General features: G+C 41.9%; 2 protein-coding genes across 2 annotated transcripts; one reads left to right on the plus strand and one right to left on the minus strand.

Annotated features, from left to right (window-relative positions):
• Positions 1-3469: 3469 nt before the first annotated feature.
• Positions 3470-9953, plus strand: slc66a3 (solute carrier family 66 member 3). The gene is made up of 7 exons (XM_080480512.1): positions 3470-3749; positions 4750-4832; positions 5276-5345; positions 5426-5483; positions 5836-5956; positions 6970-7011; positions 8604-9953. Exons 1-7 carry the CDS (start codon positions 3604-3606, stop codon positions 8714-8716), a joined length of 633 nt encoding a protein of 210 aa, XP_080336638.1. The 5' UTR covers positions 3470-3603; the 3' UTR covers positions 8717-9953.
• Positions 9954-10967: 1014 nt separating this feature from the next.
• On the minus strand, positions 10968-51428 carry rock2a (rho-associated, coiled-coil containing protein kinase 2a). The gene is made up of 32 exons (XM_080480511.1): positions 50483-51428; positions 32923-33004; positions 32740-32840; positions 32474-32611; positions 31488-31748; positions 30421-30565; positions 30128-30266; positions 29399-29490; positions 28442-28601; positions 28267-28321; positions 26668-26756; positions 26507-26555; positions 25572-25707; positions 25084-25175; positions 23697-23943; positions 22093-22199; positions 20539-20698; positions 20207-20367; positions 19407-19591; positions 19249-19318; positions 18814-18917; positions 18130-18316; positions 17939-18032; positions 17754-17848; positions 17302-17493; positions 17019-17187; positions 16368-16438; positions 16193-16281; positions 16000-16078; positions 15640-15907; positions 15336-15549; positions 10968-12006 (listed from the first exon to the last, which is right to left on the minus strand). The coding sequence occupies exons 1-32, from the start codon at positions 50579-50581 to the stop codon at positions 12003-12005; spliced, it is 4134 nt and encodes a 1377-aa protein (XP_080336637.1). The 5' UTR covers positions 50582-51428; the 3' UTR covers positions 10968-12002.
• Between the last annotated feature and the right edge of the window lie 8924 nt (positions 51429-60352).

Raw genomic sequence — 60352 nt, forward strand, 5'->3', positions numbered from 1 at the left:
ACGAGACAAAAACAAGATTTCCATATCCGTTACGTAGCTACAACTCGTACCTCCTGCTGGTAGTAATCCACCTTCCTGCCACGAGTCCTAGTAGGTTGATTGCTTATTTTGCTTATATTGTCGGACATGACGAGGCTCCGGCCCTCCCAGTCCCAGTTCAGATAAGTCCGAGGATCTATTGCAACGTGAGACTGACCTCATCCCCCGTGTGCTTGCAGGGACGGCCGAAGTCCGAGACGCCTCTGCCCACCGTCGCGTCCCTCCTCTCGGACCGCACGCCCAACACGGCCAACCGGCTGTACGGCAGCAGGCTGTCCACGCCGCTGGCAGTGGAGATGGTCAGAATGGACCGGCTGCTCCTGGGCCGGGGAAACCATCGCAGGCAGACGCGAGATCCAGAGACGCCGCCCCGCTAGGCCGTCGGAGTTCTTCAACTTTGGACTCCTCAGATCAGTGACACAGTAGGAGGTCTTTTAGTGAGCGTGGGTATGGTTTTGTGTGTGATGAGAGCAAAGAATCATAGAAATAACAAGGATCGAAGCCCAAGTTGAGGAGCGGTCGGGGTAACAGGTAACGTGTCTGATGCTTTGCAATGTGAAAATGGTTTGAAATTCAAAAACTGTTGTCATTTCTCCATCTGCTGATGGAGTCATTAAAGGTGGCGCCCCTCAGCGTGTGGCGTCGCAGAGCTCTCAGAGTCGAGTGACTTTTGTTTTGTCTTGCCTTTGTGTGTCGTGTCAGGGCGACAGCTCGGCTCACAAACAGAATCTACGGCAGGGCGATCTCATTACAGCTAAGAGAGCACACTCATTTTGGACATTTCGACCCGAGCATGCTGGACCCTCACCTCGAGCTAAGTGCTTAGAAAAGCTCTTCCTCACACACATAAACCACGTGGTTCTGGACACTATGCACCAAATCCAGTTTGCCTCGTGGCGCCAAAAGATCAGTGGACGACACGGTGGCTACGGCCTTACGTCAAACCCTGCAACACCTGGACAGCAGCAGAACGTACGTACGTGATTCTCCTCCTGGACTAGAGTTCTGCTTTCGATACCATTCGGCCGGGCAAACTGAGACACGAGCTGACGGGTGTCAGTTTCCTTGGTGTCTCGTCTCCCCACCTGTAACTGGATCCTGGACTTCCTGACTGAAAGACCACAGGTGGTGAGAATAGGATTGCGAGGGTTGCTTCTGTCAGCGCTAAACTCTTCACCCAGTGCAACACCATCATCATTAGATATGCTGATGATACCACCGTCCTTAGCCTTACCAAATACAGTCTTGTTTTGGGTGAGCCGGACAACAAACACTGTCGGCCGTTAAAATCAGTAGAAGAAGAAGATTCCTTGTACTTTTTTTATCCACCTGAGCGTGAGGGAAACACCACTACTTTACCCTCACAAAACGGCTAGAAAGTTTGTAATTGTGCTCTAACATAAGTCAAGGTGTGTTTTTTTTGATACAGTCCAGTTGTTTTGTAGTTTTTATAGTCATGTTGTAGTTCTAAGGGCCGCGTTACAGCTTTTGCTTTCAGTGTCGTAGCATTTGATGTTGTTTTTGTGATCATATAGTCATAATATAGATTTATAGTCATTTTGTTGGTTGTTTTTATTTGTTTCGTAGTGTTACAGTCATGCTACAACTTGCACCATCCCACTGTAGAAATCCTCAATAAATCAGCACTCAAAGAAGATGCCGTCAGTTCTTTAACATGTTTTGTAGATCAGAACAAGGATTTCAAATTCTCCTCAAATGTGAAGAAGTCAGCATAGAGATTAGAGAGTCTCTCTTGGTGTGACCCTGGTGTCTCGGTTAACATGTTCTCTTTAAAGCCGTCATATTATGTCACCTCTCTCCCTGGCTTGTTTCAGTTTTTTAAACAAATGTGTTTCAACCAGCCAATCAGAAATCAAATCCTATATAGTGCCATCGGGGGTTTAGCCAATCCCAATCAAGGCAGGCCCCTTGACCCTCCCACATTTTGAGAACTCTGCTCTGGCACATGGCACCACGAGAGGAAGTACTTCCTCCTCTTCCCAAGATGGGCATGTGTGGGCGGAGCCAGTCCAGCTCACGCATACGCGGCAGATTCTGAATGCAGCTCCTGTGATCCAATATTCAAATGGAGGAAAATCAAGGAAAAGCTGGATTTGGGGCAATAAACATTGAATACAACGTGAGACGGTTGTGCGATGAAATACCGCCCGTGTGTGTGTGTTTGTGTGTGTGTGTGTGTGTGTGTGTGTGTGTGTGTGTGTGTGTGTGTGTGTGTGTGTGTGTGTGTGTGTGTCTTTCCTCCTCCAGTCCAAAAACACGCTAAACTAAATTCACACTAAATTGCCCTTAGATGTGAATGTGAGTGAGTGTGTGTTTGTGGTCGTACTGGTGAGAGAGGAAGACTCACACAGATCACGTGAACGTCATCCGAGCTCGCTCAGCGATCAGATACTTGATCATTCGGCCACACGCCTGATCAAATTTGGATGAGTGAAAGGAAGTATCACCATTTCTGCTCTCGTCTCCACCGTCAAAGGCTCACACAATCAAATACTGCAGCAGGCACACGGGGGAAAAGCTAAATACTATCTATCGAGTAAGAAGTAGCAGATGCTAACATTTGTACCTAAAGTTTTCATGTCCCAACCTCATTGTGAATGCTGATCAAGCTGGTAAGTATCAAATCATGTATAACCTGTACAAACAAAGTACAAACAACTCCCTTTTTGTGTGTAATGTGGTTCAGCTCTTGACAAACAAACATCAGAACATGAAATTGAACCACGTGACACGAAACAAAGAAAGAAGCCGTTCAAAAAAATATATAATTTTTCACAAAATTTTCTGGTTTACCTCAAGCTAAGTAGTAAAGTTTAGCTCAAAGCTGAACTTCCTTTTCAGGCTTTAATCAAAATCATAATGCGATAAATGTTGACCTGTCGGAGGTGAGACTGAAACACGCCCACCATGAATTTTACATCACTCGATTTTAGTTATTAAATTTATTATAGTATTGGTTACATCCTTATTATAATGTATTAACTTCACGTATAGTTTGCACTATAAAAAAGAAAAAAAAATCAAATGGTTATTAAAGTAGTATTTTACCAGTCCCGCCAACTCAAACAAATTCAGCAGTATGTGGCCCCTGAACTAAAATGTGTTTGACACACCTGGTGTAACCCACATCAGCCAATCACGTTTCAGTAGATGTATGCGGAAGTGAGAAAAATGCCAACATCTGTGGGATTAACAGCAAAATAAAGGAACTCAAAGATTGAACATTCAAAATAAAACATTCTTCTTTACTTTTTTAAAGTGATTGTACACGACGCACAGAAAATTCCCACATGTCGCTCCTAAAATAGATTCTGTACTTTATTTATGGATTTTCTTTTAAATTCCAACACAGTACAGACATAGTTGGCACGTTTACAACGTGTGCATTGCTTTTATTTTGAGTGTTTGCAAACAGAAGTGTGTCGTGGCACAAATTTACCTTGACGGAGTAGCGGCATCTGGCTGCGAGCGTTTATTTTAAATAATAAAAAAAAAAAAAAGTATATTTAAGAAGTTTATACTTTGTCCCAGCTCGCGCACACAATGTACACCGACAACCTGCTGCACCTGGCCAACTTCAGCACCCTGTTCCTGTGCATGGTGCTCAAGTTCCCGCAGATCTTCCTGCTGATGAGAGCCAAATCCTCGGCAGGAGTCAGCCTCAACAGTCTGCTCCTGGAGCTGGTCGGGTAGGCACTTTTTTTTAACTTTTTAATAAAGTACGAGCGTGAGGCGTTCAATTTGTACACGATGGATTATCAACCGAGGCCGGTGTGGCGTTCACGTGACGCCCCGTCTCTCACGGCGAACTGAGTCTGAGCCAAACTGCGTTGAAAATTCATCAAATTTAATCGTATCCCGATTTTATGGGCATAGGTTGTGAATAATCTGACGCACTATACAACTCTAAAGTGTAATGTTGAATTCGGCTCGCATCCATCGAGTCGATCGTGTGTTATTTCGATAAAACGTTATGTATACATCCTGCACTGAGCTAAATAGGACACTGAGGAAAACAACTGCACAGAAGGATGTGATTTTGGTTAAACCACTGAGATTATATATCAGTGCCGGACATTAATTCCGGCATGAGCTCCAAAGCACTGAACTGTGATTTAAAGCTTATGGATCCGGGTTGACTGTTGGAAACGCAGCTGATAAAATCAGTGTCTGTGCGCCTGTGATATTTCTCAGTGTGCTGTCTCTCCTCCTCTGTGCCTGGCAGCTGCTGAGCTGGCATAAATGAGTGGTAAGGGCCCCCCCCATCACTGTGCATGCAGCTGTAAAACTGCCTGTAGGACACAGTAGTGCCATAGCAGTCGCTGATGTCTTTATACCACTCTTCAACCTAAACATATTATAAATCAAGAGAAATGAGTTTGGGCATGTCAGTCTGTTGTTGTTTTTTTGTTGCTTTGCAGCAGAACATTAACTATATATCAAGGTGATTCTACCTGGCCACGGCATTTCAGGACAAGTCGCTGATTCTCAAGCTTGAAATCCCATATAACCGCAAAAAGAAAGACAAGCGCTTTATGTCTGCGTGATTCCTACTGTCCGATTCACAAAAATTGCTCTACATGCTGCTGCAAGTCATCCTCTTATTTGCCTTGTGTCAGGGTCTCATCTCAGTACTGATCCACCGTCTTCTGTACATTTAAATAACCTCGCCACATGTTTTACATGCAGGTTTGTTGTTTTTGTGACGTACCAGATGTACTATGATTACCCACCGCCAACATACTTGGAATACCCCATCCTCATCGCTCAGGGTAAGTTGTAGCACGCCGTATGATAATTGATTGTTTCTTTACATAAGTGAAAAAAAAAAGTGCTTTGGACTACTTTGATGTGTTGGTCATTACCGTGAGCGTCTCCCGTTATCTGCTATTACTCGAGCTCAATGAGTGTCAAGTACTAAAAGTAACTGAGCAACTAAAGCGCAAATATAAAACTTTTGAAATGTTCTTTTTCAGCAGTCAAGTCAATTTGAAAAGTAAAAATTTAAGTAAAAACGGCTTCAAAATCGGGTAAACTGAAAATCCCAGTCTTCATTTTCAGCCAACTCGAAAGAGGTCCTCCTAGAAAACCCGTTGTAAAGTAAACAGCAGTGACGGAAACCATCCAACCTCAACTTTCCACCAGAAAGGCTTCAGCGCAAAGTCACACCCAGACCCGAGTTAGACCCTCTTTCTAATCTGCCCTTCGTTCTCAGACGCCATCCTTCTGCTCCTGATCCTTCACTACAACGGCAACCTGCGGCAGAGCCTCGTCTACGCCTTGGTGTATCCTTTCACCAGCGAAACCAGTGTCGAGCCTCAGCGACTCGTCAGCTCTCCGAGTTACTGTCTTTAATGTCGCTAAGCTTCGTTGGAGGCTGGAGGCTGCTCACAGTGGAGAAGTGGATCATCGACTTGGCCATGGTAAGAAACCAGCTGTAACTTCAATTGTAACTTTCTCGAGAGTGGCGGCGAGCGAAGGGCGGCACGTCGTCAAGTCTCGAGCGCCGAGGCGGAGATCTGAGAGGTTACCTCATTTCACCTGCTTCGTCTCAAGAGAAGTCATCCGGACCTCGGAAATGCCAAACGGTTAATGAGACGAATATGTCTCAAGGCGATCTGAATACGAGGGTGTGAGCAGAAATCCCGCCGCTGCCATTCCGCTCAAAGTTCAAGAAGTTAAACGCTCTGGAAACTTTTAGTAGTTCTGTCCGATTGCAGTGTTGTACTTGTCATGTTAATAGATGCTGTCTGACCTCCACCGTTTTTCCTTCAGAGCCTGTGCACGTTCATTAGTGCGGCCAGTAAGTTTGCCCAGCTGCAGTGTCTGTGGAAGTCCAAAGACGCTGGGCAGGTGAGCGCCCTCTCCTGGGGGATGGCGACCTACACATGTTTTGGTGAGTGGAAGCAGGACCTCCTTTAACTTTTTCTTCAGATCCAAGTGAAATCAGAAAGCGGGACCGGTTGGCTTCCGAAATACGTTTAGTACAACGTTGCTGCATACACCTAACAAGGTAGTGAAAGCTTAGTGTATTAGTAACTTTGGCTAATGATAAGTCGGTTTAGAGAGCAGGATTAAAACTCCAATAATTACCTTTGTCTGCATGTATTCGTTAATTTTCTTTTTTATTGGTTTGCATGTGTGTATGTATTTCGCCAACTTTTCACCAAAAACATTAACCCGAATTGCATGAACTCTTCAGGGTCGACCAATCGATTAGATTTTGGGATGTTAGTGGCTAACCATTTCTGAATAAATCCCCCAAAAACTTTGAAAAAATGTCCCATACAAAGCGGATGGGAGAGGCGCCTCATGAGCGTCTGTTGCCATGGAGACGCTCCCTGCGCAGTGTTTTACAGTGATGTTGCTACAGTCTCATAACAATAATGCCTCTCTAAGGCCCCGTTTTAAACGACGTTCTCAAATGAAAACAGAAAAAATGTCATTGCGGTCGAGTTGCCTGTTTCCACGACGACGGTGGTGTGAGGTAGCGCACCGTTTGTTTGTGGCTTTCGAGCGACGGCAGAGTGAAGGCTTCTATCAGTGAAAACAAAAAGAGCAAAACAAAGCGATAAAAGATGCCAACGTGAACCCCGTCTGGTGTTACTTGACACGTATCAATGGTCTAATCTCCATTCGTTAAATAAAAATCACTATGAATCAATTATATCTAAACACTTGTGTTTAGCATTACTTCCCAAATTTAATCGGCTTAACCAGTTCATCAAACCAAATGAATTCTCCTCCCCGAAGCACAATTTCTCTGATGTTTCGCCTTATGAATATGTATGACACTATTTACCCGGCTCCCAATTTATTAAATTAGCAATGCGTGGCTTCATTAATTAAATATCAGATGCTCCGTTGGATAATGAGGGTGTCATTAACTTGGCTTCCTCTTTGTTTCAGCGCGGATTTACACCACGGCAGTGACGACTGGAGACATGCAGGGTGAGTCGGTCTGAATTACAAATGACAGTGGGACGTGGAGCTTTCCAGGGTGAAATATCTCATCAAGAATTTAAACCCTTCCGAGAGTAAAGATTTGTTTTTTTGGGCAAAAACTTTCACGACCGTATAACATGAAAATTCATCGGCTCATTGTGCTTTGCTGTGAGGAGTTCTGATGTGCACCGACGGGACGGGGTGAGGGTTTTTTTTTTTTTTTTTAAAAGTGTTAGCTGGAGGGTGCTTCATTTTTAATCAAAGCATGGGTGCACAAAAGCCCCCTGGACCTCCTTATACTTCAGCAGCTACAATATGAAAGATTTACGAAATGCCACTTTTCTGCCCGGAGTAGTAGAGGTGAGTCTCTAAAAATCGGAGAGCTGGACTGGCGATGTTACAAAGTTTGATGTTCAGGAGGTGCCCAGAGCTTCAGCCTTTCAATTTCAGTTTCCACTGTATGAACCTGCTGCCCCTCGGGATCCTCTCACTACACCATCTGGTGGCACATGGTTGTATTACAACCTGGAATGGCTGTTTAACTACACCGGCATCTTTGAGATGATGTTCCAGCTGTCGTTTCCAAACATTTTATTTATTTTTATTCTTTCAAATTGAACATTTAAGGCCGGCGCTTTAACATGACTTGAGCTTCTTAAGTTAAATTGAAAGTATTTCCTCCATGAAACAACATTCTTCCAACAGATGAAAGGTTAGAACAGTTGTAGCCACACTTATTTTCTTTTCTTTAAAAAACACAGGTCAAGGTGATCTAGCTGAATCTAAAAAAATATATCATATTGACACATATTTAATCCTAATTTTAGTTTCCAATTCGATTTTTTGATTCATGTTTAAATTAGTAAACACGAATAAAGCAGAATAAAGTTGTCTCCAACAGTTTCAATGATGGAGTACGAAAGATCAGATCAGATCAACATATTGGTCACCACGGCAGAAGTGTAGCTCACTACGCCATCTAGTGGTACAGAATAGCATTACAATACTGCATGAGCCACGGTCAAACAAATGTTTCTGCTCTGGATGGCAATGCTGACTCGTAGCATTCCGTCTGGCCACAGTCTGACTCAACTTTTTTACTATTTGATGTTCATGAGGTGCTGCCAAAAGCCAGAAAGAAATATGTTCACTGCTTCATTTCCCTCTGTTGGGAACCTGCCACTTCTGATTTTCTTGTTGGCGTGAGGTCAGACAAAAACACTTAAGTTTGCTTCCTGATTTTAATGCGCCTGGTTCTGAATGCATTCAGATGTCAAACAGTATTTTTCATCAGGATTGATACTTTTATCAGAAACTCAGGAAAAAATTTTAACTACGCTGCTGCAGGAGAAAATAAGTGTAGAAGCCTATTTAGCTTTTGCAAAATTTTAAGACTCTTTTTTTTTTTTTTACATTCACATACTCTGCGCCTTATTAAGAGACTCGGGCTCACGAAAGGGACATCAAGCACCTTTTAACTGACAGATTCTTTAATAATCCGTGCTGTACCACCAGCCTTATTCTTCATAGATGAAAGGTTTAGTCCAGCCCCATTGTTCCTATCTAAAATTGGTTTTAATGTCTCTCATGTGTCACAGTTCTGGTGCGGTTCGTCATCATAACTCTGCTGAATCTGTGGGTGCTGCTCACCGTACTTTACTACCAGAGACGCAGCAGCAGCAGCAGCAGCAGCACAAAGAAAGACGACTGAAGCCCCTTCAGCTCCCGGAGCTGGCAGAGCCGTCACCACACTGACAGGACGTCACTGTTGAGTTTTTACTGGCTCACTGCGGACACAAGCCAAGGTGTAAAAAAAACCAAAAAAAAACCAGGAGTGATGAGAAACGGTTGTTTCAATACCGATTGTTTAGATTTCCTTTTTTACCTCCTTTCTGTACCAACACATTTCTCTTTGTAACATTCCAAGGACCAGTGCTTCCTCAAACTGTATGTGAAAAAAAGATGTCAAGCCAAGAATATCCCGAGATCTTCCTGCTCAGGACAACAAAAAGTGTACTTTGTGTTCCCTCTGTATATGTGAAGTTTTTGTCAGGACTGCTTCAATAAAGCAACTTCCTCAGTGTTCACATGGAGCCTAACCTTTACAGTGGTTCAGTCTCACTTTGAAAATTACTGGCATTCATGAGTTTAAAGTGAATTTAATATTTTCATACATACAATTTAACACATTTTATATTTCTGTGAAAGGTGAATTAAAAAAAAAAAAAGATATTTGTTCATTTTTGTCACTTTGACCACCTTTTATCGTCTAGTGGTCTGGGATACTGCATTTTCACCTTAATGTATTTGAGAGCAAACAGTACAGTAAAGAATCTCAGGAGTTTCACACCTAATTTCACAGGTCAGCTTTTTTACAACCCTTAGAAATCCAATTTCCTCACCACATTATTACTGACTTACATGTGCTGATTAGTTTTGTTGTTTGAAAAGCCTAATTATTCAGTTTGTCAAAGCAATAAAAGTGAAAACATCCAAATAATGATCAAAGAACATGGATTTAAGGTGAATTGGTGATTCAAAATTGCCCATAGGTGTGAACGTGTGTGTGACCTGTATCTTTGCAAATTATACATCACGCAGAACATAGTTTATGATTAACCCAATCTGGACCAGCACCACATGAATCTTGGTCAGTACACTTGAAGCTCATTGAATTTAATCATCTGTTGTTTAGTATTCACTGAACATTTGACTGAGTTGTGTTTTATGTGGTCTATTAGGTGTGCTGCACGTCCCCCGTTTTCCTAATAGGAAACACAGATGCGGGTTAGCGGCGAGCTATAATGACTTTTCATTTATCAGCAGTTTGTTCTTACACAGTCCGTTTGATTTCTCGCTCAAATGAAAATAACAGCTTTGTAGTCCGATAGCGAACGCAAGTTTTAAGACGGAGGGGGGAAAAAAATAAAAATAATTGTGAAACCCCAAAGGCACATCCATGTCTTTATTGTTGAAAGTGGTTACTATTATAGAGCTGTTTGATAGCAAACATGCAATCTGGATGTAAGGCCCTTAAATACAAAGTGGACAAGGCTGTATAAATAATATACTGTGCACCGTATGGCATGTAAAATATATACTGTGTATATTTATATGTATAAAACATGCTTCTTGGTTAAAGGAGAGCACTCGGTAAACACACACACACACACATACATACGCACACACACACACACACATATCAACTCACATAGTTTACTCTCCATCTGCTATATAAGCCACATACACCCAACAACGTGTCCAAACTCAGAGTTTGGTTACTTTTAATACAAAAATATCAGGACAAAAACACTTTTAGAAAAAAAAAAAAAAAACCTCAATGGAATAGTGCTGCTCAGTATCTTGACTCATGGGGATGTGATTGCATACCTTCATTGTTTTCTGCCTCTTTTACTGGTTTCTTTCCTCACTCACCCTCACTGTCACTACATTTGCTAGTTGGTGGAGGCCTGTGATGACGGCACTCAAGTGCGGGCCTGGAAAAAGCAAACGCATGCAAGGATCACTCAAAGAGTAGTTTGGTGAAGAAGAAGAAAAAAAAAACCCCAGGGCTTAGGTCAAGTATATGTGGATACAATACCTGCGTGTCGACTCTAGATTTAAAAAAAAAAAAAAGAAGCCCAGAAGTACATTCATAACAACAAAAGGAGCTGAGCTCACGTCAGAGAACCATTCATGGTGCACCCCCTGAATTCAGTAAACATTAAACCCTCAGAAATGACAGTGCAGGTGTTGTGAGATTGAGGGGACAATATGGCAGCAAAACCACTTGTGCTTGTGTGTGTATGTATGTGTAAGGACCTGCAAATGTCTCTTTACCCCCACCTCACATAGCTATCATGAGTGGATTTTGATGTGCATTGTTGGTATTGCAAGATATTGTTGGTATTTTTGCCCTCAGTCTAGACTCACAGGCTTCCTCTTTTCTTTTTCTTTTTTTTAACACTGAAATAAAAGAGTACTGATTTGCGCACGCACAAATCCAGATCCAAACACACACACAAGTGATTCTGCCGCTATGTTAGCCCACACAATCGATCCACTTGAAGCCACTCGGAGCGGGAGGACTTTAACTATAGTGTCACGATGACCGTTGATGCGAGGCAGCCCGTCTGAGTCACATTTCTGAATGAGAGGCACTCAAGAAGCTCTCTGCCGACGCTCCCCTCCCCGCCACGATGACTCACCGAGAAGCCCGGCGCTCGTGTGCGTGAGTACCTTATTCCAGATTTTGTGGACTGACGGCTTCAAATCAGGCTTGTGGAAAGCAAGATGCTACAATCTTTAAGTGAAAGAAGTTTGAAAGTACAGACACAAACCATCTGGGCTCAAGGTCAACGACCTCGGCTGTGGTCAGCCAACAGAATACAGAACTGACTATCTTCTGAGTGTAGTGTTCCCCAATGAAACCCTTCATATTGTTCACAATCAATAAACACAAAAAGTCTGTCTCTTCTCTTTTTTCTTTTCTTTTTTTCTTTTTTGGCCACAAGAATCCTCAAAGGTGGTGAGGAGGGATTCTCCCTCCTGGGTCCTTCAATCAGTGTCCTGGTGAGAATCGTTGAGGTAAGTGTATATCTCCCCCACTTGCTTGCCGGCCGCGGTCATGCTTCATAAGTGCTCTCCTCTGTTCTGTGGGAGCTCAGTGAGCTACTCCAGAGCCTCGGAGACGGGTAATTGCATCAGCCAAGGGCCCCTGAAGAGGAGACTTCGGCTGCCATGTCTGCGAGGCATCCAGAGTTCCAGCTACTGAAGGGGATCGCCGACTGCGAAACAACTCCAACAAAGGTGTGTGTGTGTGGGGGGGGGGGGGGGGACAAACAGGACTCGGTGGCTTCGGCAGGCTAAAGCTGGACAAGTGTGAGGCGGGCTGTGGGGAGGAGTTATGGAGTTCAGCGTGCTGAAGAGTTTTGTCGACAGTCTGAGGAGGAAACGCAACCCACCACCTTGGAGACGCACCACGCTCACAAGCAAGGTTAGCTGGAGGAGGAGAAAGAGACAGAGGCAGTGTTACTGGGTTAGGAACTGTAAAATGGTCAATTACATATCACACTATTGCCGACATGTCTAGTTATCATCACGGCACTCTTACCAGCAGTAAATGCCCGACGAATAATATGAGTGGATGTTACAGTCGTTTTCACGGCTTTACAGACTTAGTGAAGTGTTTTGGAAATAACGATGAATAAAGAAAAGACAAAAGGATTTAAGGAAGGTTCAATACAGAAGTGTTAAAGTGCATTGCTGAAATTCTTACTTCGTTTAAAAGAAGCATAGATTAGTCATAATTAGAATTGTCTGGGTTATTTTATAATAGATAAAAAGGCACCAGCGGGGGACAAAAAAAAAACTAACAAAAAAAAACACTTTAGTTTCCTGAGTAATACGTGACAAACTGAAAAACTAAACGTAACGCCTTGTCACATTTTGAATTAAATAAATTTGGCCATTTATCATATTTCCGAGGAAATCTAATTATTCCATTTGAGCCTGAACAAATGCAGCATCTGATCATGTTGTTCATTTTTCGCACAAGCCAATTCAAAGCCAGAAACTTGAGACATCACGCCAAAAAAATTTTTGTGGAACTCATTTAAAAAGCTACTTAAATCCCAAAACACTTCTGTACATGTCTAAAAGAGTCTCCCCAGAAAGGCACAATCTTAAGATTGCAGGTTTTAGTGTAAATAACACAAAAAACACAGGCGCTTACAGCATTGTTAACGTCCCCACACCACTGGTCAGAGGAGTCATATTGTGTCGGATGGAATTACAGTTCAAAGAAAAACTGATGTTTGAGCACGGACAATTGTGGTGAAACATAGATGGAATTAATTTGTGGACACTTTTCCACAGTCTAGTATTGCGCTCCATCTGAAATGCACATCTTGGTTGTTGATGCATTGCTGCCACCCGCTGACGTTACTCTTTAATAGCTGGTGAATTTTTCTCTGCCTCGGTGGGAACTGCTTTACGGTGATCAGCAGAGTTAGAAATACCACAGTAGAGATCAGCACGTCGCCAGAGATACTTTTGAAAATTAAAATCAATCATTAATAAATCAGCACAACTTAAACACATCTCATATCCGAAATAAGTAATCTGCTTTATTTTATGAAAAATGGCTGATGCTTGTTATATTCATGAGAAGAGAGCAATGATATAACAAACTATATAACTGTGGTGGTCAAAAATTATTAATCTGCATATTAGGAGTAAACATGTCTTCTTTGTGAACAATATATAGCTTATCAAATGAGCTTTCACGTAGATTAACAAACGTCACAATCTGTGAACCACTATTCTACAGTAAAGAACAGCACTGTTACTATTTGATTCAATTATTATTACAGTTATTGAAAATACGTGAATATCCAACATCTATACCACAACATAAAATGATCATTTAGTCTCGTGTGTGATCTCAGAGTCTGCTTCCATTTCCAACACCCAGTGACCCCAACAGTGAAGTGACCACCTCAATCCCGCAGTGAGCAAACACCAGCAGCACCTCTGAGTGAAGAATACCCGGGTTTAAGTCAACATACACGCGCGATGACAAATGCAGTCGTCATTTGTGCGTCTGGATGTTGGAGTCTTCTCGCCTTAGTTTGAAGCCGTTTGACCTGCGAGGGCTGATGTCAGAGAGCGCAGGGTCACCACAGACCAGGGGACGTGTTTATTAAGGCATTTAGTGGAATAACCTGAACCAGTCACCTGCTTCTTTTCCAAAATACATCAAACAGAAGGCAAAAGTTGAGAACAGATGGAGCTGACCTCCGTACAAGATGAAGCGGTAAAGCTTTAAAAGGACAGCACTGCACAGCACACAGTGTTACCATACGTGGCCATCAGAAATGTATAGAGGAATAATCCTCATCGATATCGTCCAATGCCCAGTGCCAGTCCTGAAGACTCAAGTCCTCCAATCTGAAAGGGGAGATTAGCTTTGATGGACATGCAGCAAACTGATCTCCTGAGGAAAAGCCACTTCCTGTCTGACACAGGGCTGTTCCTCGGTTTCTCCAGAAACTCTTCACACACACCTCAAAAAAAAATCAATTTACACATGCCTTTTCTGGTTCACTTTTGTCTCTCTCAAGTTAATTTAATCTACTATTTGATTATTATTATTATGCTATTGTTTAATGTGACACTTTCCAGGCCAAATGACTTAGAGGATGAAAGGATTTCATCATGTCACTTTTGATGTGAGGCATTGTCCTACAAACCCTGGATGTATTACAAAGAAGTGATGGAAATAAGTCCTGCAGTGCAGACAGTACAAATATTTGCCTCAGTATGCTAGATAAATCAAACTAAAGCCATTTAGCCTGAAGGCATTTCACTTAGCATTCATTATGTGACGTCCTTAGTTTGTCCTCGTATGTCATCTCAGTTCCAGTCTGTGTTTACAAAGCTTACTGGAGCCTTCTGTGCCTAAATAGGCAGACTTCAAGAAGTATTCCCCACTGACCTTCATGGATGTTTTTCATATTTTATACTGATAACGTCAATGGAACCAAGAACAAGGGTGCCGGGTTTAAAGCTGCGAAGCCTCTGTAGTTCCTGAGATACGGAGGCTTGAAAGAAAGTGAAGATTCAAAACTGCCTAACTTTTATAAGTCAGCAGTTTTACACTGTTCATGTGAAATGCAGAAAGTCTTCAGGGAGTATTCATCGCCATTAGATGTCTTTAACTTCTAAAATACTTGGCCAATGTTCACAGGTTAGTGAATTGTGTAAAAATGGAGCCCTGTATTCTCAAACTGTACCATATCAGATCTTTAAAACTTTGAGAAAGCCAAACTAAAGTCTACAGCAACAGTGTGCATGTCTGTCAAGTCAGTATTCTAGTCTCATTAGGTGATCCCAATTAAATTAACCCTTAATTAATCTCAATTTCATAACACCAAGTTTAACGTAAAAACAGCCATAACACAGGAAAGAGTGAGGATTGTTTCAATTATATTCCAAATTCCTTAGGATCATGTCTGTTATCTTGATTTTAATCAAAAATATATATATATTATTTTTTTTAGATCAATGGCCTAACGAAGAGAGGAGTTCTCCTGATGATATTAATGATGATGATAATTCTAACTACAAACTTTCACGATCTCATGTAAAGGATCAGCAATCAACTATAACCTCTGGCACAAAGGGAGTAACAGACCCCAGGTCGGAAACCAGGGCACCGGTGAAACATGGTGGACAAACGCTGGAAATTTAGGTTTCTGTTTAATGAGAAATGAAAACAATCCACGCCGGAATATAAAGGTTTAGAGTGGTTCTCTTCTGGGTTTTACCTGCTCTTGCTGGTGGGAAGCTGTCGACTCGGCCTCCTCGTGGACTGGCTGGGCTGCACCTTCATGGAGGCGCGCGGCGAGGAACGTGCGAACTGCTCGGTTGACGTGGGCTTCTTGGGGATCTTCTTGACCAGCCGACTCACCCACTTTTGCTGCTCCTCCTGGGACAGGGCCAGCAGCAGCAGGTTCTTAGCGGTGGACACGTCGTAGTTCACTGGGGGCAGAATCGAAATCATCTTTAGTGTAAAGTCGTGGTTGAGTGACGAGCTAACTTGGTAAAAAGCAGGCCGTGCAGCCTTCACACCTTTGCAGGGAGCGATGATCTCTTCCTTCTTGTCCATGTGGTCCTTGTGACACTTGATGTGGCAGCGTCTGCACTCCAGAGCGGGCGGGGGTTTGAACATGTTCCACAGCGGCTTGGTGCACGCCTCACAGTTGGTGGGGAAGTGGTACAGCGTGTGGATGAACTCGTGGCCTTTGTGGCAGATGTAGCTGGACTTCTCTCCGATGGCCAGCGGCTCCACGGGGAACTCGGGCTCCTTCTTGCTCTCGCCTTCGTTGGCGTAAAGAATCTGAGGAGCCGGCGGGGGGGGGGGGGGGGGGGGGGACATTAACACAACTGTTCCCAGCACACAGGAGATGAAGGAAGGGCACTGAGACTGACCTGGAAAATCCTGGGGATTTCTTTGGCGTCTGCACGGTACACATCTGTTTGAGTCACAGGCCTCACATGGAAGAGTTTGCTGTGTGGCAGAAACAAGACATTTTGAATGCAAGTAATTCACGCGACACAACGACACCATGTGGGGGGAAACGAGGTAAGCCGAGCTTCAGACACTTTCAGGTGTCATACTCACTCTATGTCAAGCACCATGTATGGAATGGACTGCTCTTTGTCCTGCTCGCTCTTGTAGAAGAGAATCTTTTTGCTGCTCACTACGACATACTACAACAAGAGCACAGGGATGGTGAGGGGACATAAGGACATAGCGGCTTTCCTCGACTGAAGCAGCTTCAGTGGTTTGTTCTTACCTTCTTTTCCCATCCGAACTTCTTGGTGTTGTTTCTGACAGGGAGAGAGAGCCAACCCTCGAGCCGCATTTCTGAGGGAGAGACGTTTCATCCAATCATATTATTCAGACGCAAACTGACAAATGCTGTAACACTTTATATTATGCAATAATGGCCTCCCATACAGATTGATTGTTGTTATGTGGGTAAACCGAAACAGACTCACGAGTTCAAGTTGCAGTTTGAGCACAGCAAAAAAAAAAAAAAAAAAACTAAACCAAAAATTGGAGTTCGTAATAGATAATAGATTCTTATGTACTTTTTATTGTAAAATTCTATGGTGATACTGTCATCTTAAAATCACACTGAAATACGGTTTTGTAATGACTTTGTCTAAATATCTATCTTGTACAAGCCCTTTATCCTGTCTGAATCTCTGAATCTAACCAGTTGTTTGAGTTTTAGCCCCTCAAAACAACTTTGTCTTGATCTCGCTTCCAGAAAGCCTCTCTTTCAACAGCAGTGTGCCTGCTAACCTTTATCATTAAGTACTTGAAATTAGACTACAGCTTTCCAATAATAAAAAAAAAGAGTTACTTGCAGGTGAACCTCTTTATTGAATATTATAAGACTATGAAAGAAAACAACTATCCAAATATTGCTTGAACCTACCCGTGTATGCGTCATCAGCGTCGAACTCCGGCCCACTGCTGACACTGGCCGAGTCCATCGACTGAACACTGAGTGACTGCAGGAGATTCCTCAGCTGCTCGATGTCGCTGTCCTTACTGTCCAGGGCCATCTGCAGCTCGATGCGCATCTGGCTCTCGTCTGCTAATTGCTAAAAAATCAACAAATAAGATACATTAGGTAGAAGAGAAACACCACATTTTCCCTCCACGGTCTCAATGTTGCTGCTTGTTCCACCGTGTGCAGAGGGTGACGTTTCACTTACTGCTTGCATTTCGTTGATCTCCTTCTGATATTTGATGATGGTGCTGTTGAGCTTTTCCTTCTCAGACCTCAGCTCCAGCTGCAGCTTCCTGTTCTCCTTCTCCTTTCGCCGCATGTCCGTGTCGTTGCCACGGCGGCTGCCTCCACCACGCATTTCCTTCCTGTTCAGGATCTCGGCCAGCTTATTGACGGCCTGCGGACGGACATGAGGACCACAGTTTGGGTCATTTCAGTTACATCATTCAGGAATCAGGGGAGGCTTTGGTAGGAAAAAAGTGGAATTGCAATGAGCTAGTAATATTTTTATTATTTATCTGTCAAGATGAAGTTTTATAACTCAGATGTGGACATTTTATAAAAGTTACAAATTTGGCATTCTCAGCTTAATGAATGCAGATGAATGGCCGGAGCAGTCAAGAGATATTATATGATAAATATAGCATATTTAAGGACCTGAGTTTTTAGCGTCCTCTCTGACTGGAGCTGCTTCTCAAACGTCTGCTTCATCTGACTGATCTGCTGCTCCCAGTCCTTGGACTTATCTGATTCTGAAACAAAACGTGAACAATTAAACACCATACCAACAATCGTTTGCTTGTGCTGAAACAGTAAGTTTTAACGTCAAACGTTTGATTTACCATCAACCGCATCCTTCAGTTTGTTGTTTAGCTCCTCCTTCTCATTGGCCAGGTTGGCGACGTCACTGGTGAGGGTCCTGTTGGCTTCCTCCAGCTTTCGCAGGAAAAGAAATAACGTCAAATCAAGATCAAATCGATGATCTCTGTTGCATTCAATTTGAAAGCAGCACTGTGCTGTCGCCGCCACTCACCGAACTGATGGTGATGTCCTTCTCAGACAGCTCCTGACGATGGCGAGCCATCATCTCCTTCAGCTCCAGCTCCTTCATTATCTTCTCCTTCTCCAGGTCTGAGTACTGCTCCTCAGCGATGGAGCGTGCCAGCTGCTCCGAGTCGGCCTTTGTCAGAGTGATCTCCAGCTGAGCTGCCAGAGAGTCCCTGAGAGAGTCCGGTAAAACAACTCATGAGAGACTGAACTGTTGTTCCACTCCACAGTACAAATGTTTGATTAGAATATGTACGTGTTCAACATAGACAGCTCTATCTAATGAAAGTGATTGCCTACGGCTTGCAAGTCCCTGTTTAAATTGCCAGGAGCTTCACTTGAAAAATAATAATTGTAAGCTGCTCCTCTAATTATACCACGACTACATATAGTAATAATAACAACAAGAACAGCGACTATAGGTAGTATCAATGTCATTATTATTATTATTATTTTCCTTTACTACTATTATCTTTAAAATTTACATTTCAGCCACCCTTGCCTTGTTTTAAGTCTTAGTTTAATTTTTAACACAAAAAAAAAATTGTTTTTTTTCTGGAAAATTTCTGTTTATTTCATGTTTGTTGTTGTTGTTTTGAACAATCTTCAGTTGTGTTCACACTTGTCAGGCTTGGTTGGAAATGTTTCTAGAATTAAACAGCAGGGCCACCTCTCCTCCTGCAGTTCCTGCAGAGACTGCTGCACGTCTTTGTAGAGTTTGTTCCTCTCATCACATTCCTCCTTCAGTTCGCGGACCTGAGTCTTGTAGAGAGTCTGCAAAATAGGAACCAGGTCAAAGACACATCACACATACACACACACACATAACTCCATGCCTCTACACGCCTCATTAACCGAGACATTTCCTGTGGGAAATGGAAGAAAGTTTCCCAACAAAGAATGCAGACATATTCAGGTACTGTTGCTATTATTGTGTAATGTTTAGATTATAACAAAAAAGATGGATGTAAACAGAACAGGGCTAGTCAATATACATTAGCTACTGAAATGACAGAATGAAAAGGGCTGCTGTTCTGAACAGACGTTACAGCCTAAACATTGAGGTGCACACATTCGTCATCACAGAGCAGTACAGCCAACTCACAGAAAAATACTGCTCTGCCTCTAACTGGTCCTGTAATTCCTTCATCTGTCCGTCGGTGTCCTGTCTTTCTCTGTCAATGAAAACAGAAGGAAATTACTCCTGAATAAGCGGCATCGAGCACGGACAGGAGTCAACAGTGGAGCTGATGATAAACTCACTTGCGCAGCTCTTGGTTCTGTTTCTCCAAGCTGCGTTTAATGTCCAGCAGGTGGTTGACTTCCTGCTTGAGCTGTTTCTCAGAGGTTTTCAGAGCATTGAGCTGCTGGTTCTGGGCCTTCAGGTCGTTCTGAGTCAGGCTGCGCTTCTGCGTCTCCTGCTCAATCTTCAGCGTCAGGTTCTTCACCTGAAACACGGAGGAAGACTTCAGGGATCCGTGTGTGTACCCATTTCTTCATAACGAATGCTTCTGAATAGGTTTACTGTTGATGTGCATTTACTCTTTTTAGCAAACAACAAGGAGTACATAGAGAGCGTAATTACTACAAGACTAGTTAGATGTCAAGGTGAGAACACATAAAATGCATATAATGTGGATGTCTGAAATAAAATCGGTAGCTTTTAATTAAGTATCTTAAAATGTCTTTTTAATAGTAGAGGTCACCTACAATTTGGCTGGAAAAGTTGTTTGTATTTTTGAGGCATTCACAGTGCTGCTCTTCCTTGTATTAGATTGTACAAGTGTTTACAACTCAATGCCTCATTACAACTCAAGGTGAATATCAAAGCATTCAATGAAAATAATAATGGAAATGTCAAAGTTATCATTCGGAATCTAAACTTAAATTTATTTTAAATAATTGCTGTAATAACTGACCGTAATTACCCAGAGTTCCTCAGCTTATGCACACTGTTTGCTATGTATTTTGTGTTTTTGTAAACTGGTAGCACAGCGCTGACACATTATTATGTAAGCAGTGGGATCTGTTTCCATTCCTCCACCTCCAACGTAAACACTCACCTCCTCTGTGAGGCGATCCTTGTGTCTGCGCAACTCATCTAGCTTCTGTAGGGCCTGCTTGTAGTCGCAGTCCATCATGCTACTGTGCTTCTCCAGCTCCAGTATTCTGTTCTCCAGCCGCAGTTTGGCTGATCGCTCCTCTGCCAGCTTCTGCTCCATCTCTGGAAGGGAAAAAACAAACAAACCCAAAAGTGCTCATTTTGCAATCCCATATATTGTTTTATGCCTGAAATAATTTCCTAAAGTTCACATTTAGAATGAACTCCATCGGTCTGGCACAGAGTGAAGAAGAGGCTGTCTGTTGAAAAAAACAAAAGGGTCGGTGGCCTCACCCTTCATGGACTCCGACTTGGCGCCCTCGATGGTGACTTTGATCTTGCTCTTGTCTGCCAGCAGCGCCCTGGTGGCCTTATGAGAGGCCTCCTCCTGCTCCAGCTCCTGCTGCAGCACCTTCAGCTTGTAGGTCAAATCAATCTCCTTGTTGCTCTTCTCCTGCGCACATAAAAAAAAAAAAACAAGGACAAAGGTGTTGTGATGCCAGCAACAATATCTAACTGTACAAACAAAAGTCTCCGACAGTACTGCATGAATGACAGTGTCAGAAACAAGGTTCTGGTTTGAATAACTTTCAGCAGTTCCTCATATTATGAGGAGTCTGGAGGCCGGCAGGATTTAAATATTGGACAGCTTCAGTGATATTTCTACTCATACGGAGAGAATATAAAGCTTGAGGCTGAAAAGATTACTAAATCTGTTGTAAAGAAAAAGGGGAAACACAATAATGCAAAGTTATTGGGCAACTAAACAGAAGAAAATATACGGAAGGTTGTCTTTGGTGTATCAGCTTTTAACTATAACAATGATCCTGCTAAATGTCTGATCACTTTGGGATCAGATTATGTAGGGAATCATGCAAACACAATAATATATGATTTATCAGAAAACATCAGTTATCTGATTATGAGAAATCAGATTAACACATTGAGATGGTTCCTTTAAAACTGGTGCCTGTGTAAGGAAAAACAATTGTATAAAATAAAAGTGACGTAGTCCCAAGGTGAGCGGAGGGTTAAAGACATCAAACATGCAGCAGCGGAAAGTTGACAAAGTACAACTTCTGGAAACTTCATTGTTTGAAAGTCAGCAGAGATGGGTATGCGAGTTGTGCTAAAGGAAAAAAAAAAAAAAAAGACAACTGCTGAATCGTTGTTACTTTCTCCGACTACTTGTGTGCTTGTATCTAAAGAACGGGGTGTAACCTGGCACTCAAACTACCACCTGTGTGAAAATTGTAGAACAGAATAAAGAAGCAAAAGCGAGACATTGCATCTGAATAGAATGGGGAGATGAAAAAATAAAATCTTCAAACAGATTAAACTGCATTCAACAACACTATATGAAAAAAAACAACAAAATGAAATTCTTGGGAAATAGAAATTTCTTAGGAAATGCTCTCATCCCTCACTGCCTCCAGGACTTCAAGTTCATATGGGATCATTTAAATAGATTTTTCACAACATCTGAGCAGAAACCTGAACAGATCAGCACCACAATGTGCTGTTGGAGAGGTCATGGATGATCATACCCATATTTTCTGATCTTGTCTAGTCAGGCTGAAGAGAAAGAAGCTGGTAAGTTACATTTAAAAAGCTTGCGATTATTCTAGACTGTATAAACTGCGATATCTTGTGGCAGGCCAGGGTAAAGGGTCTCACAAGGCCGTCGCTTCAGAAAAAGAAGTAGCCACAACACAGGTACCTTGGTCCAATCAGCAACTAAAGTAGTTAGAACCTGGAGCTTTTCGGGAGGAAATGGTTACAGAAAGCAGGTTTGAAGGTATATTGTGAGCTCAGGTATATTTTATTGAAAAAAAAATTTTTTTTTACCTTCTCCAGGTCAGTGTGTTTCTCCTGAAGTTGCCTCTTCTCGATGTCAGCTTTGGACAGAGCATGTCGCTGCTGACGCACATCCTCCTCCAGGCCAGAGATACGACCTGCAGGTCAAGCAAAAGCTTACATTGCGTTCTTGCACACAATCCCCCAGCAGGCACTTCTCGTCTCTTGTCCATCTCTTTATTGCAACTGTGACAAAGTGGAATGTGTGCAGTGAAATAAGACACTCGGAGCACAGGTGAAGTTGCATTAGTTTGCAGACTTGACTGATAACACTCTAGTTCCGACCTAATGCGAATAAGTTTTAGGATTTTCCTCATTGAGGTTTCACTTTAGTCCCTGACAAGGACAACAAACAAGTGTGTAGTCAGCTTGAGGTCCCCACAAGAGCTATAAATACACATGCACACATACACTCAGCAATTAGCTGATGTAAGCACCTAATAGCTGTGTTTAGATTAAGAAAAATATTTACAAATGAGTTGTGTACTCTGTGGATCATGAAGGAAAGCAGCTTCACGCACAATCAGTTACACAGCTATTTGTTTATTGTGTGAAAACAACACTTGAGTCACCACATCCGAAGACCTACGACTGCAGGACCCAGCTCAATTAACACAATCAGATAAGAAGGTTTATATGACAGGTTAAGTGGCTCCAGCAATCGGTGTAATCTGATTACGGTTGAATCATTAGCCATGATGTAAATACACTGACTTGTGCAGTTATACAAATGTAATGCTGTCTGTTCGCAGCAACCGTCTGCTACCGATACACACTGAAGTTAAACATTTCGTAGGCAATCTAGTTTATATCTGTGACTTCTCATGCAAAAATTCAAATAAACCCTCTCCTCTCGCACACACACACACACACATATATGCATTCTGACTAAGATCATGCTCCACTGCAAACTACTTATTAAACCACAAAGAGCCTCGTGGGTGCCGTCAGTATATTTTGGGAGACACGTCCAGGTGGCCTCAGTAAATCTGCTGTGTAAGCTGCAGGGCCGGCGAGAGCATAATGACTCGATGTGGCGGAGAAACGGAACTTTTCCCAGAAGCGTGTAATGGAATTTCCACCTCATAAAAACACAGGTAGCTACATCAGCAATTCCTGAAAATAGCATTTCAAACCTTGAATTTGGACTCGTGCTGAAAACCTTCAACTCAGCAGCCATGAAACAATTCACAGTATTTTCTATCTTATTGCAATACAAGACGCTTCATTTTATTGTTGCCTGCGGTTACAGCCATCAGTGATGAGGAGGGCGACAACCCAAATCAATAAATTCATGGAAAGAATTCCTATTTAACTGTAGTAGTAGCCATTTATTTTCTTCACCGCTTTATCCAGAGGGGTTGGAGCTGAACGAAGTCCATCACAGGGCAAACACAAAGAGACAGACACTCACATTAACACCTACGGGCAAGTTAAGAGTCACCAACTAGTGGAAGTTGTTTGACTGTGGCCAGAAACCAAACCGCCATGACATGAGCCACATTATTCAGCATTGTGGCCTCCTTAAATTAAATGTGAGATGTAATTTCAACATGTGTAAAATGAAAGGTCTCCTTTGAGTCACAACTACCCACCCATCAGGTCGGTGATGGTTTCCGAGCCCTGGCTGTGCTCCCTGCGCTCCGTCTCCAGCGCGGCCTGCAGGCTGATGCACTCCTTCTCCAGGCTCAGCTTGCTGCGCTCCAGCAGGCAGCACTTGTCCTGCAGCTCGCGCACGTTGGCCTCCAGCTGCTGCAGCTGCTTGCTGCTGTCTGTTTGCGATTTACGGAGCCTCGTGGCTGCCTCCGACTCAGCTCGCAACAACGTGTTGGCTTCTTCCAGCTGACAGGGCAACAAATAAAACGAAAGGCACTGAAGTACAATGTTTTGGTGAAGTTGATGTTTTCTTAGTCAAGTTGGCTCTTTAGACCACAGTGAGACAGGTTTGTTTCACTCTACTGATGACGTGTTGTTGCAACAGTAACGATTCGGTAAACGTCAGCCTGCTTCCTGTTGAGGAAGTTAGACATAAGCAGGTCCTTGATGCTTTTATACTATGGTGCAAAGAAGCTTTCCTCCAATGTTAAATAAATATAGGAGGTCTGCATTGACTTTGGCAGTCCTCAATGTAGTGTGGTCCTTGCCAAGCCAGTGGAACTGGTCCCTAACTAAGTATCTGGGTACTGTGATCGACAATAAACTGAAGTTCGATTTAAATGGTGAAATGCTTGTTAAAAAAAGATCGACAATGACTATTCTGACTGAGAAAGCTCGCCAAGTTTCAGACTGATAGGACCCTGATGAAGCTCTTTTAGTACTCCTATTTAGTACTAATTTCTTTTTCCATCATATGCTGATTTGGCAACCTGAGCATCAAGGACAAGAACTCCTTCAGAAGGACAGTTAAAGAAGCCTCTGAAGAAGGCTGGGGTGCGTTTTAAAAGTCTCGAGGTAATTCTTAGTACACAAGTTAAAAGGAAAGCTCAGTCCACTCTTTTTTATGCAATTTACCTCATCCTGTCTTAAAGCTGCTGACTGAGTAGCTGTTGCACTGAACTCCACCTGACTAAAGGACCAAGATTGCTGCCAATGCCCCGGTCTATTTTAATACAGAGAAATTAGCGGCAGAAATAAATAACTTAGAAAACGTATGGCTTCATAACAATACCTTTTCTTCCAGAACTTTTCTCATACTTAAACACATTCATGACTCTTACAAAAATCGGTTTTCTGTCATGAAGATGAGCTCATATGAGGTTTGCGCCTGCCTCTTGGAATGGTTTGCAGAAGAAAAGCCAACAAATGATAAAAAAGCTACTGTAAATGTTATAAGAAAACACCATTTCTAAAGGATTTCTCTTAGTTTGTGGCACATTTAGCCCCTTTCATGCACACTCACTTGGTTTTTGTACAATATTACTTTTGCGTGACTGATATGGGATTATCCGAAACTGTACATTCAGAAACTGTAATGGAACTGACCTGTTTCTGCAGGTGAATGTTCTTCTCATTGGAAATGTGCGAGTTTTGGTTTCTTTTCTTCATGTCATCCAGCTGGTCACGAAGACTGTTTACTGCACAACGGAGGAGAACATAGAATCAAATCAATCTTCTCAAAATGAATCCACATCCACATGGTAAAGACGACTGATCCGTAAAGCACAGAGTGGCGTTTTTTTCTCTGGTGAGCCTGTTGAGACCATGACCAGGTGATGGCAGTATTTCCACATTATCTCCATCAGCTGCACACCCCTACATTTTTTAAATACCACAAAGTGAAGAAGCTGCCAAGCAGGAGGCGGATAATATACAGTACGTCACAAAAATATGAAATCTTAGCAGCACCTATAGGAGGGTCGGACTTTACGACAATTTTTTTGCCTTCCCATCATTCACTTGTTGTATTGCATTAAAATCAGATTTGCTGTCACAAACAAATCAAGGTGTTGATGCACGATGCTGTGTGTCACCTTCATTCTCCAGACAGCGCTTCCGGTCGGCCTCGCTCTCAGCCTTGCGGTGGCTCTCCAGGCTCTTGTGCTGAAGAAGGGCCTTCTCTCTCTCCAGCTGCCTCAGACTCAACTCCAGGCTCTTTCTGCTGCTCACCTGCAATCAATCACACAGGAGTTTGTGTAATATATCTTACGGTGTGTACTTGTATCTTCTATAAATGTTTTAACCATTCAAAACCAAATGGCTTGGGTGCTAACACAGATTAATTTACTTCAAAATGATGAAAATGAGATATAATTTCAGCTCCAGGCCCACAGGTTTTCAGCCAAAAATGATTATTTTGATTATTATTCTTGCTCAGAGGAAAATGGAAAGTACTGGGACTTACGATTATTGCACCTGCAAATATCCAAAGGTTTCGTTCACTAGGATTTGTGTTTTTAAATGAACCATCATCAACAGGGATAAAACAAACGTATTAATGTTCATACTTTGTAAGCAATCACAGCACTGGGATTGTGTGTGGAGAATACTCGATACTTGTTAAGATGAATTTTACTCCACTCAGTTTGGCAAACATGATCAAATTTTGTCAGGCCGCACAGTGATTGAGCAAACAGAGTAAGTTAGAGAGTGTGCCAGCCAATCAAGGCCTCCAGCTCTGTATTTGTGCGCCAGGTGAGGAAACACTGCCCTACAACCACCACCATTCATAACAGTGATAGTTGTGAGGTGCAGGAATGGTGTTTATGTCTGTATAACACAGCTTTCTTTACAGTCACTTCCTGTTTTTCTTGTCAAAAGTACATGAATCTATTAATAAGAAGAAGAAAAAGAGGGGATATTAAAGAGTGTGGATAGGTTTTATAGGCAGTATGATTCACAGATTAAAAGATTCATGTAGAGGTGCAGGTGTATGTCTGTGTGTAGCTGTCACTGGGGTATTACCCACCTCCTCCTCCAACTCTTTGGAGGTTTTTTCCAGGCGGGTGACGGTGGTTCTGCAGAAAGACAAAGTGAAAACATTTAGAAAATGATGGACCAACAGTGGCTCAACAAATTCTGATGTGAATGTGATCAATAATATGATCTGAGTTTCAACACATAATCTACCTGTGCTTGTGCTCCAGATCATCTTTAACCTGTTTATTGTTATTAATTTGCACCTCGAGGTCACGAAGTTTCTTCTGCAGCGCCACTGACTGTGGAAACAGAAACACAGCAAACAGCACGTGTTACGCGTGGCGGTCATCTCAGCGTTTCCCTTCACTTGCACCTCAGTTGCTCCTGAAGCACAGGCGTTAACGGCGGCATGCACTTTGGAGTTTGCACAGTTCAGGCGATCTCCTGTTTAAACAATGGCGAGGGTGCACAGCTTGGTGACTAACCACAGATCCGGTCATTCTGTACCTGATATCAGCATATTTTATATCACAGTACAGTATGATATTACAGTATTATATTAGCATCGATTTGAAGTTCATGACTAGTGGATAAAGTAAAAGGCTTGTGCACAATCAACTCTTCAAGCACTCAAATAAAAGCTGCACTAGTGTCACCAGCTCGTTACCAGCTGTGTGCGGAAAAACAAACATGCAAACCAGAGTGGATAAAACCAGCTAGTTAATGATTAAGTTAATGATTCTACACAAAACAACCTGTTTCATGATACATAAAGTCGTTTGATCCTCTTGTGGTGTAGAGAAAGTGATCACGGCAACATTGCAGTTTCGATGTTAACACAAGGGATAGGTTTTCTTAACTTTTGCAAAGATTAAAGAAATACAATGTTATATAAACCTTGCAGATTATTTGTTTTGTGCAAAATCAAACTAATCTCAATAAAGTCTCTACACTGTAGATACACTGTACATACCTGATTGAAGAGGTCATCTTGCGCTTTTTGTTTTTTTACATATTCTTGTTCTCTATGAAAAGGAATTTTTATGAAAGTATCTATCTCGTTTGGTTACTCTGCAGCAACAAGAGGTAACTTGACAGCCGCCGTGCCATGCTTTATCTGCCGTCATGCCTGAAATGTGCTGTGTCTGGAGCAGATGATCATATAAGGAATTATGTGACAAGCTACACCGTCTTGACAGAAGTGAGCCTTCACAGTATCTCGAAACCTGAGCTTTTTTCTGCAGGAGTTGCTTTAATGGGGCAGTATTTTTTTTTTTGTTTATTGCAAATATTTGGAGGAGCTTTACACAAACCTCACACACTGCATTGTTATACATGAGACAAGATATTAAAAAAATAATATGCTTTCTTTAGGTGAGGTACAGTCACGCTGAAAAGAAAAAATCCCAGCTTTCTATTATCTTCCTGGAGACTTGCTGCAGACTGTGATGAGTGGCAGGTTTTTTTTAGGACTGAAGTCTGAGACTTCTCCAGATTAGCAATCAGCTCAGCCACTTACACAAAAAAAAGCTGCTTAAGTCTTTCAGTGCAGCTAAGAACACTGAAATTCAAACAAAGTACAAATAAATCATGGGATCAAGGAACGAAATCCGCTCTGAGTCATTTCCATCATAATCCTTAAAGTCTTACAGAATGAAGCTGGACTTGATCACAATGTCAACAGTCCTGTTCTGTGCGGTCGCGTAAGATGATACTAGTCTTATTTATTTCCTGAGAAACTCGGGCCGGACTGCGCGAGAGCTCGAGGTGCACCTGGCAGCCACCGTGTGTGGATCAGAAAACACTTACTTCTCCCTTTGAGTTCTCATGAGTCACTGAGGAGTTGTTGGAAGCATTCAGCAGCCTAAAAAAGGACACAAGCAAAAATCAACACAAGGTCAAAAGCACAGCCAGAGAACATATTTAAGATCTGTCTCTTATGTATATGGGAGACTGAGACATGAGACTAAAGTAGATGACTTACTGGTCTTCTTTGAAGTAGGTGAAGCCAACAAACGGTAACTGATTTCCAACAAAGGCCTTAGGCGTGGGGAAGGTTTCCACGTCACCTTTGTCATCCTCGATCTCGTCAAAGTTACTGGTGTCTATGTCGCTGCTCAGCTCGGGCACCACAGGAGCAACGGCTGAGATGCGAGGAAATGGAAGCAAAGAGGAGAGTGTCACCTGCTTTGTGGAACCAAAAGTTGTTTCAATTGTTTTCAATGGTTTCCTGTAACTCCAAAAGAAAGGCGGTTTAAATGTTTTACAGTTAAAACATTTCCACACAGATAATTGATCATTAGCTACAAACTCAATTACACACTTCAACACACCATACAAAGGTAAGGACTGACATTTGATGCAAATGTGCAGATATATTGCATGACATAATAAAATGTATTACTTCCAACATCTGATATGCTCTTTATGTTTTATAGTAATTGAAATAAGGGTTTATGACACGAATTCTGATTAGTTTTAAATTTTACACATCATCCCAACATTTTCTCAAATTAAAGTTATGATAATAACTACAGACCTTTGACTTTAGGCAGAATGATTCTATACTTTATTTCATTTGTAATTGTAGTTCAATATAGCTAATTGTTGTTGAGGCCATTCCCTAATGACGCACTATTTGGTTTTTTTTTACAATAAATGCATTTAGCTTTCGTTAGCTTTTAACACTAAGGAATATCTCTAAGTTTAGTTGATTTCAGTTTTAGGTGTTTAGCCCTATGTAACCCACGGTAAAAAGAAATATAAAAACTTGGGTTTGATTACAGACTGGATCATTTAAGTAAAGAGATTGCATGTTCTGCCTGTTCATACGTAGGTGGGTTATCTTGAGGTGACCTGTACAGGACGCTGCTTTTTGCCCCACAGTGGCTGGCATAGACTTTGTGAATCAAAGAGCCAGAAGTAGGAGCATAACACTAACTGTCTCTGATGGTGTCAAACGTCCACAGGTCATTTTTGAAGAATGGATGTCGCTTGATTTCCTCCACACCGTTTCTACCCAATCGCACCTCCCTGAAAACCAAGAGAGAGAAACTATGAAACACAATACGAATTGTCAAGAAGAAACCACAAGTAACATACTCCACATAAATCTATCTATCTATCTATATCCATGCTAGACACAGCAATATTTGGGATCATGATGAATAATTCATTTGTAAATCAGTTGATATGCTGACGTTTAGTATTCTTTCAAGTGAAGTACACTTGTAATGTAACTTATAGATAATGTAGATCTTTATCATGTCCATCTCAGCCCCAATACATGCACGCGAAAGGTCAACAGATTTTTGATTTTAGAGTCAAGACATTCGGATGAGTCACATTTCAAATGCCTTGACATCCTCTCCTATAAAAGCCAACAGATGACTGCAAAGGTAAGGGTGTCAACAGAGAGTATATGTACACAGAATAAGTCTTTAACTTTTGGTAACCTTTTTAAGAAATTGTAGATAACTTAAGAGTATAAAACAATCCCCACAATTCTAAAAGCTCAAATATCTGACAGACACACTTCTTTAGTTTTTGCGGATTAAGATTTAGGCACAATGGGAACATGGTTGGTCAACTCAGAGGCCTTAATTGATTTCGTATGAAATGGTGAACAGAGATGTCAGACAATCTCCCCAATCTCGTCCTTCTTCTCTACCTGTCAATGAGGAAGGCACAGATTATGTTCTTGGCATCTTTGGAGATTTCCACATCATCAGGAAAGTTGAGGGAGTTCTTGTGGTCCATGATCTTGCTGTAGGTTCCCACCAGAGAGTCGGCGTAGAACGGCGTGTCACCTAAAAGCCAGTTAGCAGAAAACGGTTAGGCTGCTATATCTCAATTTTATGGCATTTGGAGCACAGCGCTAAGAATTACTGGCCCATAAATGGCAAACAAAAGTACTGAAGGCCATCTGACAGCTTGCTGTGACTTTCTGCAATGTTAACTAACCGACAAGCATCTCGAAAATGAAGACCCCTACGGACCACCAGTCGCATTCTCTCCCATAAAATCCATCTCCTCCCTGGGATTTCAGCACCTCGGGAGAGATGTAGTCTGGAGTCCCCACAGCTGTGTCGCAGTGCACCATGCCGGTCTGTAGAACAAATCCAGGAGGCATTATTAGACCCTGAAAGCTTGAGACGAGTCTGTGTCATTTTCACGCAAACGTCCAAACTTGACATTTTAAATGCTGCTTTCTGAAAGATCCATTATAGAGACTTATTATAATAATTTAGAGGGTTTTTTTATCCCACCCACAGTGCAAGATCCTCCCAATAATCTCAAAGAAAATGTCTTACATTGGACCCCAGTTTACTCTTTGTCTGTCTCAAGCTATTTTAGCCTCTGTCTCTTTAAGAACCCGAGCCCACCCACCCACTTCCGCCAACAGACTTCGTCAAGCACTTGTAATTTGGCACCCGCCTCATGGCTTGCCTTCTGCTGTGTCTGCAGTAGATAACGTTTCCTGACTGAGAGACATTTCTCTTCCAAAGTGAGTGTTCATCGCGTTATGAAACCAAAGTTTCTCCAAAAAGAGGCTTATCAATAATTGATTTTAACAGCAAGGCTATTGAAATAAGCACTGCTATTGAATTTGTGTTCCCAATTAAAAGAAAAGAATATTTAGTTTCTTCTTCACCACAGCTGAACTATAAAATCATGTTTCTTTTTTCCCCCAGCCCTGTTATTTATGATCAGCTGCTGATTTGCCACGCTCAGCTTCACTGTGTTATTTGGCATTTGTCAGAAGCAGACTGTTATGTTTGAGACCAACGGACTGTGACTGAGAACAGTGTACATATGAGCTGCTGATCACGGCAACATCTCAGTTAAGCAGCTTTTTGTAATGCGAACAAAATGAGTCTCATGCTGTGAACCTTGTTTTTATGTAGGAAAACCTCATTATGTCGGCATCGCAACCCACTTGGAGGTTACTGAAATGAACAGATGCATGTTTAGTTCAGAAGCTCTTTAACACGAGCTTCCTTCCTGCTCCTCGACGGGTTTCCCCTCACCGAGTCCATCTTCATGCAGGTGCCAAAGTCGGCCAGCTTCAGGTGTCCGTGTCTGTCCAGCAGCATGTTGTCTGGCTTCACGTCGCGGTGGATGAAGCCCATAGAGTGGATGGCATCCAGGGCCATTACCACCTCGGCTGTGTAGAACTTGGCCCACTTCTCTGGCACGTCGTAGGTGCTGGTGAGGTTGACAAGGTCGCCTCCTGGCATGTACTCCATCACCATGTAGAGGTAGTGTTCATCTTGGAAGGCGCAACACAACTAAACACACAAACACATATTTAGAGCTGATATACTTTGGATCATACTGTTGATTTGTTTGCCCTATAAAAAAAACTAAAAATAACCACAACCCACAAATGTTTACAAGCAAACGATATTCAGGTTAATATCATGGAGGACAGAGAAACAGCATTCGAATGTTAAATGACTATCATGAAGAAATGATGATGACAAAACTGTCACTAGTGGTTGCAGCTCATTTTTAAATAGAAATTAATGATATTAGTGTTGATGACACATCTAGAACACAACTGTCATAACAACACATTGTGTAAATGTATTCATTCATAGAAATGCTGCAATTAGTATGCTTGATTTATTGAAACTGTGGGGGAAAAGAACAATGACAATGGCCATTTTGTTTTGTGAAAAATAACTAAATTAAATGTACAACAAAAATATCATTAAGCTGATTAGGGACTTGAATGGGCGCGCAGTGGGTAAAATAAGTTTTCCCAGTACCTCATGTCTAAGAAAACTGAGCTTATGTACAGTTTGCATGTTCTCCCCCTCAAAGAGTAACTCGAAATTGCTCGCAGCTGTGAAGATTTTTGTATCGCTTGTCCCCGTGCTTGCCTGCGATGGACTGGAAACCTCTCCAGGGTGTACTCTGCCTTCACAGTTAGTTGGGACGGGCTCCAGCACACTAAGCTGTGTGAGCAGTATGAAAAATAGACGGATGGGTGAAAGCTTGAATGTAATACCTGCACAACCCAGGGGCTGTTGGCAAAGGCCATGATGTCTCTCTCTTCCCAGAAGAATGCAGAGTCTGAGCGCTTGATCATCTCAAACTTGCTCAGCAGCTTCATGGCGTAGACCTTCTGCGAGGCTTTATGTCGGACCTGAAGGACAGAGGCAAGCAGTCGGTTGACAAGTCAGAGATCCTCATTAGGGAGCACTCCAAAGCAGGTTTTCAGAAAAACTGAAAGATGGAGATGGAGCATCAACTATTCAATGGATGGAGACTCACCAGTTGAACTTCCCCAAATGCCCCCCGACCGATGACTTTAACCCGGTCAAAGTCCTCAGACTTCATCTGGAGGTCTCGAACCTGCCTTATGACTTTTTCATCTGCAGAGCAAGTAGGTTAACAACCATGTGAACACACAGACATCAAGTTCAGTTTTGCGAAACACAGCACACAACCACTTACATCTGATTAAGAACGTTTCAATGTTCTTGTTCTTGCGTAGCGACGGGTAATCCAGGTCCAAAACCAGCGCATCGATTGAGTCCTAGCAGCAAGAAGAGCATTTCTTTGTCAGATTTCACCCACACACAGATAAAAAAAAAGCAACGAGACACCATCCTGAGCAAACACTCACGCTCAATAGGTGTCTGCTTCTCATTAAAAATGTATACAATCAGCCGGAACATTATGACCACTGACAGGTTATGTGAAAAGGGCCAAACTGTAATTCATTGACATCTGGATTATAGCCAGGAGGGAGATTTAGCACTCGCCACAGGGAAATTTATGGCGCGGTGGATGAACTGATCAGACACAAGGGCATGTTGGCAATTCAGAACGGAGTTAAACAATCAACCGGTGAAGGGCAGCAACATGCCCGTGGTAGACTTGGGTCTGCAGTAAGTGCCATCATCTTGATAAGAAAAGAGCACCTCTTGTGTAAGTGTCCAAAAGAAAGGCAATGCATCCTACTATTCTGTATATTATTTTGACTTCCTTTCAGAATAAACTCAACTGAAGAGCAATGCAGCCTTCAGCTCAAAGTTAGAAACCTTGTTAAGATCAGTGATCAGAGAATTGATTTTCAGTCTTCTGGTGACAATCTTGTCTTCAAGTAGTACTAATAATAAAGGTTCATTGATCCATGACTAATCCTTGCACTTGTGAAGTTGTATAGGCTTGGTATTTCTGATGCAATTACTAAATATTGTGAGGAGGAGGAGCTTTTGGGGGAGTCTGGTGAGCACAAGAAAGTATTCTGACTCCCAGACTTTACACCGATACAGACATCTGTGCCAAGCTGCTGTGGCTTGAAGAGTGTGAGGCAGATTAGAGGTGATGGAGACGGAAAAGTTGACAGTATTGAATCTGAATGACATCATCGTCAAAAACCCAATGTCTCAAACTGTTGCGTCAGCAGTTGCATGAATGAGCAAGCTGAAACCAAGCTCTCACACGTGTTTTACAAGTCAAGACACTTGTCACCAGAATTCATTCATATTAAATGAGATTACGAAACTTGCGTGAATGTTCACAACTTATGTGTCAGCACACAAAGAGTGTTTGAAATGTACATTGCTTGTTATTACAAGAGTATATCAATGGGCTGTGAATCATGTAGCATCAGACATGACCCAGAGAGACAGGAAGTGTCTCATCTCCAGGTGACCTCATGTGGAAAATAACTGAAATGTACACAAAAGATATTTCAAAAATGTTTTTCTCGAAAATAAAGCAACAGAAACTTTCAGGAGCAAACACTGCTGGATGAGAGTTCATTTACTGCCACTGTGGCGCAGAGGAGAAGCAGTCCCACATCATCACAGTCTCAATGAAAACCAGCAGCCTTCCCTCTGCATTTTATTCAACGTCCATCAGCGCGTCTGACTGCACACACAAATACCAGGGACAAGCAAACTAAACAGATGGAGCTGAAGGCTTTGTTCCTCGAGAAGTGCAATGACTCATTTTCCATCAGCAGCTGCCTACATGTTTCTATCCATGATATTCATCTGCTGACGAACGATGAGCGAGCCGATTCTGTGACCTTCTGAAAACATAAAGCAGTCTAAGAGAGATGGAGTCACCTCCGCACAGTGTGAAGGCGCTACTTAACAACTGCATTCACCACGCTCGGTTTCCAAGTCGTGTCTTAGACATATTTCTGTCCAAACGCGACAAAACGTCTCTCACTGGGTTTAAAGAGGCATGCAGGGGGAGAATAAATGATCCTGTCATGTAGGGTACATGCAGTTGTCCTTGTTCCGTAGGCTCTCCAGATATTTTGAGTCGGAGGCTAGGATGCAGATATTTCTCGTGATTCAGGGCCATATCAACTTTCTAATAATATTTTGTAAATTCACACTCTGATAACAGAATTATGCCAAACTAAATGGTATCATAATGTCATTTCAGGTGAACAATGTGAAAGACAACATCACCAGTAGCACCGAGTTACCTAGTTTTGTGGATTTATTAGAACGTATGTACCAATAAGTGAGTAATTTCTTCCAAGGTGGTTGTTTTCATCAAAATTCAGACTTTTGTAAGTCGTTTTTGGAGAAATATGTCCAAATTATTGTTAAGATAAAATGATGTTTCTGAAATTGAAATACCACCACAGATTAGCACATTCCTTGTGTGACTGGAGATCTTGATATTGTTATTTCATGCCACATACACTCATCTTTAAGTTATACAAAGATTACAAGGAGAACACTGAACAAAGTGCTTGCACTTAGTCATTTTTTTTAAACAAACAAAAACATGTGTTGAGGGCTTTAAAGCAGCTAAAACTAAAACTACTGGTAAAGTTTGCTTGAAAATGCTACAAAAGGTAAAAGCAATGAAACGTTTCTATTGACGACCCTTCGTGTCATCATTCCATCTGAGATAATTACTTCAGCCTTGTACGTGAGTGGCATATGTTGCCTTGTCGAATAGGTGAAGTTATGCAACAGAGTGGGATGAAGGCCGGCAGATGGTCTGCTGAGCTGCAGCATGTTAACCCCGCTGAACACAGGACTGTTTGTGGCGCTCGCATATTTCATAATGGTCCCAGTCTGACCCAGGGCAATGTAGGGAAACCATTAAATAAGCAAAAGGCAGAGTGATGCTAACCCCTAATCGTTACAGTGTGTAACAATGAGGAAGTCATCTATCAGCTGCTGTCAGCTGTGCATTCCTGAAGGGTCAGCGAGAAGCTGTTTGAGGCGCTGGACCGAGCCAGGGAACCCCAATCTGAGCAGGCGGCATTTGAAAACACTCTGCTTGTCGCTTTCCTCTCTACGCTCCCCAGACATCGCAGTGAGATGCGGTACAATCTGTTTCACGTCTCCCGCACTTCCTTTGCAAATGTTTCTCTTGCCTTTGCCCTTTTCGTGCTGCTCTCACTCAGTCTTATCTAGCCCAGGCTTGCCATCGCTCCCCGCTCGGCTGAAGTCGCTCCTCGGCGAGCTGCGCTCCCAGTTTCATCATCTCAGCCTCACTTCCCCATTAAAGGACCGACACTCACACAAAACTGCTATTTAAGGAAAAAAAAACACGCATGCCACAAGGGTGGAGGAGAGGGGCTTGCCAGCATTGTGCGCGCACACACACGCGAGGATCTCCCAACCAACATGGCAATACAGGAAATGATCCACCCCACCCCGGTGCAGGCAGATAATTTCTCTATGTCAAGAAGCCGGTCCTTGTGTGCAAGTCATTTCCTCTGAAGCAGCTCTGTCTGTGCCTACCAAGGCCCTGCATTCAGCTGCAGCTCAAAAAATAACACTGGGAAGCTGGGCAGTGTGCAGGTATATGCATGCATACATATGTACCGGGGAAAGGTATGCACATTGAGGAATAAGATTGGAGAGTTTTTAAAGTGACAATAGAAGGAAGAAATAACACATATTTGATTGCACGGTTTTGGGACCTCTTCAAACACTTTGCAACCGAGACAGTTGAAATTAAAGTGGTACGTAGGTGAGATACACATTTTAGAGAGTGTGCAGACTGTGCAGCCACCCGTCACTAGTTGGAGGTAGAGAGACGCCAGACAGCGGCCAATTTGCTTACATCAGTGCAAGAGTAGATGGTTATCTAAAACGTATCTATTCTAAATTAGGAACAAAAAACAGACAAAAGGCAAAGCACAACCACATCAATCCAAACTTTTGTTATGACCCTGCACCAAAGCCCTGCTGCTAATGTTGCTTGGCATGCTTAGGCTAGTTCGACTTTATTTAAGTCGTCACTCTGAGAAGGCAACGCGGCTCATCACGAGGAAGAGCCTGCAATATATGTGTCCACCTAATGTTGTTGAAAGTAAGACAGACTGTTCTGAATTGTTCACCATTTTCTGGGAGCTTTCCCGCCTTAAAGTATTTGTTTAGTCAAAAGAGAAAGTTGTTGCCAGGAGAAATATCAATTGGTACGATTGTGTAGCTACTTTTAGCCATTGGCATATATATATATATATATATATATATATGCAACTTCACACAGTTGACTGATATGATAGGCGTTATTTCCATGACATTAATGAATCTGTGACATCAAAAACAACTCATAAATACAGCTACTGAGCACAAATTGCGTGCCTTTTGCCAGAATGCAAGCCTTTCCTTGAATTGTGTTTGAACAACAGCCACTGTACTATTATATGTATCAAAAAGAAATCATCAGTTTCCGTAATATGAGACCTATGACTCATCTTTTTTTAACAAACAGGATGTGATAAGAGCTATTACAATGCAATATTCCAGATGACCAAAGAAAGGCATCGTGATCTGCAGGAAGACACATACCTGAAGGTGAAATCATGGCGTAGGGAGAAGCAAACTTTATAATTATAAAAGCACAATTGCAATTACTTTATTCCTCTTATCATTGAAACAGAAGGTTTGATAGCAACAGACAGTCCAGACTTCATCAGCCTGGGGATGCAGGAAAACATTTTTTTTTTTTAACATTTTGGAAACTATTCCAGTCACGTGCATGGATGAACCAAATGCTGGAAAGCAACACGAAAACGACATCAGTCTTCTTGAGGCACTCTAGAGAGCTGTGTCTAACTTCCTTTGGTGAAATGCATCACTGCACCGGCATGGTTGTTACTAATCTAAGAAAGAAAACATTTAAAAGTCAGGGCTAAGATTATTAGGGTTTTTTTTTTTTATGTGTGTGAGATTTCAGTTTTCTTTGCTTTTTCTTTGTTTGAGCTGCCTAAAACATCATGCAGTTTAGTGAAAGGAAAGTGTGAAATAAAAAAGGCACATCTCACAGTTTTACTTTGCAAAAAAATATGCATGAGGTGGTATTTTTGTTCAAATGTGCCCACATTAAAAACAACTTAATAAATTCCAATATGTCTCTTTGTTTGCAAAATTGCAATTGTTAACATTGTTGTGTTCAGTTTCATGCTGCATTGCACATTTTATGCTACAAGTTGTTCTCTATTGACTGCCTTTAATGTAACTTTCTCCATGTTTCTGGAGTAAGTAACAGCTTTCTTTTCCATCTGGTTATAATAGGTGTATAAACTCTGACTAAACACTGGTGAGAGGGAAATCTAGACAATACAAGCTACGGTAGACCAGAAGGGCCAACAACACAACACACCAACAAAAGTCGCAACACCAGAGCAAAAGCTGCAACACATCAACAAAGAGTCACAACACACCAACGAAAGCCACAACACAACAAAAGAAGTCGCAACACACAGTCATTTAATAGTCCGTCCCCTCACTACTGCACATAAGACTTATAGTAGGTTAGTGTTTTAGCCATGCAAGATGTGCCACTTAATTGTCATGCACCGGTCCACCACTACTTAGAGATACAGCATCACAGACAGGAGCCTGTCGGTGCTGCGGTAATTGAAGTGATATCGTTTCGCTAAACCGGCTTCACAGAATATTCATTAACAATATGAGAACAAGATGGCACTTAAGAATCACACTACAGGCTTTAGCTTGTATCCTGCCTGGCCCAAGTTGATAGCAGCACTCACTCCGACAATGACCTTGCAAACTCCACTTCCAGAAAAGTGAAGTACACCGTGCCGGGTGTATCCTACACTAATTTCAGCAAGTACTGCATTGCATATTTGAAATCCAAGACGGTCAAGACTGATTAAATATTTCAATTTGCTCTTCATATCGATAGGGAAATTGGTCAAGAGGGGCATCGCTACTCCGTATCCACTGTACTTCAAAGTTCCAGAAAAGCTTTTCAAACTGGGCTGATGAAGTTAGAGCATTGGTCCGGACCTACTGTGATAGCGACATATCATCTTGCTTGAGTTTTCTCATTCAACCCCACCAGCTTGTTGGCTGTTGTTCCATACTTGACCTTTTCACCTTTCTTATTCAAAGTCATGCTGAACTTCATTCTCGTTAAGAGTCTCTTCTTTTGATTTATTTTTCAAATGGTTGAAGAAAATGAAGCCATGTTTGTTTTCAGCCGCACCGTCGTCAACATAGCAGGTGAATGAGAGTGACAGATCGCCGTTCTTCAACTGACTGAAGGCAAAGTTTTTCATCTCAGGTATCTGATAATTCCTGTGATGGGAAATGGGTGGTATTTGGATTCAATGTGTACCCAAGTGAATAGGATTTGTAGTTTTGTGTGGCCTAAAACCTCAGGAAGAGCAGGTACAGCAGTCTAAACCATAATAACAACAACAACAACAGCAGCAGCAGCAGCAGCAGCAGCAGCAGCAACAGCAACAGCACGACATGCGATGGGAGCTCTGTACCAAAAATTCAAATGTAGAGGGACTTCAACTCCACACATTTCCAACTTTGGACATGAAAAAGTTGACAGACTCTGGTCCTTGACAGTTGCCACGGGAAATGCAAAGTAAACACTGTAGTACGGCTTGGACTCTCTGCAGGCATGACACTAACCACCCCCCCTCATCTGCAAACTGGACCCTGTGGTGACATTTTACCTCCCTCTTTGTCATTTCTACATCTCTGATTGAAACAGGATGAATCAAGTGCGGGGGAAGGAGAAATAAATAAATACATGTTGCCCTGGTGATGGCGGGAGGCGCCATGGGCTCTCTGTGCATCTCGGCAACAAGCAAACGATATCATGCTGCTGGAGACACAATACTTAATTTACAAAATAGTTGACTTGCCAAATAGAGAAGCGTCTGGGAGTGGGGTGTTTAAGAAATCAGGAACTTGTGGTCTGAGACCAGAAGATTTGAAAACAGCTGGCAGTCCACTTACAGATGCTTCCCATCGTCACACTGCAGAAATCTTAAGACATCAGGACTCGTAGAGACCCTGCAGGTCATTCACAATAAGCCATTTAGTGCTTTGGAGCTCCACAAGAGAAAAAAGTGCCCACAGCTCCTCCAATTTGCTTCTATTAGCATGACTGTAAAAAAAATGCCAACAAGGCTCTGGAGGACATTTCTCAGCTACTCAGTCAAAGTGGCTATTTATGAATATTGAATAACGGACGGCCGTCTCGGGAAGTGCGAGACTGGACTCAACACTTTGAATTGTAATAAATGTGCCGCATTTCATCTGGATCTGTTCCAGACAAAAATGTATTTCCCCCCCAAATTCTTACCGACTGTCGGAAAAACTTTGATCAAAATTAAATTCATGAAAGTCATCAGTTTGTTGCTTATGCTTTTAATACAGAAACTAAATTGATAATATGGCTATTGTCTGGAGTTTCTACATAGCCTGGTGCTCCACCAACGTCACTAGAGTGGAATTATTGAATTTCTTTTAAAAGAAACAGTCAGTATTCTTCACTTCACTCACTGTCATTGGTCATTATGGCTGACTGGTGTATATGGAGTACTTCTCATCACCAGGCTTACAGTAAGGCCATCTGGTACACTTATCAGTACGAGTTGTTGTGTATCTATTAGATAGCACTTGAGCATTTTATCTCTGCTATACTGTAAACCAGCCAGTGGGCTATTGCTCGTTGCTTAGCAACGCTATAAAAATACAAAGGGCTGAGGCTACAGAAGAGCAGCAGCACACACACGACTTCTTTAAGTACTCGCGTTCTGTGCACAATCTATGCCCTCCCTCTTTATTTACCAGACCCACTGCTGACATTACATTACAGCCCTCCGTTCGCCTGCTTCCACTCTTTATCACTCTATAAAAAAGCCACGTGGATCTAGCACCAACCGGGAACACCACGGCACTAACCTGAAAGGAGCAAAACCCAGCTATCCAAAAAGTTTCACAGCTCCCTCTCTCTCTCTCTCCCTGCTCTTTTTCCTCCTCAAAATCCCCTCTTCCTCTCCTCGTACCCTCCTCATCACTCGGCATGTGGAACAGAAAACAAGCAGCACTGCTCTGGGCTTTAAAAGGATTGAGCAGAAAGTTAATGTTTTGATTGAATTCCAGCCGTTTTAAAAATAGTTGCAGGGATAAAACAGTGGAGGGCCGGGCTGGGTGGTGGTGGTGGTGGTGATGGGGGGTGGGGGTACCGTGCCAGGGCCAGGGGCCCCATGCACTCTTCGAGAAGGACACGGCAGACCGGAATCCTTCGCTCGCAAAATAGCTGGGCTAATGCCTCCGCGGGGAATACAGACAGCATGTCTTACTCTGGCGTTTGACAGATTTCTGTCCCATGCTCCGGTGCCCTGCACATTTTTTGGCACCCACGCTTTCTTATAAAGGAGACTGAGGAATGTGCCAGGAAAAATAGCAGGCGGGGGGTGGGGGGGTCTGCGTGTACACAGGGTCCTGCATGCAGTTAACCTCAAACTCAAGAGGACATTTACATGCACGGTCTATCAAATGAACACATGATGGGACTGCTTATTCACATTTCCAACAGTGGAACATGGACGGCAAAAATTATATAAACTCCTTATGTTGTTGACATATTTTTCCTGCCTTTTTCAAATTGTATTAATTTAAAAACTCCAATCCTAGCAGAAGACTAGCTGAGTCACAGGTATATTTATGTAAAGTGGTTTGAACATGATTATTCATGCTCATTGTGTACAGTGTTTCATATTAAAGGCTTTGTGGTATTTGACTGGAATATCTTGGGGTGGAAAAACACTTAAAACAAGAGGAATTGGAATGGCATGCTACTTTGGCCCACGACTCCTAGTGTGCAATACATACTGTCCCACCAGTTCATGCTGATATCACAACTGTGTGATAGGCACAAAGGCTGATGAACACCAGAGTGTGCCTGAGTACTTCTGGACATCGACGTCACTTTTACAGTCCATATTTATACCGTACGGCTGTTATATGTCTAACTCACTTTATGATTGAGGAAAGAGCCAAAAAACACACAACTCTTACCTCCTGATTATGTTTTTGCATTGAATGTTTAACTTTGAGGTCTGAAGACAAGTCAATAAACAACATGAAGTTAGGATTTCCTTCAACATACTTGCTTGATTGCTCCTACAGAAGAGTAAGAAATTCAATAAACACGCCAGTCTGTCAAGATGGGATCAGCATTTTCTTTTGTGTCCTGTATTTTATTGTAAAGGATCTGGATGAGATCAACATGCACCACAAACTTATTCACTAAAAAACAGTAGCAGGAAAATTAGGTAACTCTCCTGAATCATATTTGAGGGTTTCACGTGAATCCTCAGGCCTATTTATTCAATACCAATCCACATATATCATATTTCCCTGCAGAGACATTAAAGTGCCACACTGCTGATCTAAACTCAACCACACACACACACACACACACACACACACACACACACACACACACACACACACACGCACACACGCACGCATGCACGCACGCACGCACGCACGCACGCACGCTCCTGTTTGGGTTCATTAAAGGAAATGAAAGCTGCATGAACTCACTGACAATCCAATGCTCTTTGGTAATGTGCTGCATTGTTCAGTTGTTGCTGCCGGCGGCACACAATGCGGCTTGTGTGTTGCTAAGATAAACTGAGTAATGCGCTGTTAAAATAAATGCAAATCCGTGTCCAAGAGTACACAAGCTTGAGTGTGTGTGTGTGTGTGTGTGTACGTGTATTTCTGTGTGCGTGCACGCTTCACCAGCAAGTTGTGATGGAACGATAAGGCTGAAGCCAGATGGATGAGCTTGTGCATTGTGCGTGGGAGCCTCCTGCTCTCGTCTCTGCTCTGCTCACTCACGCCCTCAACCGAAGCTAAAAACACAAAAACAAAACCCAGGTATCTGTCTGATGCTCGTGCCACCCGGGGAAGATATTGCACCAGATGATGACACAATTTGACTCTGTGCTTCCCCTCCGTTAACAGTCCTGCTCACAACCCTGCAGCTGCAAAGTTTTCCCATCGGATCCATCCACATTCAGAAACTTACTGCTGTACGCAGAACTGGCACTTTGCATTCATAAATTAGAATCTCAAACCACAGTCTTTATGTCTAGACACGAAGATCCGCCAGATTAGGACAAATCTCAGGGTACATAGGTTTCCTTTCACATGAGAACTGTACACCACTGCAGACACGTCAAGACGTCCTGTTCCAGCTGCGCTACACGTCACTATGTTGCATCAACAGGCTGGATGACTGTACAGCAGCTTATTTCAAAGATTTGTCACATTACCAGAAGGGCAGATCAGCTGTGGCGTGCCTGTAGTAGCAGTTTTCCCCACACATATGTCATACCAATTTCATTCCAGTCATTATGTTCTTCCTCATTTTTGGAATTCCTTCTTACATCCCCTGCAAGATGAACTCAGGCTCACGTCCTGTTCTACTTATCTAAAGTATTATTTAATGCAGTGGTTCCCAGCCTGGGGTATGGAAGCCCCTTGAGGGACGTCAGAGGTCAAGAGTCGGGATCTGAAGTTTTCACTACACACTGTTGTTGTGGTTAGTACTCTCACTTCAAAGTGACACAGTCGCAGGTTCGAGTCTGAGCCAAAACTTTCTGTGTGGAGTTTACATTCTTATCCGATGTGTCACCCCACCATTCAAAATCATGTGTTTGTTGATTAATGGCAACTCTGAACTGTGAATATCAGCAGGTGTTACTGTCTGTGTCTCTGTATTTTGCCCCGTATTACACTGGAATTAGGGCCGTGAACACAGAAGGCCCATTTACACGGCAACAATTTCAAATGAAATGGCAAAACTTTCATTGCATTTTGGGTGTCCATTTACACGACAACGCTCGGAGCCACTGAAAAAGCAACCTTTTGGAAATGGCTGCCAAGGTGGGACTTTTCGAAAACTCCCAGGCTCTGCAGTCACGTAGACAGCCGAAAATTAAGCTTTTTGAAAACGCATGGGGCCAGGCTCATTGTAGAGAGCGGGAACGTTGCAAAACCACAGCCGTAGTAAATAGTTCTTCTATACATATGCGAGTAGATCGACAATAACAACAATGTTTCCTCCAGAGCGTCATGACTCCCAGTCTATATTCTCCTGAGACTTTGTGGTTTTATAGTTGACAGTCACTCGTAATAACAGTCCAACTTTGTTGTCTATCCATACGAATACCCGTGTACTCACCATCGTTAATTTTTATAGTGTATTGCGTGTGTGGTTTCATTACAAAAAACAAACCGCACCCACTAGTGGTCGAACACAAAAACTACATAGTTTTCAGTGTTTCTCCCATTGCCATGTAGATAGACATCGTTATCAAAACGTTGGTGTGTAAATGTGAAGTTTTTTTGAAACGAAAATGCAAATACAACTTTTTACTTGAAAAGTGTAAACGCGGCTAGAGAGTGACATTCATACACACATTCACACTTATGGGCAATTTAGGGTCACCAATTAACCTCAAATACATGTTTTTCTAAATGTAAAATAGAAGATTGTCGCTATGAGATACAAATAATGTCCATGTTTCTGGGTTATGTCATTAATTAGGACATAATTTAAACAAATTACTGTTACATTTAGAGGCTGACAACTGATTCAGTGTTACTAATTTGAAATCATTAAATAACTGTGATTCATTATCTGACCGCAAATGACCAATGATTAATCAAACACATCAACATTTTAGTGTTTTGCCAATCAGAGTGTTTATGCAAAAAAGTAAGGTCGGGACCTTTAAGACCTTTTTTAGGAACTGATCTTTTAAATGCTTTAAGGTTACGACCTTAAAGTGGTTTTTTTTAGTAACTGATTATAGGGGTTAAATGCATTTAAAATTCCATGTAATTTCACTTAATGCTTATACACCAATACAGAATGTTTCTTGGTGCACCTGGGTTCAGTTCAGGAACCTGTTGATCATACAGATACAACAGATGCATCAGACAACGAAGACAAATGTAGAAAATGGGGGGAAAAAAATACAAAAAAAACCCCCATAGATGGCTAACAGATGTTACGAATAAAAAAGCATGGGTTGAATGAAAATGAAAAATGCAGCTCCTACTGTGATGCACCGGTCACCAGATTATTGCCCGTACACATTTCTAGAAGGTATGGCACGTGTTAATTGGTCAGCTGTGACACGAAAAGGCATATATCTTTGGCTTAAGAGTGACAGAGTAGTTGCTTTTCTATTCCTTCTTACTGTGCTAAGCTAAGCTGACAGGCTGCTGGCAGTGGCTAAATATACAAGCATGAGAGTAACATCAATCCCCTTTGGAAGAAGAAAAATAAATGCATTTTTCAGAGAGTGAATCTACCCCTTTAACAAAATGAGGTGGATATTTTATATATTTATATTTCTGTATATATAGTTAACAAACAACTCTGGTGAGCCATCTGTGGCTTTAATAAACAGGGAAAAACCCCGATCCGCTGTCTTAGTTGTGACCTCGAAGGAAGACAGGAACTCTATAACTGAAGCAAAGGTTGACATTTTCATACTGCTGAGGGATCGCACGCCTGGAAGACGCCAGGTCTTCTTCACTGGACTGGAGCGAAGAAACCAAAAAAAGACCATGGAGAGGCTCGGCCGTCTCACCAGAGGAGGAGGTGTGGAGCAGAGAGACCGGCTTGTTTTGAAGAAAAAAAAAAAAAAGAAAAAAAAAAAAAAAAAGAAAGAAAAAATTGGCCGGGGCCACCGTCCCTAGTGCCTTATAAGGCAGTGTTTTTATCCAGCTAGCACACTGAAGCCGGTACGACTGCTGCTGCTGCTCGCCTGAGAACGACTCAAACTGCACTCCTGAGATGAAGCTCAGTCTTAGAGCGACTATCAGGGTAAAACAGAGTATGACATACAGGCCCAATCCCCCCCCCCACCTCCATACAGAGCTACATATTTAACAAGGAACTGTCAGTATGGGGAATGCATGGTGGGGCATGGACAGGAACAGGGAAGATGTAGAGGAGTGAAATATGAATGAAGGCAGATAATGTTAACATAAGGGAGAGAATGGAGCATGTAACCAACACCAGGTGGGGGGTTGGGGGTAGGGGTGGGGGGTTGGATACTAAAGAAAGTCACCATAGAATGCTTCTCAGGGATGATCTGGAAGACATCACACCGGCTCTTAGCCTTCCATATTCGTGATCGTCCACCCCTAAGTGCAGTGGATAAAGTGATTCGCAGGTCTGCAGGATCACCACTGGACTAACTACAGTTAAAATACCTGCCGTGTGTTTAACAAGCCTGAGAGGAGGGGCTGAGAGAGGAGAGCAGGCCCAGAGAAGAGGAGATAAGGCCAAGAAGTGAAAGGGTAAAGTGCAGCCATTCAGAGGGACTTTGAGCCACATATATAGCTGCCAACTATTTACTCAGTGAGGTCATTTCCTTCAGACTGAGAAAAATGTAACTTAACTAACAATCAAGTGTTCATATCATTTCTTTTTCTGTTTTTTTCTTATTTGTTCATCTTGAGAATGCTTTTTTCTTTTGCTTGCCCTCGACAGGCCAGTCGCCGAGCTCGGAGCTGCCAGCTCAGGTTCGACTCTTCAGTCAGCACTGTGCTCTGCTTGCCAAGTAATGATCACTACAGTTTGCACAAGAGGCGGGAGGTTGCTGAGCTTTCAGCTTACTCTTGATCGAACGCTGATAGAGCAATACAGCCATTTCAAGTTTACATAACCGCGACTGCAATAAGGCCTAATTTATGTGAGGTCTCCTGCCTAAATTAGGACATCTTTGCAGACGGGAACGTTTCTGCGAAGCTAATTTAAATGTCAGGGTGCAGCGCAGCAAGGTCTGCTTTCCTCGACAAATCTCTGCAAATCTTACCCACAGTTTGCCAGACTAAACTAAACCCTGTGCAATTTTAATTAATTACTCGAACTTTGGACAAAAGATATGCAATCATGACGATATTTTAAGGTGCAACTCATTTATGCTATATGGAGCTGATCACACAGCTGATCTTGGATAACTTTCACCATGTATTTTGCTTTTAATCTCAATACTGCAACTGGAGGAACTGCCATTCTTAAGCTTTAACCATCATAGATCTCTATGCATTTTCATCTGATCCAGCCAGGCAGATAATGAAACTGGCATCAAATTTCAACCAGTCATGTGAACAGATCTGGTTGTAATGCAAACTACTTACGACAGATAAATAAAGTAAATAATCCAATCAACTTGTCATATATTGTATTAGGTGTAGAATATGATTTGTGAGGCAAAAAGAAGTAGCAGTTTTCAGCGTTTGGTTTCATCACAATCCTGGTACTTTCTTGGTTGTTATGATGAACCGGTCTGTATTTATTTTGTGATGTGACAAACTGTGCATGGATTCAAGACAGGGGAACCCGGATCTGCATACAGCTGTGGCTCTGTCTGTTTGGTTTCATTAGTTCCAGTTATGGGGGTGGGTCTCACTTTTCTGCGTCAATGAAAGAGTGTTCTAAAGTTGCATCACTTCATTCATACTTTAAAAAGTATGTGTGTTCTATATAGCTGCTGGTGGAGTGGCATTCACCATCTTTCACACTTGTGATTGTGAACCATTTTAAGATTCAAAATCAAACTACATTTCATTAAGATATTTGACTTGACCTGCAAATTTCCACTAATGCACTTTTACCTCAGAGATGGTATCATGTATTCAAATATTGGAAAGAACTAACGTCACAAATTTTGCAATCAGTGTCTGCAAAAGTTAGTACTCACTGGATTTGAATTGTTTTGGAAAAAGCTGCAAACCCTATACAAGCAGGTAGCGCTAATGGACCATGAATATACTTGACTTTCTGATTATTCATACTATATTCAATATTTTTGCCAAATGATTGCTCCCGGCTAGTACAGTGTGCGGTTTGGAAAACAGAATGAGAGCCACGGAAAGAGATTTGTGATTCATTATTTACCAAATATGAGCCTGTGAGCAATTATCTAGGCACGTTCAGTATGCGTGGTTTTTAGTCCACCTGCAAAAAAGGACAAAACTGAGCCGTGTGCGTGCGCGTCAATCCCGACATGAGCAGCAAAACTTCTCGATACCGACGACACCATTGAGGGTGCTAAAAATGGAAAACTGCAGCCTGTTCTCTCTTCTGCATGCTTCCCACTCTTTTTGTCTCCCAACACTCAACACCTCGCTCTTTCTCCCTCCCGTCCTCTCAAGTACTCAGCTAAACATTTAAGAAAAATGCGGGTACTCGACCGCGTTCTGTGCGTACACATGGTGAACAGGGGAAGGGGAGTAAAGAGGGGTGGGGGGGATTCTAAGCAGGATGGGGCCCATTAAAAGGGTTGAGGTGATGCTTTTTAAGATAGACCTGACAGTGTGTGTGCCCTCTGTCAGATCCAGTTAGGGGGACCCACAAATACAAACGCCACGTCCAAAAACAGATGTAGCCATTCAACTAAAGACGGTAACGTCACCCAATGTCAGCTCAGAGCAACACTCAGAAATGAGAGCTTAAGAGACACCCGTTTTATATACGTGTAGTCCACATATAGGGTTAACCGAAAGTGGCAGAAGATCTTTTTTTTTCTTCTCCCTTTTAAGCCTAACGTGATGATATACACTGGTGGAATGGAAGGATTTTTCCACTGCCTTATGCAACTTGCGTCCCTCTGAGGGTACAGCCCGTCTGTGCTTCTTCACCACACACAGAGTGGCATCTCAAAAGACCCAGCGAATCTAAGCCTTTTCTATATGACTGCATAATTACGGTTTTAAAAATGCTTCAAAGGAGAAGGCTGTGTTGCAGGTTTGGCCTTCATGCATTACACACCTTCGTCAGTGTGCTATCTGAAGTTGATGCTGCAGATAGCGACGAGAAGGGAAACATTAAAGTGCGTTTCTATTAGATGCAGTTAGTTAATGCCCGTGAGAGAAGGACGAGTCATTTGACAACTCTTTACGGGACAAGAATTTGTGGGGGGAAATTGACAAAGATTGACAATTGACAGAGATCAAGAGATAACCGAAAAACAACACCAAAGAAATGGTGAAACTGTATTTTTGTATTTTGTTTCCATCCAAAATAGATTATCTTTAATAGCCTTGTAAAGTTCTGAAAACATTGAATGTGCTCATATAGTCTGGAAAATTGCATCGCCAGTATCAAAGCTAAAGAAAATGGAACCAATCCATAATCAAAAAGATTCTAACAAACCATGCTAACTTCTTAAGTTTTCAATGAAATGTCCTTTTATTCAAATAGAAAGATACAAAATATTTCATTCTGAGGCCATATATAAAATTATTGAAGGAATAGGTTTTACACTTTTTACAGATTTTAGAGGTTTCTTTTTGTAGTGTACACATTCTTCTCTATTTGCAATGTAACTATAAAAGAATAGAGCATTACTTCTTATGCTAACTCTTTTCAAAGTTTGCACTGGGCCACTGCTAAGTTGATATTCCTTTTTCATTCACTGAACATAGCTTAAAGAAAAGGACTGCCACTAAACTCACAACTTTCTCATCCAACAGACAGACAAAGCAATTCTTTTCAATTTAGGTCATGATGAATAGTAGGCTCTGGGAATAAAGCTGAATGAATCCCACAAAGGTAAACCTCAGATTGTTCACAACTGGCCAAGAGATTAAAAAAAAAGATCTTCCTTGTTATGTTATAATATCCACATATGAACATCGTATTCTATTGCCTGCTAATTGGATAAGATCTGTTCCATGTTTTGAGAAGCGTGGATTAGCAACATGGAGTCAAGATGTGTTTCCCCAACAAAAAAAACAACCAAAAAAAGGCACAAAACTACACACAATCTGAAACCTGGGAATGTAGCAACAACTGTACCCCTCCATGTAAACACAACAACCTGAATCAGGTCAAAGTCAAGAACCAACAGAACACTCCCTGTCCGTAGATAGACTGATCAAGATGTAAACGTATTTGGAACATTTGTTCACGTAGTGAGAGACCAAAATAATGTAAGAATGTATACAAGGTTATGATACACACTGATGTAAACACAGTCATGGCAGCAAGGAGCATTCGGGAGAGGGGGGGGTGTGGCTGAGCTCACAGGTTCCTCAGCAAATGGTACACATTTTGAAAGGCCATGATCATGCCATAGCGTTTACCATAGGTTTTGAAATACATCTTTACATTAACTCACAACAAAACCCCAAATAGAAAGCCAACTTTAGCAAAGGTGCAAAGTTACGCATATGCCCCATAGTTGGTGGGCTTTACCCGAGTCAGGCACCAACATAGCATGACAAGATGTGTGCAGGATCTGTGATGGTTTTTGGTGGGAATCGGGGTGGTTCCGTGGGCCCAGGCGGGAGTTGTTGGCCGGAAATGTTCAGACTCCATAAATGCACCCAGTGGGGACATTCTCCACTAGTTAATCCTAATCTGCAGACACGCTCCAAAGACCCCCAAACTGCACTGTCTGCACTCTGTCTTAACTATTAATCAGGGCTGTCTGCAGGAGATCCAAGGAGATTCTGTGTGCTCTTTTATTTATTTATTTTTAAGTGGAACACTGCGGTGATTTTCTTTGCCTTGTTTATTAGGAGGAAAGAAAAAAAACAAAACAAGGCAGCAGATACCAAAACAGGAACAGTGGCGATCTCACCGAAAAAGACACAAGCTGCAGCATACCGTTACCTAACGCAGTGTGTGTGTGTGGGGGGGGGGGGGGGGGGGGGGGGGGCACATTATCAACAATCTACGAGATGTCTCCCACTTGACTTACCAGCAAACTTTCCAGGTTTATAGCAGATCTGGGGTCTCTGATCATTTCCTCCAGCTTTTTCAGCCGGGTTTCCATCCTCCTCTCGGCGCCCTGCGACATGCTTGCAACGTCCAGTGTTCCAAAAAAAAAAAATTAAAAAAAAAAAAATAGTAACTACTTTGTTTTGTTGGACTTTTCTGTCCGTCCCCCCTCGACTGTTTTTTTTTTTTGTTTTTTTGGGAAGTTTACATGTGAACCCTCTTTTGTTCCTGGCTAATGGCCGTAGGCCTGGTGGAGCAGCCTTCAGGCTCCCAGCCCACCCAGCTCGCTTCCAACAGGAATAGTGTGCACAATGAGGAGAAAAATGCTCCCAAAGCTACAAAAAAGAAAACACTCCCACAAACCAGCAGAGTGAGTGAAGCTTCCGTGGAAGTAGTTGAAGCTAACGGACGATCATCTCCCGTTAATTGAAAGATGCATTCTTGCTGTTTGTTTGGTTTTTTTGTTTTTGCTCCTGCTCGAGTCTGAAGTTTGAATTTGGAGATAGCAGCAACAGGCAGCAGCAGCCGGGCGTTTTCTTCACTCCCCTCTCCTCCCCTTCTTTCCCACTGGGTTTCAGCCGCTCGGAAAAGCTCCGGGGTCGCCCCCCCCTTTTTTTTCTAACTTTTAAACAACAAAATCCACTTCGCTTCACCCCATTCATCGACGTTTGGAGCCCGTTAGAAGTGCCCGTTTATCCTCGCCGCAGCCACAAGTCATCCGAAACAACGTCCGAGCTCGCGCGCTGAATCTTTAATAAGCTCTCTTCCTGGCTTTCTTCTCGCATTTTTCGCATTAGTTCTCCTTAAGTCCTCGTTTTAGGCGGCAGTCACTGACAGATAAGCGAGTTTTTCCGAGTGGAGAAAAAGTCGTCCCGCTGCTGAATTCCTCACATCTACACACACATCAACACACACACAACACGGACGCTGGAGTCTCTCTCCTCCCCCTGACATCAACACTCAGAGGACTCAGTTTCCCACAATGCATCTGGCTAGTCCCCCCCACTTCCCCAGCCACCTCAACTTGAATAAATATCTCCAAAAGCTTATCACACGGCGGCGTATCAGGGCCACCTAAAGGTATTTTGTGGGATTATTTCACGAAGGAAGTGAAAATATAGAGATTTAATGGGTGACGGAAGTGCGGCGAGTTCCAATTTCTAGTTTGTTGCGGTCGGCGCTCTCACTCATAGACGTGGAGTGACGTGGGTTCGAGTTCCGCCCGGAACGGTGCGTCCTGTGTGGAGTTTGCATGTTCTCCCTGTGCGGTTTTTTTTTTTTCTTTCTCAGATATATCAAAAACACGATCCTCAGGTGATCAGAGTATAGTCTGCCGATAGGTGGGCAGTTTTTCAGTGGAACAAATTCACCATAAAGATAACACTGTGTTGCAAACAAAGTGATGACTGCAAACAAAGTATTTACAAAGAGAGAAGGAGGGAAGAAAGCACTTGGTTGATGCGTTCAAATGTGACATTATTTAACTCTTTTCTGAGCGAAATCAAATGAGAAAAGTCTTATTTCCCAACAAGAAACACCTATCAAGACGCACATCTCCAAATTTTGTAGATGAATAATAAACACTGCAATCACCATAATAAGCTAATAAACAATTTAATAATGTGCTTTTGAGGAAATATATAATTTAATATGATGAAAGTGTTTGATTTCACATTTTATGGTTGTGTAGAAAGTTTTAACGTACCAGATATCCCCCAGTGATTCTTATTTCAATGTTCATGTGTTAACATACAGTATTGTTGTCTTTTCCAGAGCAAGACCAGATACTTTCTCTTGGTAAAGTCCTGTTGAGTAAAATCACGTTAGCTTCTTGCAGCTCTCGGAAACGTCCCACTTCCCTTTTGGAATGTGCCCAGTTTGACAGAGTTCACATGTATTGTTTCCCACTGTGGAAGGGATACCTGACCCACCTGCCAGTTGCACTAAACGGTAGAAGAACCAAGTCAAAACAATTCAGAACAAATGGAGACCAACAGAGATGTAGAAAGGTCCTTCGTCCAAAGTGAAGGAAATACCTAGAACTATACATATTGTGTAAGAGACGATGAATTCCTGAGTAAGTGGGATATTGGAAAGATCCCACATCTCAGAAGAACAAACTGTGAGATTCGTAATGAGAAAATACAATATTTCACAAGAGCTCCCAGAAGTTACTCTGTCTAAGCAGCTGTATTGATAAACAACATGACACTTACTTGTTATCACTTTTCCAACTTTCCAGCTACAAGATGACAAAACTGAAACAAATGTCAAAATTCCGGTTGATTGTATAGGAACCGATAGAATGAAGTCAACACATTGGAATCAAATAATAGAATAATGAATAACTAGGATATAGGAACAGTCCAAGCTAGAAAAAATATATACTGTAGTTAGGGAAATACATCTGAACACTTTCACACGGGGAATTTCACCATTGGAAAGTGGGAAGTTTTGCTGAGTTCCAGTTCAGTCACTGTTGTGTGTTGTCATTTATTCTTTTCAATGAGACTGGTAACAACTGGTGACGTTCTGAACTGCCACAGCTTTCATGGTCTAATGACCAACTTTTCTACATCACTGCATCATATTAACAGTATTGAACCACAAATTAATTCTTAGAGTAATGTTTCACCTTCATTCATTTATTCCAGGTCAGACAAGCTGATCTAGATCCCTATTAGTCTTTTAGAACACCTGGACTTTAATGGAACAAACTTGACCTTAAACAAATACATAGTCTACCTGTATATAATGTGGAACTGTAATATAATGTTCTTTATTTCTGTTTTTATCAGCCTTCTCCAAATGGTTAGATCATTGTGAAATGATAAAGGTTCTACAACAATTATTCACCTTGAGGTCATTTATTTGTTATTCATCACATAGGCGATGTATGTGTGCGTACTGTTTACTGTAATGCCAACAGGAAGTGACACATTCGTAAAATGTCTTTATATGGAGCAGTTAGTTTGCATGTGGAGGAACAGCCTCAGCAGAGGAATGAATAAACACTCAAGCGCCACCTACAGAAACAAGAATTTTCCGCGGAAAAAGTCCTCAGATCTGTAGATATATGGTTTGTTTGGCAGGTGGTTTCTGGGAAGTGCAGTCCAAAATAGCTCAGTGATGAGCTGCTGGAGACACGGGCTCAGGAAAATCCAGCCAGGCAGTCAGTCGTGTCTCATTCCTTTGCTTTCTAGAGCCAAATCCATTTGTTTTGAGAAGGTCCGTCTCACAAGGGACAGTGGGAGAGGTAAACTATCTCACCGAGCATCTGCCATACTCAATCCTTATTGTCCTTTCCATGAGCTCTTTTATTAACCACGACTGTGATTAAGATTCCAGGTCACAATCACAACCCATCCATTTTTATTATCTTTAACCAACTCAGGGTCACTTGACATGGACAAAGGCAGGGGACACCATGGACAAATACATGTATGGACTATAGACACGATCGTCCCAGTGGGAATGTGGGAAGTTTTAAAAAATAAATAAAAAATATATTTTTTTGTTTTGTTTTGTTTGTTCGATTTGTTTTGGAATTTCCCACTCTGCATAAAAATAAATGTAATTTAATTATCCTACTCTTTGAAGTTTTATTTTGATGATATGGTTGATGAAAATGTTATTTAGAAACATATTTTGTTGGTCTGACTCTCTCAATTCAAAAACAAGACTCTCTTACTTGGCAACTTTCAGAGTTCCAAACTGCATGAATTCATAAGGACATATTTTTAATTTTTTTGCCTCATCCTGTGTCATGGACCAAGCAGTTAGGTAACGAGGAAAACAGGTTTTTTCTGAAAACTGGGTTTTTAATACCCTTAAAAAATACAAAATATAAACTTAAATTTCTGTGACAATAAAAGAGGTCAACAAAACAAACTCAAAATATCTAACAAACTGAGGCATTAACACAACAAACTGACCGACCAGCCTAACTAGCCTCCACTGTGTGGACTTGTCCATCATATCCTGCTTCACAGTCTAAACTGCGCATTTATTCCCACCACATTCTTTATTATACCCAATGTCCCACTGGTCGTTAAAGAGTGGTACAAGTGGTCTTAGCTACTGTTGTACTTAGTTGTTTGTTTGTTTGTTTGTTTTTTTAATTATTTAATTATAGCACTTATGACACATTAACTTGAGAATAGTGTCCAATTCTTGTTTTTTGAGGCTGTGGAAAACATGTAATGACACTGACTCAAACACGGTACCAAAGTACAAGCTAGACATATACTTGTGCTTCATTAGATGTTCCAATTGATGAAATATGACACTTCCTGCAGAGGTGTGCATTTGCATATCTGTAGATGGGATTTAGAGAAATTGAAGTGGGGCTTTTGTTTTTGCTAAACTTATTTTAATTAGTTCTCTATATAAATTACATTAATATTCTTTAAAAAAAAATTTTTTTAGATAGCCTACTTTTGTATCTTTGACTTTCTTTGTGGAGTTTGCGGGGTTCTTTCTTTGCATACCTGTGTTTGACTCTAAATTGAAGTGCGGTTGTCTTTCTCTATGTTTTCCCTGTGATAGATTGAAGACTTGTTGACAGTGCTTTTGTCCAGAGTCAGCTTAGATCCACTCCAGTACTCGTCTACTCAAGATCAAGCAATTTAGACGAGATGGATCGATAATCTTAATATTGATAAGCCTTACAAACAATAATGAATGAACAAAACAACAAACATAGTAATCATTTCATATTTGTTCATTTCTTATATGAAAAGGAAATGATTGAGTTTTACAGAGGAATATGTACATATTGTGAATGTGTGTGTTTTCCCATTCCTTCTACTTATTCTTCCGTACGATTTATTATAGTTTCTACATTGAAGGGACATTATTTTCTTATGTTTAGGATCCCTTTTGAAAACAAAATCAATTCTCAGCGGAGGAGAGGATCACTACTTTGAGAAACCACAGGATGGTGCTGGAGACCATGGAGTCCACACTCCTCCTCTGTCCTGCTCTGAATTCAAAGTCAAACTTCTACCAGTAATCCAAGTAAACACACGAACGAACGAGATCTGAACTATGAGTAAATGCCAAGGTTTCTAGGTTTGTTTGTTTTTACGTCATGCTAAACACAAGATATGATTCTTCTACCGGTGTGGATTCAAATACTAATTTGTTAATATCTAATAGCCTCATAGGTGATTTCATCATCAGCAAATGATTTTTACAGCATGAGTTCTTGGTACCTTCTTCTTTTCCTTTGTGATTTCATTTTCCCATTAATAATCAAATAGCCAAAGCCTCAATGAATGATTCATCATCTTAAAAAGTGTTTATGCTGATTATTGCTTTAGTATCAACAACAGAAAACCTGTTTGAATGAATACGAACGTGGCTTTACTTTCTGGTGTTTCTTATGCAATTTTTGTTTTGTTTGCAACTTCATCAGATTAAAAGAAAAACGTGAATGACAAGTGTAGCTCCTTAATATTTTTTAAAGATCTGAGACAGAGATGTTATAAAAAATAATTTCAATTAATTACAATCAATATATTTGCGAAACAGTTGCAAACAACTGGCCAATCAGACTCCACGGTGCTCTCAGAGGGGAGGGGCTTTAAAGAGACAGGAGCAAATAAAGAAAGCAGGTAAAAGCTTAGAATGCGATGTTTTTGAACAGATATGACCCACGTGAAACAGAATTGTGTGTGCCTCTTATTTATTTGTCGTCATGGGCAATTCACTGAATAAAACAAATACCGTTACAACACAAAAGAAAGTTTTTTTTTTGTTTTTTTTTTCCCAAAGCAATTTTGGCCACATGTTATGTACATGTTACATCTTCATAATAAAAAGACCTCCTTGTATCACTGTTCTCTCTCCATTTTTAATAATTAAAAAAAGCATTTCACTGTTCACCAGGCATTTACATCGGAATAGAATGCTCAGGTCCAACCACCTTCACTTTTTTATTCTTCTTATTATATGCAAATGCAAAAACGTGTCAACAATAAATAATACTATAAAATGTACACAAAAAGATTGACAGTCCACCACGAGTTAAAACGCTGAACAGGTTGGATGTTTAGGAACAAGGACACGGGGGGGAGAAGGAGGGGAGGTTGTCTTCTTAGCAAAAATGTGACGGTCCATACAAGTTACAGAAAAGCTGATCATCTATACATTGACACTAGCAAGATAACAAAGTTGTTGTTTCTGGTATATTTCATTTTGTACAAAGAAGGGAGAGTCTTCCTCACACGCGGGGGCGTCATTGTCTTAACTGGAGAGATTATACAAGCAAGAGTTAAGGCAACTTCTCTGTTGTTTTTCCAAAGGTGACACGATGCCGTGTCACGTTTTGTTTTTCCGTCCGTGGGCCGCTCGTGTCAGCCTGGTTTCGGAGTAAGTTGTCATTGCATAATCCAGGCCGTTGACCGCGCCAGTAGTCCATCATCAAAAACGAAAAACAGGAAGGAAAAACCGATAGGAATGCTGGAGATTCGTCACCACTTTGTCACGTCGCCATCACAAAGACTGTTGCAGAGGTCCAGGATTTCCACATGCCTGTCTGAGACGGTTTACCGCCTGGAACGCCAACACAGTGTGGCGCAGATTAGGAACAGACGTAATTGGCCACGTTGTTGTCATCTACCTATGTGTGCGTGTGCGTGTGTGTGTGATGGTGGTGAGCAGGCTGAAAGGAGGCGTAACAATGAATTGTAGTTAGTTCTTCATCAAAATCAAGCCCCCTCAACCTTTTGAACAGAGAATGACCTACTTAGAGAGGAAGAGAGAGGGAGAAATCAGCGGCAAGCTGGAGGAAAATTGTAAATGTGGCCTGGTGGTGGCACCAGGGGAAAGGTCAGGTAAAGGTTTCCGAAACAATTAACATGTGTTCTCCGGGGAGTGCATTTAAAAGAATATTGTGACATTTTCGAGAAAATGCTTCATTACTTTTGTGCCAGATAAATGTGTTCACATGTCTGTCTGAACAGGATGAAGCCGTAGCAGTCGGATCTGTGCCAAGAGAATGTAGGCATGGAGTGGATGCATTAACATGGTTCATTTCTATACTGGACTCGAATGCAGTTGTTGACCCCTTGTGGCTTCAGTCATTAGGACAAAAACAATGGAGAAAATTTGGTGTCTAAAAATTTCCTGGGGGAATAAAACTACAGACATTTCTTAAAAGTAGATCACTGCTTCTGAAAGCTGAAGCTGATTGATTTAAGCATAGGCCTGGATAGGGATCATCACACCATGGGGGGGGGGGGGGGGGGGGCTTCAATGTAAATAAACTGCAGAAGTATTATCAATTATATCAAGTATTAAAGCCATGAAACAACCACAGAGTAGAGTTTGAATGTCTGCACCACAAGAAAAGTCTCTGCTCTTCTGCATATAAACTGAATTTTCCCATAGAGCAAAGGACAAATGCAGCTCGGCAGTGAAAAGAAACCGACGCAAAAAAACAAACAAAAACAGGGCACTTCAACTTGTGTGGAGAAAAAGAAGCAGGGGGCAAGGAAACGCTTAAAGTGACACCAAAGCCGGGCCTTGGCAAGCGGCAAACTCAGTCTAAATGCCTGACTAACAGGCAGCGGATAGAGTTGCACACTGCTCAATCCGAGCGGACGCTGTGTAATCTCAGCCGGGCCCTCTGATCACATACAAACACGCACACCAAGTTAGATTCACTCTGTGATGTATGAGAGGAGTGGAAGTCGGACCTCATTTGGACACGGAGCGAATAGAGCGGCATCCCACAGTGGCAGCACCGAATTAGACGAAATCTGCAGGACAAGCAGCGATCTCCAGTGCGAGGCTCACTTTGCATTGTCTGTTATTCACCAGAATTATTGTTTCACTCTGCTTTTGGTGGCACATCCGAGCTCTTTTTGGATTGAGCGAAACCAAAAAGGCCGTTTTACAGTAATATCGCTTTTGACATCCACTTATGTTTGCCTGTGTCTTCACAGTGTATTCCTCTTTTATTTTGTTCTTCCTTTTCTTTAATAAGTGCTTTTTGTTGTGGCAACTACAAATTATCTGCTCAAATGTTCAGTTCTGAATCCCATTTCCAGAGAAAACTAGGTGACATGTTTTGTTTAAACACACAGAGGCCTTTGGCATGTGATGATACCTCGTCTCATGCTGCTGCGATTAAACTCCTCCACGGGAGAGCAAACTAAAATGCCGCCTTTGTGCGGCAGCGTCCCAGCTCGCAGGCTTAAGCCACGGTGTAACTGGATCACATCTAACTGGACAGGTGACATTCAGACATGTTGTTTATCTGAACTGGCCAAGAGAGCGAACACGAGGTCCGACACCGAGTCAAGGACAACACTGGGAGTGCAGTTCGGCTATAGATTAATGTTGACCTTACAATGCTGTAATTGTCCTCTCACACTAAAATATACAATTATAAACACATACATTATTATCTTTGTTATAACAGCATTTCTCAACTTCATGTGTTTTACGGCATCTTTGGTTGAAAAGCAGCTACTTTCAAAGTCTTACTTGTTACCTGCTATATTTAATATTGAATCATCAACAAACATCAACAGGCCACAATGGAGCAGAAAAAAGTGTAAAAGTGGAATCAAATGTGTACTTAATGGTGGAAAAAATACCAAGTGCTGCAATGTCACACAGAGCTGTTTGGGGCTGTATTCCTCAGTCAGTATTCATCAAGGTGAGTCCACATATTTAGGTAAATGTACTCATCACATGAGCCAAGTTATTAAAGCAATATACTGTTTTCAGCTCGTGATATCTGGGGAAAACTCGCAAAAACTTAAATAGCTCCTGTAACATAGCAGCCGTTTGTGTTTCCTGTTATATATCACGGTAGCTAGACACCGAGGTGATAATGCTATCAGTGAGTTTTGAAAACAATATTTATAGCAAAATAGAGATAAATCAACAAACTGGTCATAGAAGCAAAAGATATGAAAATATTTTGTAGGTTCGTAGCGATGTATGAGAGGACAATCACAGCTTATTAATGCCAACAAGTCTATGGAGTCAGGGTTCTGTAAAAAAACATAAGAATTGTCAAAAAGATAAACATATAAACAACTTGGCGGGACTAGTAGAACAAAAGGCAACAATATGTTTCTAATTATTGCCAATTCAGCTTTTCTTTCTGCAAGTCTCGACAGAATAATTTATGAGAGTTGGCCTCCCCACGCCCATTGAGAGCAGTCAGTCTCAAACTAACCCGTGACAGGAACATCACTGGTAATCTATTATAGAAAAGATTAAGAACTAGCCTGCGGGAGTGGGTACCCGCTGCTGGTTGGCACAGGTTCCACATTGCTGAGCCATCCCAGTTTTCTTTTTGGAGGTGCAGTAAAGCCTCAAAGTGTTCTGAAACAGCAGGGGCTCGAATGACTTTTTACGAGTGGGGCTTACAGTTTAAGCACACATTGTGCCCGAAGGCTCGGAAAATGTCAATAACAGCAATGATTATCATGACAATCGCTTCGCTTTAGTGCAACAATATATCTGATTTCCTGAAAAAGTTTAAAAGCAAACAAACAGTTGCGGGAAAAGAAAATGGCAGAGGCTACGAGAGTCCGCCCACGCGCCATCACTCGCTGGTGAAAGTTAATATTTTCTCCAGTTGGCAGATTCAACAGAAAATGATTCTTAACAAAATTGAGGGGGGGTTTATGTCCAAGGACAGTTTCACAGCCTCTCATTTAAAGATCTCTTCATGATGTCCCTTAAGTCACGTCGCATTATTTGCTTTGAGTTACAACTCATCAGAATAAGCCAAAATCAATTCATCCTTGTATGGAAACTGAATGGGTTGATTTCATATGACTTCTGTATCATCCATTACATTTATGTCACGTATTTTCCTCAG

The sequence above is a fragment of the Lipophrys pholis genome (genome assembly GCF_963383615.2).
Source record: "Lipophrys pholis genome assembly, chromosome: 14".
Lineage (NCBI taxonomy): Eukaryota > Metazoa > Chordata > Actinopteri > Blenniiformes > Blenniidae > Lipophrys > Lipophrys pholis.

Coding starts and splice junctions, on each gene's coding strand:
- slc66a3 (XM_080480512.1), top strand. CDS start 3,604: ATGTACACCGACAACCTGCTGCACCTGGCCAACTTCAGCACCCTGTTC. Junction 3,750..4,749: donor CTGCTCCTGGAGCTGGTCGG/GTAGGCACTTTT, acceptor TTTTACATGCAG/GTTTGTTGTTTTTGTGACGT. Junction 5,957..6,969: donor GGCGACCTACACATGTTTTG/GTGAGTGGAAGC, acceptor TCTTTGTTTCAG/CGCGGATTTACACCACGGCA.
- rock2a (XM_080480511.1), bottom strand. CDS start 50,581: ATGTCGCAGGGCGCCGAGAGGAGGATGGAAACCCGGCTGAAAAAGCTG. Junction 32,841..32,922: donor TGAAACGTTCTTAATCAGAT/GTAAGTGGTTGT, acceptor CTTGCTCTGCAG/ATGAAAAAGTCATAAGGCAG. Junction 15,908..15,999: donor AAATCCCCAGGATTTTCCAG/GTCAGTCTCAGT, acceptor CCGGCTCCTCAG/ATTCTTTACGCCAACGAAGG.